The sequence below is a fragment of the Sphaerodactylus townsendi genome, linkage group LG12 (genome assembly GCF_021028975.2).
Source record: "Sphaerodactylus townsendi isolate TG3544 linkage group LG12, MPM_Stown_v2.3, whole genome shotgun sequence".
Classification (NCBI taxonomy): Eukaryota; Metazoa; Chordata; class Lepidosauria; order Squamata; family Sphaerodactylidae; genus Sphaerodactylus; species Sphaerodactylus townsendi.
This window is the reverse complement of record NC_059436.1, coordinates 41,541,249-41,613,039: the sequence shown is the minus strand read 5'-3', so window position 1 is coordinate 41,613,039 and position 71,791 is coordinate 41,541,249. Positions and strand designations below refer to the sequence as shown.

General features: G+C 45.0%; 1 protein-coding gene and 1 long non-coding RNA gene across 5 annotated transcripts; one reads left to right on the top strand and one right to left on the bottom strand.

Annotated features, from left to right (window-relative positions):
- The first annotated feature begins 30,816 nt into the window (after positions 1 to 30,816).
- LOC125442155 lies at positions 30,817 to 37,059 on the top strand. The gene is made up of 3 exons (XR_007245948.1): positions 30,817 to 30,974; positions 34,710 to 34,799; positions 36,719 to 37,059. It is a non-coding gene; the product is annotated as an uncharacterized LOC125442155 (long non-coding RNA).
- A 729-nt stretch (positions 37,060 to 37,788) lies between these two features.
- TMEM268 (transmembrane protein 268) lies at positions 37,789 to 66,379 on the bottom strand. Of its 4 annotated transcripts, XM_048513321.1 has the most exons (10): positions 66,294 to 66,379; positions 64,076 to 64,204; positions 56,645 to 56,836; positions 54,367 to 54,476; positions 50,837 to 50,944; positions 48,878 to 49,027; positions 45,370 to 45,480; positions 43,920 to 44,000; positions 41,619 to 41,804; positions 37,789 to 39,659 (listed from the first exon to the last, which is right to left on the bottom strand). In XM_048513321.1, the coding sequence occupies exons 3-10, from the start codon at positions 56,751 to 56,753 to the stop codon at positions 39,480 to 39,482; spliced, it is 1,035 nt and encodes a 344-aa protein (XP_048369278.1). In that variant the 5' UTR covers positions 56,754 to 56,836; positions 64,076 to 64,204; positions 66,294 to 66,379; the 3' UTR covers positions 37,789 to 39,479. The 4 variants fall into 4 exon arrangements, with proteins under 4 accessions (XP_048369278.1, XP_048369281.1, XP_048369280.1 ...); XM_048513324.1 differs by lacking the exon at positions 56,645 to 56,836; XM_048513323.1 differs by lacking the exons at positions 64,076 to 64,204; positions 66,294 to 66,379 and adding an exon at positions 56,872 to 57,094 and having other exon boundaries at positions 56,645 to 56,786.
- Between the last annotated feature and the right edge of the window lie 5,412 nt (positions 66,380 to 71,791).

Genomic DNA, 71,791 nt, shown 5'->3' with positions numbered 1-71,791 from the left:
AGGCGCCCCCACGCTGGCAAGAATTCTGCTGGCATGGTGGCGGAGGCCGTTCACATGCAAGCGTGCGAGCGGCCGCAGGAGAGGCCGGCGGACGACAGGCGGCTCCGCACGGAGCCGCCTCTGCCCCCTTCCCTGTCCCACTCACCTTGTCACCCGTCGTCGACCTGCTGGCCTCCGAAGCCCCGCCCACGCTGCCCTCCGACCTCCAGGGGTCGGAGGACAGTGAGGGAGGGGCTTCGGAGGCCAGCAGGCCGACGACGGGGACAAGGTGAGTGGGAAAGGGAAGGGAAACAGCGTGTTCCCGGCGGTGCCGTTCGCACCGCGCCGCCGGAAACACGCTGTTGGGGCAAAAACAACCCTTTAAAGGGTTGTTTTTTTAGGGCGGCCTGATGCCGCCCTGGGGGAGGGGGAGCGAAGCCAGGTCGGCACTGCTGCGTTGCAGCAGCGCCGCCTGTGCGAATGGCTCCCTGGGAACGTCATTTTTGCCGTCCCCAGGGCGCCATAAAAGGGCCGTGCGGAAACGGCCAATACCTTTAGTGGGTCTACTCAGTATGACTACTGAGGCTGTCGGCATACTTGGCCTTGCTTCTGGGGAAAAAGAATTGTTGGCCGTTATTTCTCACAATCTTGTGCCTGAAAGACGCCACTTCAGCCTGGATGTTCCTCTAGAGAAAAACACCCCCACTGTCATGGGGAAGGTGAAGACTACCAGCTACTAGAGTGGAGTTATTTGTCTCAATATGCTATCTATTCTACGTTCAGGGATCTTTATATATATAAACATCAACAACAGGGTGATCCTTTCTGGGGGGAAAAACAGAAATAGCATCAGTTCTCTGTAGGAATTTACAGAAGTGCTAATTCCAGCAATTCCTGGGGAGGTATGACATCACTTCTAGTTTTCCCAGAAATGGTATCACGCTGTCACCGATGACACCATCTGGTGACCTTACCCTGCTCAGTCTCCCAGTAATAAAACGCTCTACCAGCAATGTTTAAGCAATAGTAGACACTACGTTTTAAAGTGACCGGGTCTTTTCTACAGTGGTCCCCCAACTCTTTCATTATTTATTTATTTATTCAGAAATATGCATCCGCTTCTCCAGAGACCTGGCTGAGGCAGCTTACGACAATACAAAACCATGAGAATGATTAAATACAAATCAAAGTCATGACACACAAGCCATTAAAACAAGTCGCCACCATTAAAACAGCAAAACCAAGCAACACCACCCTCAAAACATGTTCACCTAATGATCACTTTATTTTCTTTCAGGTGCTAAATCATCAAGGCTATTTGCTCAGGGTATAATGTATTGCTGACAAAACAGATGCTGTTCTATTGCTCATTGTATGTGTTTTATTTTTTTCCTGTTTAAACCTGTTGTGTGTTGCTTTGAAGATCATTTTATCAAAAGGCGAAGTATTTCTAAATACATAAGTAAAGACATTTTGACCATTATTATTATATACATACACACGGGCCTACATATATGACACCTCAGGAATTCTTAGCATGCACGCACACACATTTTCTGTAAAGGAACAGACTAGAATTACTCAGTCACATTCTGTCTACAATTCACCAAATCAGTATCAGCAAATATTTCCCTCAGCTTTTCAGCAGCTGCTACAGAGCCGGTCACTTTATCTCAGTTAGAAAATCAGATTAAAATTACAATTTAACCCACAATAAAGATTCAGCCCTTACAGTCACCAAACACAATTTATGTTTGTGCACCACTGGTACCACAATGTATAACACCTCCAAACTGAAACATATATCCAAATTAATTATCCTAAAATCAGCTCAATACAGCTTCCAAAACTGGAGTCTATTTGGATCAAAGTGCACACATACTGAGCTGATTTATATAGACCATTAGTCCCATTCTGTTCAGTAATTCCTTTTTCCGCACAAATCACCTAAAATGTTTGTAAAATGTTTTCAATCCCCCCTTGCTATGATGTTTGTCCGCACTCACCTCCTCAAAATGATTCATGGCCACCACTGGGTATTTCTTCTCTTGTTCTGAGTTCTTTGTTGAATCGGTGCTGCAGTGCTTCTTGCTGCAATTCTCTATCGCTCGTATAATCCCCGCTTCAAAGATTTTACCACCAATTTAAGAAAAACAGAAATGATGAAAAGAAACAGACGAGGGGAAATGGAGCGAGCTCAGTGATGTGATAAAATGGCGCCAAGGAGAAAGTTTGAGGATGGCACAGAAGCACGGAAAACATAGTGAATAGATCACACAGCAAGCAAGGATGCTGGAAACATTTCAAACCAAAGAATCGTTCTAAAAGGGGGATTGATTTAAAATGTTTTGAAGCTGAAAAATAAAATGGGCTCATTCCGCACGTGCAGAATAATGCACTTTCAAAATGCTTTCAGTGCTCTTTAAAGCTGTGCGGAATAGCAAAATCCACTTGCAAACAGTTGTGAAAGTGGTTTGAAAACGCACTATTTTGTGTGTGCGGAAGGGGCCATGGTTTCAGGATGTAAGGGGAAGGGGAATACAATGGGATATGAAGGAAACCTTTTATTTCGTGCCTCAAAATGTTTCAAAAAGGTTTGTGTGGAAAGGGCCACTGTGTACTTAGACTGACAGCAGTTTTTCAGAGGCTCAGGCAGAGAAAGAGGTCTCCAAATACCTCCAGCCTGAAACTCTTTTACTGGAGATGCCGAAGGCTGAACCTAGGACTTTCCAAATGCAACATAGATATCCCTCTTTGGAGTCAGAAATCAATATACTATCATAACAAAGCAGATATGCACATATTTCAGTCTCCATATGTGCTTCTCCATAGAGGAGAACAGAGAGCAGAACAGATGCATTATGTAGGACTGATGTTTTCCTGTCCAGGTGAACAGCACTCCCAGGAAATAATTCAGATCATGAAAAAGGCACTATTGGAGGCAAAAGGGCTTAATTCAAAGTGTTGCATGGGTGCAGTTTCGTCACCGAAAAGGTATTAAGAACGCTGCCTTTTTCACTAAGACTCCACCATGCCTAAAACAAATAGTTCTAATCGTTCCGGAGAAATCTTCTGTTCTTCTGTTTATGTTTTGAATTGGATCCAAGATTACATTTTTGTATTCTTCTTCTTTGTCACTGCTGTTTGGCCAATCTTGCTATACTGTCAAGTCTGACAAATTACACAACCATTCAGTCATAACTGGTTTGACCAGGATCTTTTGTTGCTGCTGTTATGGGAGAAAGGGAAATTAAATAGATTTTTTAAAAAAAAAATTGCTTGTGCATCTGTTATTTTTGGCATGAAGGTTTTCCTATTTATATCATGAGACTGCTCTTACTTGGAGCCAATGTGACATTTTTCATTTACATAATCTCTGATTACAGAAAAGGATTTTAAAAAATCATAGACTAAATAAATGTAGGCAACGTTTTCTCATTAACATTTACTTTCTTAGTACAGGCCCTTTGAGTCCTGCTCCATACCTTCTCTCGTTTCTTTATTTAGATAGGAGAATGTATGGACTTTTCCAATAATGAAGAATCTCAGGATGAGCAACACTGGAAAAACAAAATGTGAGAGAGATTCAACAAATATTGGTCAGTGTAAATGAACATGAATGAGAGATGTACACCTCACAAGGTGTCTGTTGTGGGGAGAGGAAGGGAAAGGAGCTTGTAAACCACTTTATATCTCCTTACAGGAGAGAAAGGTATAAATCCAAACTCTTCTTCTTCAAAGCAACCACTGTCTCCAAATGATTTTTGTAGGAGTGTGGAAACACATCTAGTTCACCAGATAAGCCTCTGCCAATCAGGAGGAGGAGTTCTCCAGATTAGAATCCAGCTGCTCTTAACCACTACACCATGCTGGCTCACAAGATGTTCAGGGTATAAGCAGTGGTGGGATCCAAAAATTTTAATAACAGGTTCCGATGGTGGTGGGATTCAAACAGTGGCACTGCCGCACACACGCACCTCCAGTCCCTATTGGGTAGGGAGGTTGCTTAAGTAGCCCCTTCTCGGCATTCAGAAAAAATTAGTAACCACTTCTAGAGAAATGGTGAGAACTAGTTGGATCCCACCTCTGGGTATAAGCTTTCAAGAGTCAACACTCCTACAGCGGGAATAAAGGAAGTGGTGACTCACAAAAGCTTATAGCCTTTATCTCAATCAGTAATTGAACCTAAGATTTGAGAAGAGGGTCTTGCGTGCTGGACAGTACAGAAAGAGGTAGTTTTACTAACAGCCTGGCCCAAAGTTATTTATGACCCTAAATGTACAAACCGGCACTTCAGGGCTGCCAGTCGTCTGAGGAAAAAGGAACTGAATCTTTTCTCAGTGTTTATTTACACTACATACTGTTCCGTTCCAAATTATTCACTCTCACAGATAAAATATGTATCCTCTCAGAAGTTGCATACGAAAACATTCCATACAAGCCACTTAACCGGTTAAGTGCCTATTTTCTGTCAAATACAAACATGCTGTTTATCTCTAGCAGGGTCCAAGTGAGAGACCATCGAGGAGCACTAAACTGACATGTTGCCAACATGTTTTATCTTGTGTCACCCATTTACCAGACTGTGGCAGACGGGAACAGGGATTAAAAACACTAGGGAAAGGCTAATGTGTGGGATTGAATGCTTCAGAGAAGAGGGCCCAGGTACCTGGATGGCACCTGAGGTGTAGTACAGTATTCAGACAGACAGATATAGCCAGAAATATAACCATACTCCTGAGATCCATTTCCCTGCCTTATTTGGAGGGTAGAGTTTACCCTGCTGAGGTCCCTCCCTCTCCAAGCCCCAGTTTCACAGGCTCCCCCTCCAAATCTCCAACGATTTCACAACCTGAAGCTGGCCACCCCAAAACCCGATCTCAGCATGTTCAGGCAGAAGACTGTCCAATATGATTGCCAGCTCCATGTTGAGAAATACCTAGAGATTTGTGAAGCTGAGCCTGAGGAGTTTGAGGAGCAGAGGAACTTCAGGGATGGATGGATGGATGGATGGATGGATGGATGGATGGATGGATGGATGGATGGATGGATGGATGGATGGATGGATGGATGGATGGATGGATGGATGGATGGATGGATGGATGGATGGATGGATGGATGGATGGATGCCAATATGATTGCCAGCTCCATGTTGAGAAATACCTAGAGATTTGTGAAGCGGAGCCTGAGGAGTTTAGGGATGGATGGATGGATGGATGGATGTTACATTTGTTCTTATCTTCCCACCCCCATAGTCCCCACACTTCACAGAAAGTGCATTAATATGGCAATTAACTCAGAAACTAACACAGAAGTGATCCAAGTATTAACACAGTCATTAACACTGAAATGATCTGAGTATGGATCACCATGAGCCGATCATGATTTTGAAGAATGGCCATAGTTAGTGTATCATAAAGATACTGCGTGTCCTAGAGGTATCTTGAACCTCCAAATGTAGGCCAGCATCACTCCAAAGTTATAATTCTGCGCCCTCAGAGAAGTATGCAATGTCCTCCAGGATAGGCCATGTGGTTTAACAGTCCCCCAGCCTTGTCTGGATTTTTAAATGGTGTGTTTTCTTTTGTTTATATGAGCACATCGGCACTCTCTGTGTTTGTAGGAAAGAAATATTAAATACATCATTTATATTGTATTTCTCACTCGCAAGCCCTATACCCATGGTGGTGAACCTTTGGCACTCCAGATGTTATGGACTACAATTCCCATCAGCCCCTGCCAGCATGGCCAATTCCCATCAGGGGATGATGGGAATTGTAGCCCATAACATCTGGAGTGCCAAAGGTTCGCCACCACTGCCCTATACTGTGTTTTCTACCTCAAAACAGCCTCTCTCAGGCCCTGTCTATGAGCTCCTTCATGCATTTCAGTAGGAAATTGGTCCCAGCTGGGGCTTTTCTTTCCTGTAAATTATTTTCCCTGCCTTCATCACTATGGAGGGACTTCGTTGCACCAACACCGTTGAGGCTTAGGCCCCATTTTGCACCTGGTAAGGCCCCACCCTCAACCCCCTCCTCTGATAATTGCTAGGACATACCTGGCAACCCTGTGCTAAGGCAATGAGCCCATTTGGTTCCTCTTACTTTTTACGGTGCAGGACCTGGGGAAAGCTTTCCGATGGTCCCTCTGTTTCCCCCCAAAAGCTGTCTCCTTAGCATCTTCAGTGAGTCAGTTCCCCAATTCCAAAGAAAAACTTACCTCTCTTGGCATCTGGAATCAATTACGGCTCAGTCCAAAAATTCGTTCTGGAACATTTGTGGCTTGAAAGAAGAGAAAGGGGTTGGTGGAGCAAAAGATTTTGTGAAACCACAACTTGCCCTGTTACATCTGTTTCAGTTTTTGTGTCCCCCGAAAGCAGGAATGATAGTTTTTTCCCCCCCACTTCTGAAGCAGTTTTCTTTATCCACTTAGGTATGAGAGCAGTTCTTCTTAATGAGGGAGACATTCCTTTAAGGAACAACTGAGATATTTTGAAGGCCATCAGAACTGGAAGGGAGAGAAGGGATGTTAGGCAATTTCTTCGCTTTGCTTGCTCTGGCTTCTGACAGCCAGTGGAAGACAATTGTCATATATCGCTCACCTTGCATTGAAGATAAAATCCCAAATTCCCACCCCCCAGAGGTACACAGCTAGCAGGAATCCAGCAAGTTCAAATTGTTTAGGTTAGCCTTTGGAGTGTAATCCACAAGTTTGGGACGGGATGTTTTCTTAGTGGGATGGCTGGTCTGGAGTGTTCGTTTTATGTTCTAATTTTTACTTGAGGTTAAAGGGACATTCTATGATAATATTTGCATGTTAGTGGTAGTGAATAAAAGATTGAGAGGCATTGCATGAGAGTGAATGGTATCACTTTCGTGTGACTTCATGAGGAAGCAAATATTATACATGGTGATCAGAGCCAGAGCTAGGGGGAACTGCACCTGGGGCACACATGTACCCTGTGTCCCTGTCACGCCCCCACCTGCCACGCCATGCCACACACCCCAGAACACCACCCAAACGCCCCCACCATGCCCCCTCACCGGCATGCGCCTAGTGCATATCACACACCCCATGGCACTATGCCACTGATGGTGTTACCTGAAACAGACAAGATGTCAATTTGAGGTTTACCGTGATTGAAACACTAATGTGCATACTTAAATTAAAACACTAATGTATATCTATAAATGCGAAATACCACTGACTCATCAGCAGAACTCAAAAACCACTGAAGCCGCACACATGAAATTTGGCACACCTGTACCTTGCGTAGTCCAGGTGCTCACTAAGGAAGGATTTCCCAAAATATTCACTTTCACTCAATTTATTACCTATTTACTGTTTTCACTGCTCATCTCTGGCCATCTGCGCAAACATTCTAAGGGCAATCCAACCGCTCAGTCCACAGACATGCTGCACGGACATTCTAAGGGTGACAGTTAAACACCACCAGCTTCATGTCCTTCACTAACTGCACTCTACCACTGCCCTCCACAACGCATGTGAACCTATTTGAAAACAAACCCATCAGTCCACAGACAAGCTATGAGGAAATATGCTGCATGTCAATACTAGAACCAGGGGGCATACATTGAAAATGCTTGGGGGAAGAACAAGGAATAATAAAAGGAAACACTTCTTCACGCATCGTGTGATTGGTGTTTGGAATATGCTGCCACAGGAAGTGGTGATGGCCACTAACCTGGATAGCTTTAAAAAGGGCTTGGACAGATTTATGGAGGAAAAGTCAATCTATGGCTACCAATCTTGATCCTCCTTGATCTGAGATTGCAAATGCCTTAGCAGACCAGGTGCTCAGGAGCAGTAGCAGCAGAAGGCCCTTGCTTTCACATCCTGCATGTGAGCTCCCAAAGGCACCTGGTGGGCCACTGCGAGTAGCAGAGAGCTGGACTAGATGGACTCTGGTCTGATCCAGCAGGCTAGTTCTTATATTCTTATGTTCTTAAACTCTTCACAGCCTTCTCACTCATCAGCATCCAATGGCAGAACACTTCCTTTCTGCATCCCGAAAATACAATGGCTGGTTCCAAATGACGTGTTTTGGAGCCCACCAGGTTAAAGACAGCAATAACACATTGCATTAGAAAAAGACAAACTACAGTGAAGCTGCTGCAAAGAATGAAATGCTAAAAACAAATTCATAGAGAGCCTGTGATGAAGTATGCATAGCAAAGCACGGGTACCCTGCTAGTGTACAATAAAACAGTAGGAGGCTTGAAAAGGAAGACTTCCAGTTTTGTACACACACATGCATGGTCCCCGTAGGGGGCTGCAGTAACAACACTGGAACATCACCTCTACCTCTGAACCAATTAATCCTCTCTGGCCAGATTATTGGCATGTCATTCAGTGTCCATTTGGATGATTTAATTGTCTAGTTTGGCCTTCAGGATAGGGATCCTGAACCAAATTAGTCATTTTCAGCAACAGCCTCATGTTCATCTTAAGGCAGCAACTTGTCCCAGACTATACAGTATGACCATAGCAAGCCAAAACAGTGAACCCAATTCACGGGCCTCCTGTTTCATTTTTGTGTTCAGTCTCCCTCCTCCCCCTACAAAAATATTTTTTTACAATACTCCTTGTTGCAAAACCCCCATATGGTAAACATTGTGCTCAAAGAACAATCCCTTGTGGACATGTTTCTTCATATATTTCCCATAAACAGGCTTCCAAAGCAATCATCCACCTGGAGGTCTGACTATGTCAGAAGTCATGGCAGTAAACTCGTGATAGTGACTGGGCTTCCCCCAGCTTGCTTCATAATGAATTGGGCATATTTTAGAGTATTTTTCAAGATATTCTTAGGAAGGGCAAGCCAGATTAACTCTTCCAAGCGCAAGCACAAAAAATATTTCCTGGTGGGCTGTACGGGATCTACAGGACTCATACAGAATATGACTGACTGACAAAAAAAATGTATGCCTGTGTAACCCCTGTGTCAGAATGGGATGACCCAGAAAGGGGTGGAGTCTGAAAAGAAGCTTTCAGAATGCTGCAGGAGAACTCATGAGAAGTTGGAGGGGAAGCAAAGGCTTTACCAGGCTGGGACCTTGATTGGAATTTTATTGGGCCCCCCAACACCCTTTGTTTCACAAGGTATTAGCTGCAATGTTAGTGGGGAACTGAGTGGGAAGGGAGTTTATTTCTTTTGCTATATTATTTTAAATGTTAGAATTTATTGTTTCAGGGTTTTGTGTGTATGTAAAATGGTGAGAGTTTTCTGGGAACCTTCATGCATCTTGAACTCCGCTCCACCAAGCCCCTCTAGAGAGTCTTCAAAACCAACTTCACCTCAGCAAAGAAGAATTGACCTAAGCAAATATCAGTAGACTGTAAATATAAGGACTTGAAAATGCAAACTTAACAGGACTGTAAAGTGTAAATGTCAATTGTTAAATGTTTTAAAAGTGTTATTTGTTAAGAGAAGTCAACTGTTTTGTTTAAATTTAGTTCTTTGCAACTCCTTCCAAGTACTGCCCCACAGAACCCACAGAAAGAGGTTACACCTGCATAAACTTTTGTGGACTAAAGCCCCTTCCTTTTGAGGCTACGAGTGAATTCTCACTCTGCATTCGTTCTGTTCAGAAGTTTTGGGGATGGAGAGAAATACTATATGCTGAAAGGATCATAAAATGCAGGCGGCAGGATGAAATATAATGATAGGAAATTTCAAATCCAATCTGGAAGAAATACAAATATCTTTCACTAGTGAAACTAGTGAAACAAAAGCCGTTTCTGCACAGCCCAAAAACACCGCCCTAGGGGCGGGAAAGAAGTTCTGTAGGAACTCTCCCACTCCAAAAGCTTTTTAAAAGGGCCTCAACCAGTTCTATTTGGTCCAAGCAGAATCAGATTGAATACTAGCACTTTACAAAAAACTCTGTGGCAAATCCATTAAAGTATTTAAGTGCTAGAGTGTCCTCAAATGTCACTTCTATTTTTTTATCCTAAGTGACATAAGCGTGCTGGCGTGCTAGTCCCCTCCCCAGTTTCTCCTGGGGGTTGATGGTTTCAGCCTAGCAAACGTAGACTGGGTAACACTTAAAATAGTAGCTGACACAACTTCCTTGAGGAATGGGAAGAATGTTTTCCCAGACCAGCCTATTGTTAGATTTGTTGGAAACCGGGTAGGAAATGAAGCTTGTTTTAATTCAAGAAGAAGGAAACGAACAAAATCAGAGTGGCTGATTGTTGCATCAGTAGGCCTGTTGTGCTGTTCTGCCTTATATCAATAGTCTATTAATAACATAGTCAAAATAGTCTTCCGGTCCTTACCAAAAGGATCAAATAAAATGTCAAATTACATTGCGGGCAGCCCAATCTGGAGGTGGGAGGGGGGGCAATTGGCATTTGAAGCTGGCACAGGATTGTGCCGGTACATTTGCCCATCCCGCTGGCAAAAGTGGCATGTTACACTGGCAGAGAGACCAAACTGGGAAGTGGGCAGGCACCACAGAGCACCTGACTCAGAAACGCCTGCCAGCTGAAGAGCTGTGTCAGCCTGAAGTTGGACACCAGCACACCTGGGGGTAGGCTAGGGGTAGGCTAGGGGTATTCCCATGGGTGGAGCCAATTAGATATCTTGCACTGGGCTTTCAGCCTGGGAACGCCCCCCATAACAGCTCCTATTTTGAGCTATGGAGGCTTGGATGGTGGCCGAGTAGTTTCTGCTGCCTTCCTGAGTCACCTGGAAGCCCTCTGGAGGTGGTACAACGGTGTGGCAGCAGTGCTGTCTACGGTTGCTGGAACCCTGTGGATTGGGCTGTCAGGGTTTTTATGGCACTTTCAAATTGTGAACACATCTCCATTCATGTCATAATTTGTGAGTTTCCAAAGCCTATTCCCAATTCACTATAGGGCTTAAGTACATGCCCTGTCCACACAAGTTTTTTACAACATATCTTGCTGGCAATTGCTATGATTTTTTTTTCTTTTACTGCTGCACCTTTTTCCTTTGTTGGGTTCCAGAAACATCTGCCCTTCATTTTTCTCTGTTGTTTTCCTGAGTACCTTTACCAAAAACAAATTTAATCAGTTTTCAAGTCAGCTTCCTTTGAGCATGCAATCCTCACTAAATACCTGGTCCTTATCCATGCCTCCATACAATTACCCAACCTCCCATTCAACCATTTTCTCCTCTCCCTGTTCTTCTGTTTTCAAAAAAGAATGCATTTTTTCCCTCTTGGTCATATTGCATTAGACATGTCACACTGACACAAGCCTTCAAGGTCAGAATTCGTAATCAGCTTGTCAATTTCATCTCAAATTAGCGATGTAATGTAATAGGCAGATACTCTGTGTCCACAATTAGGAGACAGCCACTTTTGCCAAAGGAAATTGATAAGGGACTGGCTCAGTAGCAACCACAAATATGGTTCTTTGTGTGTGGGTGTGTGCTACAAGTTTCTGTTCCTTCATGTAATGACACCTGTTACAGTAGGAAGGGGGGTCAGTTTCCATTTTTGCAAACATATTCACATCCCCTACAATTGTCCAAACTCTACTCCACTGATTCTGTCCTCCTGTTTTCAAAGGGTTTTTTCCTCTTTGTCAGAACAAACTAGCAATGTAATGTTGAGGCAGAGATACAAACTAGCACAGCCAATTGGATCAGTTTTGTCAATTTCATATCAGACTACTGATGCAACATTAGCGCAGAGAGCCATTTTCAAGCAGGGGGTGATTGAATAGCGTACTAGGAGTAAGTGCTGCATGTAATCAGGGACTGCTGCATAATCGATCTTGCATTACTGCCGATCAAATTTGGCCAAAAAAAAAGGTTCTTTGTGTGTTTCTGTTCCTTCAGGTAATGGCACCTGTCAAAGAATTATTTTGGCTTTCATTTTGGGTTGGAAGTTCTCAGTAGTAGACATGGAGGCTGAGATATTTTTTAAGAGTTACTTCAAAATGTAAGTGTGCAGTAATGCTAGAGTGCCTGCGTAAAAGAAGAAAAAAGGGGTGGAGGGAGTTCTTCTGCATCATGGATGACATCTGACTGCCATCAGGAATAATACACTTTCAGCAATAGGATATGGAATAAAAGCAACTGAAGAGACAAGGTGAAAAAAAAAAAAAAAACCCCTAAAATGACAAGGCTAAGAAGAAAGCAAGTGTGGCTGGAATGATTCCATTGGTGAAAACACTCCCCAAGGCACAAGGTTTTAACCACTGAGAAAATCTATGGCAAACTGTGCCTGTGGAAAAGGCCTCAGAATGGAAGGGAACATAAGTGAATATTCATTATTTTCTTTTTTGTCAGCAGTTTTGGTTCTCTGTTTTCAATATTGACCTTGGAGATTTCTATGCATTGCATAAACACATTGCACAATCTTAATACACAATTTAAATGTCCAATGTGCATCATGCAAACAACTAACGTGTGCCTAACATATAATCCTTATTTATTTGTGCACAAATTCATGTCGAAAAAGCATAGTGCAAGGAAACAGAAAAAAATATATATAAAAGGACCACAAGTTTGATTCTAATAAGGGAAGGGGGGGGTCAGAATGGTGATTTTTGAGTCAAAAACAGCTGAGATGCGAAAGTAGCCCAAAAGATTTTATTATCTTGCCCATGCTTGCTGGGGATGTGTATCATCTAGACTCAGCATAGGCAACATTTTTTCTAATATTTCATATTATGTTTGTCACAGTATAGTTGTTAAGATGGCCGTGTATGGAGAAGTGATGTTTCCCTAAGTCAGAAGATACTAAACTTGTTGAGCTTATGAGCTGACACGGGAGATGGAGCCAAACAGAAAAGTTAAGGAACTTCCATAGCTGTGACCTATGATGGGGGCAGCTATTTTCCAATGGGTGCTCCCTGAAGACAAAGGTGATGCCTCCTAAGCTATTTCAAAGCATCTCTTGCACCAGTGTGGTAGAGGAAACCCACAAATGGATATTTGCTCTAGGGAAGAAAGAAGTAGGCCCCAGCACACTGGTGAGTGTCATGGGAAAGACACTGCCACAGAAAACACACTGATAAGTGCCACCAGGCAGAGGCAGAGCTGCAATGGAGACATTTATCTGTGGGCAGCGACCGCTGGAAATGCCGCCATTGTAGTCACGTGTTGGGGGCGGGTCCGGGGGCATGTCGGATTGGGGTGGGGCACAGCATGTTGGGGACATTTCGAGGGCAGGGCGGGGCGTTTGGGGGGCGTATGCGGGCAGTTCATGTCCCAGGCACAGTTTCCTTTCCCTTCGTCACTGCCACCAGGAAACACATGAAACCTGTTGGCACTATCATGAATATCACTTCCCTGTTATAAATGACAGAAATGGCACAGAGACTGATTTCTGACTGGTCCTTTTCCCAAATGTTTTGAATAAAAGCAATTTGCCAAACACAAGTTGTCATAAGTCGTATCCCCTCCCCCCACCCCTATGAAAGTAAAAAAGATTGATTGGTCAGAATTTGAAGAACATTCTATTGTAATTTAATTCTTTTTAAACCTCCCTTTATTTTTTGCATAAATATTTATTAAGTGTTATAGCCTCAGACCTCAACAATATAACATAAAACCAAACTAATCGAAGAACCACAGTAAAATAAAATGTGCAATGAAATAAAACACAATAATCAATCCCACAGACAAAAACAGGACTGGCAAACCTATTTTAAAGGATTGGCATGCATGGGGCTTACTCCTAATTTAATTGTTAAATGCATAAAAGAGGCAGCTCTTTAGGTAATTGTTGGGTTTACACTTGCCCAAAGAAAACAGATGTGATCCTCATCTCATCCCAAAGACTGTGGAATAACTTGATTCAGTCTACATTGAATAATGTCGTTCAATTGGCAACAGAAAAAAATAATGGGCAAGATCTTCTACATTGGGGTGCTGTGGGGTTTCCAGTAGCATATTCTCCTGATGTTTGGCCTGCATCTGAGGCTGGCATCAAAGGATCTGATGCAGTGGTGGGATCCAAAAATTTTAGTAACAGGTTCCTATGGTGGTGGGATTCAAACTGTGGCGTAGCACCAATGGGGCTGGGCGGGGCACGACGGGGGTGTAGCTGGGCATTCTGGGGCGGGCACTCCTGGCAGGGTGGACAAGGACGCAGCCGGCCACCATCCCATGCGAAACGAATGCATGTAGGCACAGGCTGCCACGCACGCCGGTGCACCTCCTGCTAGACTGCTTCAAGTTCTGCGCTGCTACTGCTGAGAGGAGGGGCGTAACTAAGGCAAAAATCACGTGGCAAAATCACCAATTAGTAACCCTCTCTTGGCACACACAAATAATTAGTAACCTACTCTCGGGAACCTGTGAGAACCTGCTGGATCCCACCTCTGATCTGATGGTAGCAAAGCAAGTGGAGTATAAATACCTGTGAAATGTCCAGGGTAGGAGAAAGAACCATTTGCATTGGTTACAAGTGTAAAGGGTGCAAGTAGCAAGTGTGATTTGCATATGTTGAGTGGAATCCACCCATTTTAGCATATGTAAGTAACAATGGGTGGATTCCACTGACTCAGAACTGGTGTGACAGTTTAGCCATTTTGGCTATTTGTGAATGTGTGGCAGTGGTCTTCATTGCTTTGAGCAAACATTTCCTTCAGGTTTGACTGTTGGTTATGCACACATTTCTCCCCTCTTTGGCACCCGCCCCTGCTGTTATAACTGCTATAAGTGTGACTTTTTCTCTCCCTTCACAGGGAAAGTGAAGGAGATTTTCTCAGGTTTTCCTGCTCCTCCTTCCCCCAACCAGACCACAGTAGTTCCTCCCACTCTCCAGACAACTATTTCAGGAGGATCAAAAGGGCTTCTCTCACTCTCTCTTTTTTTTTTAGACTGAAGGTCCATTGCTGGAGCGGTGAATGAACCCAAGTGAAGGTGACAAGTTGGTTTAGCAAAGTAACGTTAAACCAAAGATGGCAACCCAAAAATGGAGGTTGCATAAAAACAGACAAAAGGTGAGTGGGCAAAATGGTGGACCGGATAAGCCAGGAACATTTCACAGGAGAGTAACCTGTGTAAACAAAAAACTTCAGGGAAACCCCACTGTGAAGCAAAGTTAGAGAATTGGCAATGGGGTAAGTAGTGCATGCATAAATGGCTTATGCTTAGAGTTGAACTCTGTCCCCCATTCCATTCTTCTATTCTGGAATTTCTCACTGTTCCCTCTCCCTTTCACTGTCATCTTTTTGATGGATGGCTTTGATTTCATTTTAACTGCTTGCTATTGGCTTTTAAGGAGATGGTTTTTATATTGGCTTTTAAAAACATAATATGCTGGCTTATACTAGATCAGACCATCAGTCTATCAAGGTCAGAATTTTCTATTCTGACTTGCAACGGCTGTCCAAGGTTTGGGTGAAGGCCTGTCATATCACCTACTACGCAATCCTCTTAAGTAAAGATTCCAGGGAATGGAATTTGGAAACTGCCAACCCTCCCCCATTTTTGATGCTGCTTGGTTTGTTTATTCTACAGGTTCAATTCTCAGGATCTACAGTTAAAGTATTTTAGATAGCAGGATTTGGAACAGACCTCTCCTAAAAGACTGCTGCCAAAACTGAGTCAGATGAACTTATGCTCTAAGCTTATAAGTCCATAGCTAATTGGAAGAAGACATGTCAGACATACAGAGTATTCCAAGTGCAGAGTCTCAAAATAGCACATGCTGGGAAGAACTTTTCTCTGCCTATCACTGGAGAACTATTGGCAATCAGCATAAACAATAGTGCCCCAGAAAAACCAATGGTATGACTCATTGCAATATAAAACAGAGCAACTGAATATGTTCCTAATAAGGTGTCCAGATGTGTTACAGAATAGTCTCTGACATCTTCATCTTCTGGGAAAATCCAGTGATCTAACTCAGTAGAAGGCTACTTCATATCCGGGTTGTTTTACATACTCACTGTGAGATTGTTGGCAGAGGGTATAGCAAAGTTAAACACCTGACCATAGCAAAGCAATTCTATCTAGAACAGTGGTTCTCAACCTGTGGGTCGCGATCCCTTTGGGGGTCGAACGACCCTTTCACAGCGGTCGCCTAAGACTCTCTGCATCAGTGTTCTCCATCTATAAAATGGATAAATGTTAGGGTTGGGGGTCAGCACAACATAAGGAACTGTATTAAAGGGTCATGGCATTAGGAAGGTTGAGAATCACTGATCTAGAAGGAGAAGAGTTTGGATGTATACCCCACCTTTCTATCAAGGTGGCTTACAAGCTCCTTTCCCTTCCTCTCCCCACAACAGATACCTTGTGATGTAGGTGGGGCAGGGAGAATTCTGAAGAACGGTGACTAGCCCAAAGTCACCCAGAAGGAATGTAGGAGTGCAGAAACACATCTGGTTCACCAGATAAGTCTCTTCCACTCAGGTGGAGTGGGAAATCAAACTTGGTTCTCCAGATTAAAATCCATCTGCTCTTAACCACTAAACCACATCAGCCCAGAGCTTGTTGTTTTAGACCCTTCATTTTAAAGTAGCAGAGCTAATTTTACATCCACACCAATTTTATATTTTAAATAGAAGTTTGAAGTGATCGTTTTAAGCCAAATATTTATTTTATTTTATGTCATTTTATAGATTATTGTAATTTACTGTCCTTCTATTCCAATAAAGGTTTTGGAATTTGGGACTATGCCACACTGGCTCTCTAGAGAATTATTTGAATATCCATTATCCTGTTCTTTGGCTGAAGCCAACGGGTCAAACCTGGTGAGTCACAGCCAAAGGGAAGTCCCTTTCAGCAGGACTATAAGATAATCAGGGTTTTTTTTGGATATGTGACTGATAAAAGACGAAGATTGCTGTGTCCATCTGGGACAGCACGTTCGGGTATTTCCCAGCAAGAGGGAGATTTTATTCATTGCCCTGCAGATTGATTTTACAACATGAAAATGCATAATTGGTAGCGCGAGCAGCTATTTCTGTTAATGGGCAGTGTATGTGATGGGTCAAAGGGAGGTTTCCTTGCACCTGATGTAGCTTACAACCCCAAAGCTTACAACCCCAAAATCTTGTTGGTTTCCAAGGTGATGTGTGTGTAATGTGTGATCAAGTCACAACTGATTTGTGGCAACCACAGCAAGGGGCTTTCAAGGCAAATGTAAACATGTGTACATTTCCATTTAAGATTGTAATGAAACAAATAAGTAAAAAGGCTGTTGTCATTGCACTCCAGTTGGAGGCTTTATTTTGTCAGCATTAAGCTGTAGCCTTGTGGTGCAATTTTGTCCTTAACTACCTTGTGGTTTTGTACCACCCCTTTTGCTCATTATGGTGGAATGACCATTTGCTAAGTCAAGAGTCTGTTCTTTCTAATTCCCCAACTCTAAAAGGGACAGACTCCCATGATTTCAGGAAACAAGCTGACCTGGACCTGGTAGGGACCCTCTCCCACACTATGCAGTATTATGCTCAGTTTGATCCAGTCTTTTGCCCTACACTATACCAGCCCAGGTAGCTATTTGTATGTGATCCTGGTGTCTGGATTGCAGCTGTAATTAGGTCAGGAGTACTATTAGAGCTTCCACACTACTGCCTTTTTAGTGCCAAGTATATTGTACAGTTTTTAAATTTAGTTTTTAAGTTTTGTTATTTATTCAGTATATTTTAAAATTGCTGTTACCCACCCTGCTGTGTTGGGGGAAAGCAGGTTCTAAATACAAGGGTGGGCAGGCAGGCAGGCAGATGAAGATAGATAGATAGATAGATAGATAGATAGATAGATAGATAGATAGATAGATAGATAGATAGATAGATAGATAGATAGATTATGCATCCTTCTTGCCTCCCTTGTAACATATAACCAGTCTTATTTCGGAAAAAGATGAAAATAACTTTTTTTTCTGTTTTTCTTTTGAGTGGCATTTGTTTTTCAATTAACGGTGACAATGCTGTTAATGGTGGGGACTATGGCTCTCTGGTGGAGCACATGCCTTGCATGTAGAAAGTTTCTGATTCAGTCCATGGCATCAAATCTTGGGGAGCTGGAATAGTCTATTTGTGACTGAGATCTGGAATCTGTCTCCAATGTGTCCTTTTTGGCTTGGTCAGGATTTTTGGGTATCTTGTAAGCTGCTGAGCCCCCAGTCTGACATATGCATGAGTCTTTGGATTCACTTTTAGGCCTTAGAATTCTTCCTTGTTAATCAGATACTTTCCAGACCTGTTCAAAGAGTAGCTATGCCCTTGTTTCAGCCTCTCCTTTTCTGGCCGCTGGACTTCCTTTCTGGAGTACAATACTGTCCTGGTTTCCCTGGGTCTAGACACCACCTCACTTGATTTTATTATGTCTGTGCTGTTGTAATTTTCCCCAAGAGACCTCAAGTGGTTCTTAGAAATGTCCAGACAAAAATTAAACAACTTAAAGGATCAAAACCAAACAAATGCATCCTGGGTGGGCCCTGCTTCACTGGGTTGGCGGGTGTAAGCCCCAGCCCATAATTAGTCATTGTCTAAGAGCCAGGGGCTGAAAGCCAAGACATAACAGCCTCCAGACCAGAAGCAGAATATCAATCAGATAAAGATAAAAACCCTTTGTTAAAAGGATGGGTTAAAAAAACCCACAAAATGTTTAAACAAAAGGATGCTGGGAGGGAGGGAGGGAGGGAGGGAGGGAGGGAGGGAGGGAAGGAGGGCGAGCGAGCGGGATGGATGGATGGATGGATGGATGGATGGATGGATGGATGGATGGATGGATGGATGGATGGATGGATGGATGGATGGATGGATGGATGGATGGATGGATGGATGGATGGATGGATGGATGGATGGATGGATGGAGGGAGGAGGGAGGGAGGGAGGGAGGGAGGGAGGGAGGGAGGGAGATGGAAGATGGAAGATGGAGGATGGATGGATGGATGGATGGATGGATGGATGGATGGATGGATGGATGGAGGGAGGGAGGGAGGGAGGGAGGGAGGGAGGGAGATGGAAGATGGAAGATGGAAGATGGAAGATGGAAGATGGAAGATGGAAGATGGAAGATGGATGGATGGATGGATGGATGGATGGATGGATGGATGGATGGATGGATGGATGGATGGATGGATGGATGGATGGATGGATGGATGGATGGATGGATGGATGGATGGATAGGTTGATAGATAGAGGATAGATGGATAGATAGAGGATAGATGGATAGATGGATAGATGGATAGATGGGAGGGAGGGAGACAGACTGACGGACAGACGGATAGATGGACAGACGGATAGATGGATAGATAGATAGATGGATAGATGGGAGACAGACAGGCTGGCTGGCTGGCTGGCTGGCTGGCTGGCTGGCTGGCTGGCTCTTCCAGAAATATAACCATTCTCCTGAGATCCATTTCCCTGCCTTATCTGGAGGGTGGAGGTTAAGGCATCGTCCCCTGCTGAGGTCCCACTCCGGCCTCCATTCCTTCACCCCCACACATCTCCAGGGATGTTCCAAAGGTTTTCACAGGGTTGCCAACCTCCAGGTGGCACCTGAAGATCTCCTGAACTTACAGTTGATCTCCAGTCAACAAAAATCGTTTGAAAGCCTTCGACAATATATTAAAAATCATTTGGTCTGGAGACAGCTGGTTGCTTTGGAGATTGGGCTATATGGGATAATACCCTGCTGAGGTCACTCCCTCTCCAAACCCCACTTTCATAGGCTCCCCCTGCAATTCTCCAGCAATTTCACAACCTGAAGCTGGCTACCCCCAAACCCTAGCTCAGCATGTTCAGGCAGAAGACTGTCCAATGTGACTGCCAATGTTATGTTGAGAAATACCTGGAGATTTGTGGAGCTGAGCTTTGGGAGGACAGCGTTTGAAGAGTGGGGGGACTTCAGTGAAGTATAGTGCCATAAAGTCCACCTTCCAGAGCAGCCGTTTTTTCCAGGTGAACTGATCTCTGTCACCTGGAGATCAGTTCTAATAGTGGGTGATCTCCACACACCACCTGGACGTTGACGGCCCAACTCTCCACTGACATTTGGTCCAATGGCAGCAGAGTGTAAGAGATCTCCACGCTTGGCTTTCTTTTCCAGATATTCTCCTCTCATAAAATGGATGAGCAGCAGTGGCATAGTGGTTAAGAGCAGATGTACTCTAATCTGGAGGAACCGGGTTTGATTCCCCGCTCTGCTGATGGAACTGTGGAGGCTTATCTGCAGAATTCAGATTAGCCTGTGCACTCCAACACATGCCAGCTGGGTGACCTCAGTTCTTCTGAGCTCTCTCAGTCCCACCCGCTTCACAGGGTGTTTGTTGTGAGGGGGGGAGGGAAAGGAGTTTGTAAGCTGCTTTGAGTCTCCTTACAGGAGAGAAAGGGGGAATATAAATCCAACTCTTCTTCTTCTTCTTCTTGAGGAATCATAAGGGAGCAGGGGTTGGGGGGAGGGGCATCAAATGGAAGGAAACTAAAAAAGAACCTGAGATGGTTCAGACACATTAAGCCCCAATAGTTTCTGCATTTCTGTAGTGGTCCTTTCACTAAAAAAAGAGGATATATTTTAAATGAAGTTTGTTTTTCTGCTAAGTGCATTACAGTACACACTAATAGGAGCTGAGGCAGGTTGAAAGTACAGCTTTGCAACACCTCCTGAAGTGGTCTTTTTCTGCACACTGCTCTTATCCCATTTTGAAGGCATTTTCAATGCCATTGTTTACCACGAAGTTGTCTGCACTGCCCTCCTCCAAACATTGTTTCCTGGTCACCATTTTTTTGCATTTTTTTAAAGAATGCATGTGCTGTAGAGATAATTCCTAGCCTCTCTGACTCAATGGTCCATAAAATTGGGCAGGGGGAGAAAGAAAAAGCATTGAACCTAAAATTTAAGAGGAAAAGCACAAAGGGGCAAAAGTGATGGATGAAAAATGGTGGTGCAGGCACGATAAGGGATATTTGGCAACCACAGAGAGGGAGTGGAAACAAACCACTGTTTTCGCAAGAAAGAAAAACCGGTTTAAGTATGATCACACTGTGAGGGAAACCGGCTCAGAAACGTTTCATTGGGAAGGGGGAGGGGGGAAATTGTTGTAAAAGGAGCAGCAGTTGCGTAGGAGGTTAAGAGCTCGTGTATCTAATCTGGAGGAACCGGGTTTGATTCCCCGCTCTGCCGCTTGAGCTGTGGAGGCTTATCTGGGGAATTCAGATTAGCCTGTGCACTCCCACACATGCCAGCTGGGTGACCTTGGGCTAGTCACAGCTTCTCGGAGCTCTCAGCCCAATCCACCTCACAAGGTGTTTGTTGTGAAGGGGGAAGGGCAAGGAGATTGTAAGCCCCTTTGTGTCTCCTGCAGGAGAGAAAGGGGGGATATAAATCCAAACTCTTCTTGTTGTTGTTGTTGTTGTTGTTGTTGTTGTTGTTGTTGTTGTTCTTCTTCTTCTTCTTCTTCTTCTTCTTCTTCTTCTTCTTCTTCTTCTTCTTCTTCTTCTTCTTCTTCTTCTTCTTCTTCTTCTTCTTCTTCTTCTAAAAGTGTTTTCAGAAACAACAGAGAAAACATTTGCCTGCAAATGTTTCCAGAACCAAACCATGGAAAAACTATATAGAAGTCCACAGAGGAAACATTTCAGTATCATCCTGGAAATGCTGTAGAAAAGACCATGATATCATTTGGGCCATGTTTGAAAGCTCATGTATAACAGTGCCATCTAGTGACAATCACCTTCATTACTTTTTTCTTTTCTTTTCTTTTCTTTTAATGTGCAGTCATCCCAACAGAAGGGATGCATTGATGTCATTCATGCCTTGCTGGAGAGATTTGATTGCCCAGAGTTTGCTTTGAAGGCATATGATGGAACAACCTTTCTGAATCAAAATAGACCTGGATTTGACCCATGCCTGCCTGCCCTATGTATGCCCATGGTGAGTATAATATATAAAGACTAAGTAAGTACAACGTTTATTTATCCGTTTATTCCAGTCTGCCTTTCTCATTTGGACTCAAGGCAGCTTACACAAAGTCAATACAACACACAAGATGGGACATTCAATAAACGATGAAAAAGGATTTGGATTGTAGAATCAAACAGAAGTCTAAAAATCAGAACTGCAGCGGAGAATAAGTGTTAACATGATGCATTAAATGATGCAAAATTACAATCCAACCCACAGCAAACTATACACAGTAACAGTCACCAGAGCCCCTAATAATTTATCCCAGTATCTTTTTGGCATCTTTTGTACAGTGATATCCTATTTCTTAAAAAAAAAACACCTGTGTATAAGTGTGGTGAGACCCTAAAGAGAAGAATGGGTAGGAAACAGAGGTGTAGCGCCTAGGGGGCCAGGTGAGGTGTGATTCCCTGGGTGGAGCAGCAGTGCAGGCATGGCCAAGACATGGAGGGGGCGTGATGGGAGGATTCCAGGGTAGGGGGTGTTGCGGCAGGAGTGCATGGTGCGCACGGTGCGCACGTTCCCCAGGCACAGTTTCCCCTCACTCTGCTCCTGGTCGGAAAGATATGCCCAAAGCATGCAATTTACAATCTATTTCTTGTTTTAGGGTAGGAGTTGCCAACCTTTTTGAACTCACGGACATTTTTGGAATTCTGATACAGCGTGGCAGTGAGCGCAGCCACAAATTGGTTGCCACAAACCAGCTGCTGCAAGAGGCAGAGCCGGCCTTGTCTCCAACCACACAGTGAAGATCCTTGTGCTGTGTGGAAGGAACTGCGGAAAAAAAAATCAACATAGCCAATTGAATCTTCAGTTGCCAATCAGAAGTCTTCCTGGGCAAAAGGCCCTCCTGGCTTTACTCACTTTTGCAAAACACTTGGCGGATACAAGGAATGATGTTGTAGGACACCATGGTGCCCATAGGTAACACGCTGAGGCCCCCTATTTTAGACCCCTTCCACACTTGCAGAATAATGCACTTTCAATCCACCTTCACAATTGTTTGCAAGTGGATTGTGCATGTATACAAAGCCTTGATTGGCATATAAAGTGGATTATGCTATTCCACACAGTAAAATCCAGCTGCAAAGTGGATTGAAAGTGCATTATTCTGTTTGTGTGGAAAGGGCCTTAGAGTGCTCCTCAGTGCTTAAAGTTCTTTTTAATGAATGAAACAGAGCACGGTCACTCCAATATTGCTGAATATTAGACCATATCTTTCAATATTATTTTTTACTCTTTTAAGACTCTCTCCTTGACAAGGATCAATAGGTATTGTCATTATTTTGAAATGTGACTATCAAATTCAGATATCAAATTAATTATGCAGCAGTTATGGATCACAGGTTAAATCAGATCAGGTCTAATTTGAAACAAAACCATCCGTGTGTATATGTGTGTGCGTGCGTGCGTGCGTGCGTGCGTGCGTGTGTGTGTGTTATTCCCACTTGAAGCATTGCATTGACTTTCATGTTCAGGCAGAGATCCAGATTTATTCATTCAAATGTAAAATGTTGCAAATGGCACTGTGGAAAAACTGGTAATTTCATCTCTCCTGCAGGCTGTTGTTTTCATGTCTGCGTTGCTGCTGTGTATTTCATGGCAAATGGAGACGTTCTCCCCAGGACGGCTGCTGTTAAATTGGTCAGCCTCAAGCAACCACATGGAAAAGACACAGCTGGTGTGAGCGAAAGGAAATTCACTGGACTCCATTCTCTGCTAATTATTTCCTATGGAACTCGGAAAGGACAGCTTGGCCTTTAAGGATGCTGGAACTAATATTTCAAGTGCATTCCTTCTCCCATCTGCTCAAATTTAATTTAACATTTTGGGGTAAAAGTGGGACACAGTCATTTTTGCAAATCTAAATTCTGTGCAGTTCTTAGATGTAGGACCATGTCACCCCCCATCTTCATCCATCTCCACTGGCTCCCAATTTGTTTCCAGGCTCAAATCAAGATACTGGTACTGATATTCAAAACCCTGTATGGTTTAGGACCAGCGCACATTAAGGACAGCATACCCCCCATACAAGCCTACCCAACCACCACTTTTTCTTCTTCTGAGGCCCTGCTTCAAGTAACTCTGACAAAGGCTTGGCAGGTTCCTGCTAAGAGTGGGGCGATTTCTCTCCTGATCCTGGGGAATCCTGTTTCCTGGGGCTCCTCCTGCTGCCAATGGGAGAAAATAATGTAAAAAATAACCACAGTTGGTCATAGAGTTGCCAATTCTGGTTTGGAAAATTCCTGGAAACTGGGGGGGGGTGTTTACAAGGGAAAGGGGAGGAGCTTAACAGCAGAGGGATGTCATAAGAGTCTGCCCTCCAAAGCTGCAATTTCTTCCAGGGGATCAAGCCCTGAGGTCTAGAAGTCTGTTGTAATTCTGGGAGAACTGCAGGCTTGGAAGTCAGTAACCCTCGCTGGGTCATGACGAGACATCACTTCCCAGGAGAAACCCACAAGTCCATTCCAGGAATTACTGGAAACTCTATGGTTTTCCCCACCCCATGTCTGTCACCCCATCCCTAGATCCCACTGGCAGTCAGATGCTGGGTCACAACCCCACCCTGCCTTCTGAGATTATGGAGGAAGAATCTGACAGGCAGCCGTCCTGGTTGCTCCAAAATTATGAAACACCTTCATATTTGTCTGTCCCCTGCATGGTGTAATGGTTAAGAGCAGTGGTTAAGAACAGAATCTAGAGAATCGGGTTTGACTCCCCACTCCTCTACATGAGCAGCAGATTCTGGTGAACTGGATTTCTTTCCACACTCTTCCACATAAAGCCTGCTGGTGACCTTGGGCCTATCACAGTTCTCTCAAAACTCGCTCAGCCCCACTTACTTCACAAGGTGTCTGTTGCAAGAAGAGGAAGGAAAAGTGTTTGTAAGCCACTTTGAGAATCCTTATGGTTGAGAAAAGCAGGTTATACATCCAACTCTTCTTCTATCGCTGTTTTCTGCCAACAGGTAAAGCCTTTTTTTGGTTGGCATTCCTTCAATGGAGCTTCCTTCCTGCTCTATATTTTACTTGTTCGTTTTGTGTTTTTTATATATGTGTTTTAGTGGGTTTTATTTTTTTATGAGGTGTTTTCTAATGTTTTGCCTTTTTCTTACTTTTATGGGAATTAGACACAGGCTTGATCAAAGCAGAGAACTGCCCTCTCAATAAACAAATATGACCCCTAGAATAGGCTAACCAGACATCCCGCTTTTGGCGGGACAGTCCCACCTTTAAACAATTTGTCCCGCATCCCGCGGGTTCTTCAAACTGTCCCGATTTTGGGGAGGCCGCTGCACTGCCTTCTGGGGCGCAAGGCAGTGTGGCAGCCTCCCGCACGCCCGGCCGCAGGAGCACGGCCTTCTTGGGCTTGCCGTTTGCCGCCCTGCGACAGGGCGGGAAACGGCAAGCCCCAGAAGGCAGTGCACTCCTGCGGCTGCACGCGCGGCCGCCTACCACCCCCCCCCCCCGTCCCTGTTCACAAAGGTGACCATCCGGTCACCTTACCCTAGAATCCCCCAGGAAACACATTCTGCCATTGCTTGGCAACCATAAGGTGGTCTGTTGGATCAGAACATGATGGCTGCAGGAGGAGGTGGACTAGGTGCAGGTAAGGGCTCAAAGAAGGAATGGCAGAGATTGGTGGAGAGGCAGGCCAAAGACAAGTAACCAGTGAGAAGAAGCAAAGAGGCCTCTACACAACAACCCTGGCATTCCTTGGTGGTCTTCCAACCCATGAGGAATCAGGCCCGACACTGCTTCGCTTCTGAGTTCTGATGACATCAGGCTAGCTGAAACAGTATACCCTTCCATTTCCCCACCACTCCGAGTCCTGGCTATCAAAATAGCAAACAGGTCTTGTCAATGTGCGCTGAGCAGTGTGTCTATGATGCACAGATCTGCTGAGGCAGTCTGACATAAACCTTTTAAGTGGTTCTCTATGACAACTCACTCAGCGAATACTTGGAAATCCTGACAGGGCCGAAGGACTGTTGTTCCTTCTTTCCCGTCACTAACATGTCTTCTTTTAAATATCTTAACCATGATCATCGTGCTGACAAATGATTCAGGTGGCAATTCCGGCCCTCACCTTTTCCACCAAATGCACATTGTTGTCACTTCCGACGCGGTTAGCATCACCGAGGCAGAGCTTCCCGTAAATAGTTGAACATCACCCCATTGGCACAACGGAAATTTAAGTCACTTTTGTGGCTCAGTTGCTGAGGTTAGGTCAGTTGGTGAATGTTTGGAGTCTCTTCCCAGCATTTCAGGACACAGTTGACTGTCAAAATAACCACATGAGATACTGTGCTCTAAATCTGTGAATTGTGAAATGACTGATACTGTTTAACCAAACAGGGTTTCCATGGGCACACAAAACTGCTATTGGCTTGATTTTGTTTCTTCTGTATATGCTCCAGGGCTAGCTCTGGACACATGAATCTACAATATACCAGCTCAAAGCCTTGGTCCATCCAGTTCTATATTGTCTTGTCTAACAGGCTGCAGTTCTCCCAGGTCTCAATCAAAGGAAGGTCTTTCCAAACACCTGTTACCTGAAATACCTTCAAATGGAGATAACATGGATTGAAATTGGGAACTTCTGTGGAAAACCATGCTCAGCTACAGGCCTTCTCCTTTCCAAGGCATCACAACGAACACATAACTGCCTTTCGCTGTCACATGACTGGTCCACTTGGGCCTTTTCTACACAAGTCACTTACAACATTTCCAGGATGACGATAAAATTGTTCCTCCATACATTTCTGCATGCATGTTTTTTCCTCTGGTTCCAGAAAGGTTTCCAGGCAGTTTTTTTCTCTGTTGTTTCTGAAAACACCTTTACCATATTGCTTTTTGCTGAAACATTTCTGAGGTAGCTTCCCTCACATACCATCACATCGTGCTTAAAATGATTTTTCTTTCCCGCCAAAATGGCAGGCCATTATCCATCCCTCCTGTGTGGTAGCCCAACCTCTCCGCTGGTGCTTGCTCCACCATTTTCTTTGTCCCTGGCCTTGCCACTTCACCCCTTTCCTCTTCATTTCACGTTTCTTGCCTTTTTCTTTTTTCCCTATTTTTTTGGACCATCAAATCAGCTATGCTATGAATCATCACTGTGATCCATGCATGAAAAAAAGCAAAAAAAATAACCATCAGGAAACAATATTTGGAGGAGGGGAATGTGGATGTACTTTGCTGTAAACAATGAGATTGAAAACACCTTCAAAATAAGGAAGTAGTGCCACATGCAGAAAAGGCCTAAGTTGCTAATGACAATAGCGACCTGATATTATACAATTCCATACATGAACGCTAAAACTTTAACTCAGCTGCTGGGGCCTCCTACTGCACTGCTAGGAAACCTCTTTTTTTGAAATGCCACAAGTTGGAGACAAGAACACTAAGTTCAGGGCAGTCTGAAAGAAAAATTTGTTGTCACACCTTGTGTAACAAAGATATGATACTCATGATGATCTCAGGGTGTGATCATGGACAAAATCCTCTCATTTGTAATTTTAAAAATTACAGAGGTTCAGTGAGGAATGGCTGTTAGCCACTGGCCAAAATAGCTAACGAATCCTGATGCTCAGAGGCTGCTGACTTCTGGATGCCAGATATTGGGGATAAACATCAGAGGATGGTCACCATCACCCTGTCTTGCCTAAGTGTCCCAAAGACATCTGGATGAGGTATGGAAAATAGCATGCTAAAAATAATGATCAGCCTCCAGAAAATGTAGGTTTCTAAGCAAAAATAAAGTCTCTAAACCTGGGGTGATTTCATTCTGATCCTTGCTGTTTTAACCCTCAAATCACCCATACTGAATCTGCTTTCCTGTGCTAATCTTTATGTTAATTTTGCTTTTAAAATGTTCATGTTTTCTGTGTAGGTGATTTTCAGTAATAAATGTGTATCTGTTAATGATGCACATTATATTTGCAAATGCTATATAAATTTGTTCAAAGTCTGATATCGTTTTCTAATCTGAATTATAATTTTTTGGGGATAGCATTGAATATTCTCACCATAGCTGTTTACAGGGTGGGTTAGAAAGAAAGAAAGAAAGAAAGAAAGAAAGAAAGAAAGAAAGAAAGAAAGAAAGAAAGAAAGAAAGAAAGAAAGAAAGAAAGAAAGAAAGAAAGGGGGTCTTCTGAAGAACTTGGGGTACAAAGAGCCTGAGGTTCCATCAAGAACCAAAGGAAGCTCCTTTCCCATCACAGGCTCTAGTTATTCCAAGAAGTATTCTGATGAGAACATACAATGGAAGACCCTGACATATAGAATGTTAGGATGAGATAATCTACCGTCTAAACTCATACCACTGGGCAGTGACCAATCATAGCTTGCTACACCTTTGGGATTCTGGTAAAAATTTATAAGAGACCATGGCTTTGTAGAAATGTAGAAATGACTGGACCTGTGGTGAAACTACCAGATTCCTGGGGCACTGAGCTTGTAGCATTTCAAATTGTCCATATAGTTCTATACTGAGGTTGGATCACATGGAAGAGTTTTGTGCATGCAACGTTCCTTGTGCACGCTGAAATGCTAATATTGTTTTTATTTATTTATTTATTTATTTATTGTTTCGATTTATAAACCGCCCCATCCCCTGGGGGCTCTGTTCTTTGTTGTGCTTGTACAAAGCAAAGACATTTGTATCTCTGCTACCTACTGCGTGCACAACGCATAGTGCAATGGATTTCTTCAGATATAATTTCAAAAACAAATTAAAAGCAGTCATGCAAATAGCACATTCCATTGCTCTATGTGCGCATTGTTGTTTTCATTAAAATTATATTGATTGGATATTTCTTCCATGTTCGGAACTGCGTGAGGCACATTTTCCTTTCTTCTTGTATACTGCTGGATCCAAGCCTTGATCTGGCCAAGCTCTCAAGGCATATCCAGCAAGGTTAATTGCAACACATCTGTATCCTGTACAGCCTTATTGTACATATTGGGTTGAATCCATACTAAATGTTCCCATGGCAGAATGAAACTTTCCTGATCCCCCTTCCCACTGCAGGCCACTGATCTGCACAAATTCTGCTCTTGGAGGACAGGAGATCCTAAGGAATGATGTGGGGGGCTACAGTAGCAAGGGAGAATTGGTGGAAATGGCCAGTTTAGTATGGATCCAACCTATTATTATTTTATAAAATCATAATTGCCAGATCTTTAGCCAGTGTTGGCCTTCATCTGCATCAGGTACTTCCCAAGAACCTAGGATGTAATGTATCAGCATAGTACATGTGCAGATCCAAGCAATGTGGCATTTTTGCAATTTGATAGATGGAGACTTTATCAATATGCAGATGATTCAACCACCATTCAAGGTTTTTTGGTTTGGCACCCAGTGCACCAATAATCACTTGGACCACAACTACTGGTTTGTGCCATAATCTCTTGACTTCCATTTTTAGATCTTGGTATTTTGTCTTTTTTATTATTCTTTTTTTTCAGTTCTGCTTTCACCAGGAATTGCTACCCAAACTTACCCAAAACTTTTTACCCAAGTTACCCAAACTTTTTTTTCTTTTCAGCCAATGTTAAGTCTGGTGTATTGTGTACAGTTGTTGGATGTAGCAATGCCTAATGTAAAAAAAACCCCAAAATGATCTGATCTGGATGGCCCAAAGTAGCCTGACCTCATTAGATCCCAGAAGCTAAGCAGAGTCGGCCCTGATTAATAATTGGATGGGAGGCCACCAAGGAATGCCATGGTTGTTGTGCAGAAGAAAGCAATGGCAAACTGAATGACTGTTGTCTTGAAAACCCTACAGGGTTGCCATAAGTCAGCTGCAATTTGACAACATTTTACACACACCCCAAAGCGCCACAGAACAGCAACAGGTCTACCGGACTGTTTCTAGAACAATGAAAATCAGCCGTACATCTTAGAGCAAAACTTGCAGAGGAAAATTGGACTTGCAAGAAATTACAGATCTGGACTTGCAAGAAATTACAAATTGGACTTGCAAGAAATTACAGAAATTACAGAGGGAACTGGTGGGAGAGAGTGCACTCCTCCCCTCGGTCACATGACCCTGGGCGGGAAAACCTGTTATCCCAGGCACATGAGTAGGGGGAGGGGAGCATTTCTTATGTGGCTAAAGCTCTTTTAAAGCTAACTTTAAAAGTTTTGTGCTTCGCCTGCACAAGTGCACTCTGATGTGTGCCTGCACAGAGGACCACTAGATGAACAAACAGTTACAGTAAGTAATGTGGTTTTTACCTCCTCCTCACATCCTCCCCAGATTCACTATGAGGAATTTCAATAAGTTAAGCATGGTGATTCCTGTTCTCAAACATGATCCCCAGGTCCAATTCTTCACCTGAGAGAGGCCCTGCCTGTCCTAGTAGATAATACTGAGCTACATAGACCAATGTGGAGGGAAGGCACCATTGTATTGCCAAATCTTAGAGGTTAAGAGAGCCAGCATGGTGTAGTGGTTTAGAGTGGTGGACTCTAATCTGGAAAACCATGTTGATTCCCTGCTCCTCCACATGAAGCCTGCTGGGTGACCTTGGGCCAGTCAACAGTTCTCTCAGAACTCTCACAAACCTACCTACCACAGAAAATGCCTGTTGTTGTGGGTGAGGTGGGTGGGTAGTGAAGGTGATTATAAGTTGCCCTGAGACTCCTTACAGTAGAGAAAAGTGGGGTATAAAAACCAACTCTTCCTCTTCTTATGGGGTGACCATCAGTTGGCTGCAACTTGAGGGCGTTTTGCACACATGTGCAGATAGATCAATGGCCCAACACTGTGAAAAGCAACTCCCTACCATCACTAGAAAAGTGCTAGCAGCAGTTATTGCAGAATAATGTCCCTTTGCCCTGCCCATCTGCTGACACCTTGTGATCGCCAAGCGCAGCAAGTGCTCACACACCCAGCCCTAAAACAAATAAAATGCAGAGTCATACAGTTCTGGCTTCTTCTCAGTCACCTGACTTGGGTTACTAGAGCAACACCCAGGAGGGACTGATGCAATAAGAGACGGAAGAACAACAATTATAAACTAGCTGGGCAAAGGCGAAAGCAGAGAGGCCGCCTGCAGCAGAGAAAGGGAGAAAGGAAGACTATCTGTGGCCTAAGAAAACATGGTCTGAGTGATTATCAGTGGTAAGTTCAGGTGGGCTTTACTTAAAGCAAGGTTATTGCTGACCACTTCTGTGTAAACCAAGGGTGGGGGTCGCAGTAGCAAAGGGCGCTGACATTACAGCTTGCGTTTTTTCACTGCTCTTGATCGCTCTCTTCCTCCTCCCCACCCCTGTACAAATTCTAACCATTTCGGGTTCATGCTCCCCAACTTCCCTCTTTTTTCAGGCAGAATTATGAGCCCCCTTTCTTACAGCAATTTGGCCCCATAAGGAAACTTAGAAGGAACCTGCTGGATCAGAAGCCTGGGTCTATCTAGCCCAGTGTCCTGTGTAAAACAAGAAACCAACCCTGGGAAGCTTAAAAGATGGGGGAGCCAAAGCCACACCCTGCTGCTCTCCCCACCAACAATTCAGACATATCGAGTTTCTGGCAGTGAACGTTCCATTTAGGTCAGTGATTCCCAACCAGGGTTCCATGGTACCCTGGGGTGCCATGAGCATGTCCCTAGGGGTACCGCGGCAATGCTACTAGCCCCCCCTCACTTTTGAGGTGTCTTCCGCCGGTGCCAGCAAGGACATGGAGCTCGCCCAGGAGGCAGGATCTGCCGCAAGGTCAGCAGCCACTTCCATAGTGCTTCCCTTCACCCTGGGAGGAGAAGGGGGTGGGGTGGGGGTGGCAAGCAGGGGCAATGGGAGTGGAAGGTGGTGAGGGGTGGGGGTGGTAGGCAGGGACACTGGGAGGGGAAGGTTGGGGTGGCAGAAGTACCGTGAGATATAAATAGTGAGGTCAAGGGTACCGTGATATCAAAAATGTTGGGAAACACTGATTTAGATATTCTGGCTAATATCTGCTAGTGCACTTCTCCTCTCTGAATTTGCTTACTCATCTTTCTAATCCCTCTAAGATCCTTGACACATGAAATGCTGGGATTTTAAAAAAAACTGGCATAAGGGTCTCAATTCAAATTGCAGCAATGGTGTGGCTGTCTCCTCACCCCATCCCTCAAAAAAGGGTTTAAGCCTTCCCCTGCAAGGTTTTTCTTACCCCTAACAACCTTGCAAGGCTACAGTTTGCCCTACTGGATGCACAGATCTGCATCAAGCAAGTCCCCAAGACAGTCTAATATTCAGGAAACTGATCCAGAGAACCCTCCCCCCATCCTGATCCAAACTGAAATCAAGTACACCGGTTTAACAACATGGGCCAGTGACAGGCAAATGTTCCCTTTTTTGTCACTTGAAATAATTGTTTATAATTTTTTCATCAGTAATGGTTCTTTGTGTTCCATTGTTGGTTTTGTTAGATTTGTTTGTGTGGTGTTAGGCCTGCTGTATGGATTTTGTGCAGTCACCTGCCCCTGGACCATTGGTGGGGGGTGGGGGCATAGGGTTGCCAGATCCAGGTTGGGGGGAAGGAGGAGGAGGAGGAGTAGTTTGGATTTCTACCCCACCTTTCTTTCCTGTAAGGAGACTCAAGGTGGCTTACAAGCTACTTTCTCTTCCTCTCTTCACAGCAGACACTTTGTGAGGTGGGTGGGGCTGAGAAAGCTGTGATGAACCCAAGGTCACCCAGGAATGTAGGAGTGCAGAACATGTCTGGTTCACTAGATAAGCCTCTGCCACCCAGGTAGAGGAGTGGGGAATCAAACCCAGTTCTCCAGGTTATAATCCACCTGCTCTTAACCACTACACCACACTGGAAATTCGTGAAGATTTGCGGACAGAACTTGGGGAGGACAGAGACTTCAGAAGGATATAATGTTATATAGTCCACCCTTCAGAGCACATATTTTGTCCAGAGGTACTGATCTCTGTATTACCCAAATGGTCTAGCATGTTCTTTGGATTACTGGGAGAATTACCTGGAAACAGACCGGCAAAGTGAGACATGAACAGAGGATCTGTACCAGTGTATACAGAGGTCCATCCCCTAAGAAATCCACTCAAAACAGAATTCAGGTGAAGAAGGGTACAACTTTATTAAGGGATCAAAAATAATAAAAATACACTCACAGAATTTAAGCCTAGGAAATAAAGAGACAAGTGATAGTGGGAATAACTAAGGGCACTAGGAGGACAATGTTTACTGTTCCAAAAGTGAAGAGGTCTGAGTAGCATGAGAGTGAAATAGTCAGTGCTTCTTGTAGAAAAATTACATTGTGCTCAAGGAAGCAATCCAAGGGCAAAGAGCCATAGATTGTGGGGGGCTCCTAGTTACAGGAAAAAAGGACCCTCTGGCGATGATAGAAGATGCAAAGTTCCATTCCCAGGCATGGGCAATGCAGTAGAAAATTATTTGAAGGGATTAAAACCTGGGAGAGCCCAAAACTTGATGTGTTTTGGACAGTGCTGATAAAATGACCTTGGACTGTTCTGATTAAATTAAAACAAAGAAAATCTGGAAGTTTGATGATCCTTAAAAATTGGACAGGAGGTTTCTGAGATTAAGTTAATATTATGGGAAATGAGTGCAGGATAGGCTTGGTCAATACCCTAGAAATTTGGTAAAATTCGGATTTATTCGGGCATAAAATTATTTGTATGCCCAAATAAGACAAATAACACATTCGGATATACCCGAATATTCATGTATACCCAAAAAATTCGGGTCGGTCTGATTTTTTTTTGTATTTTTGGTGTTTTTGTGTTTGTGCCTGCAGGGGGTGCACTTTTACAGCTAGCGGCACCAAAATTTCAGGGTATCATCCAGAGATAAAGTTTGATAAAGTTTGGTTCAGGGAGTCCAAAGTTATGGGCCCCAAAATGAAGTGCCCTCATTGTTTCCAATAGGAGCTAACAGGAGGCAGGACCCTTTGAGGGTCCATAACTTTGGACCCCCTGAACCAACTTTCACCAAACTTCAATGGGGCTTGCTGTTATGCCCAGCTGGCTCTGTGCTGGAGATTTGGGGGAGGGGGGCTCTGGGGGGTGTTTTGGGTAGGGGTGCTAATTTCCTGCAGGGCTGCTGGTGTGAGTCTCCTGAAAGGAACCAGCCAACTTTGCTAAAGTTTGGATGGCTGGACACTCATTCTGTGGGCATCAGGTTCACCTTCAACTGGGTGCCCACAGCTTTTGCCTCTCCCAAGCAAGTTCATTGTGGAACCAGAGTCAGGTGTGTTTTCTCAAGGTTGGGCTGTTGTTAACCAGATTCGAGTGGCTGCACCCTTAGGACGGGCATTGTCTGAAGCTCTGCATTCTTAATTGGGGGGGTGGTTGATATCATGTGTCAGGCAGAACCTTTTGATATCAGATCCTTGAATTAAGACTGACATCCATTTTACCATTGCTCTGCTCCACAAGGCTGATATCAAGATTATGCCTGGTAGACACTGTTGCTGATCCCAGCAGGGGAACTATGTGCTTGCCTGGTGTCATCTATAATCTGGAGATAAACTGTAATGGTGGGGGATCCCCAGGTCCCACCCGGAGCCAGCATCCCAACTATCACTGCATGTTGTGGTAGTGAGTTCCTATCTGCCTGATGCATTAATCCTATCCTTCCTCCAAACATTTCAGAATACCATATGTCTCCTTCAACTGAACTTAGAGTGACTGGCCTCACTTCATTCAGGAATCTCCATGACTTTTAGATCACTAGTCAAGCACCATGTTGATCTTCCTATGTAGGATAATTCTACATTATATGGCAAAATGCCTCCTTTTGCCTATCCTGAACCTACCACACATCAGCTTTCTTGGCTGTCATGCACTATGTGCTCCACTTATGGGTGAGTTATGTCTTTCCTTTTGTCTCCAGCCTGCAGTTATGTGTGTGCACGTATTGCACGTGTGTGCTGCTGTAAAGGAGAAGAGGAAGAGTCTGATTCACCCCAAGCAAAGAATCAAGGTAAGGGGAGCTTGTGGGGGCACCTGTTTATGGTTTTGGCCCAGTGGTACATCAGATCATTCTCCTTGGAAGAAGAGTCAATGAGGACCAGGTGAGAAGCCCCATTCCTGCTGACTATTAGTACTAATTGCCAGGTTGTTTAGCATCTACATGGCAGGGTGAGGAGAAACCATTGGGAAATATTACATATCCTAATCCCCACCAGATTCTATAATCTGCCAGATTCTATAATCTGGCAGGCATGAGTAGTCCAATTTCACCATTTATTTCTTGGCTGGGTATCCTTTAACTGATGCGAAGCTGCTCTCAGCATTCTAGGTCTCCCAAAGGCCGTTTCCACACGGCCATGCTGCGGGGGTGCCAATGCACCCCCCCGGGACCGTTCACACAGATGGTACCGGTAGGGGTGGGGAAGATGGCACAGCCTGTGCAGAGGCTGTGCCATCCCCCAAACTCCTTACCATCCCCTCTGGCCTTCCGGCACGTTGCACAGGCCAGGGGACAATGCCCCCCTGCCCTGCGCGACAGCTCTGGAGTCGCAGGGCATTTGCACGGCAGCGGTTGGAAGTCACTGCTTTCAACAAACAGTTCAGAAGCAGCGTCTTCGCACCGCTCGGGGGTTGCGTGAGGCTTGCTGGCCATGCAACAGCGCATCGGCATTGTGCCAGTGAAACCCTCCCCAGGGATGCCGCTTTTCAGTGTCCTGGGCATCTTGCGCACCGTGCGGAAAGGGCCAGAGCATGCCTATGTTTCTTTTATCTTGGGTGGGTTTCTTTCCCCCTTTTATTTAATTTATCAAGCCATTTTTTTCTGCATAACTGGGAAGCCCCCCCTTAAGTATGTTGCAACCTATGGGCAGCTTTGCTTTGCTGCTTTTTGACTGACACTTCCCCTTTAAGTTTACTGGTGCTGTATTTCTCATACAGATGCACTCTTTCTCACACATTCATAGCCTGTTAATCAGGGCAGAACTGTTTGTACAAGAATAAGCAAACATTTGTAAGTTGCCTTTATTTGAATACTGTGTCCCATCCAGGTAACAAATAATTTCAGGTTGGTTTCGCTTTTTGGGTGTTTTATAGACAGACAAGCAGTGTAAAGGGTAGGTTCTGCTAGCCTCTCTCTCTATAAAAGGTTTGAACCAGGGTATCCTTTGAAGGTTGAACCAGGGTATCCCACTTGACCAGGAACGTCATCATCTTCTGGAGTCTCAAGTGTGGGGTGAAGATATGTTTTTTTTGGACAACCCAGTCCCCAGAGGGACAAAACTTAAATTCAGCAGGACAGTTTCCCCCATTTCTCTGCAACCCAGAGCAAGTGTTATTCATTGTAAAGCAAGTGCTAATATTCACTGCAAAAAAAATGTCTGGTTGTTCTCCAACCCTCTTTGGAGGGTAGTGGCATGAAGGAACAGAGTAACTGAGAACTGGTGTTAGAGAACTGATGTATTTAAAATTCTAGATCTTTTGAGAGGTTCAGATTGATAAGCACAAAATAGACCGACATTTGACTTTTAATGGTTTTGAGGGAAATAGCATTGAAACCCTGATTACCTACCAAAAACCTTACTTGACTCCCTGAGTAATCAGGATATCTCTTGTTCCCTCATAACATTCCCTCTGTAACCATTCTGTAACCACTGTATTTTTCCTCCTCTTCTAACATTCTAGTCCTCCCACTTTGAAAGGTGATTGGCTGAAACCAGGAAAAGCAAATTCCCTCTTGTCCATCACAGAGATCTCCCTCTGGGTGAACAGACCACTGGAGCAATAGAGGGGTGCATTTGCAGTTCTTCCATGTTCCTCAAATGATAGTCTCCAAATAGATACCTAAACAATCCTATCCAGTCTATGAGACCAGAGGAAAGGATCTATCGGTTGTTGCTGCCACATAGATGTTCATTCTTTGTGTGTTTCCAGGTATAAAGGCACCAATTCGTCAAGCACCACCCAGCGGGGAAGGGACCAGTCCCTTTCCAGCCCCAGAACAGCCCTGTGGAACATGACGATAGAGTAATAACAGTGAAGGGATCTCTCTGGAATGGGTTCCTGCACTGCCACCCTTTGGAAAACCAGGACATCACTAAATTTGCAAGCACTTCCGCTCACCTCATCACAGAGCATTATGAAGACAGGTTCACAAACTCCCATCAGTGTGGAGAGGAACTTGTCCAAATTTCCCCTGCCTGTGATCACCTAACTTTTTTTTTTAATGCTGGATTAAAATGAAAAGCAAGTATTAAAGCAACCATTAAAATACATTTTGTGTTGCTGTTGGTCATTGATGGTCCTTCTATCCCTCTGGAGAATTATCAAGAGAAGCACCTAGAGAAGGGACAGAAGTCATATTCTGAGAATTTTATATTTTTCTGATAGCTTTAAACTACAGCCTCCTATTGTCGCCACCATTGGCTGTATAGTTTGGTATTGGAATTAGGGGCTGAAAGATGCAGCCGGAGGGTTCTACCAGGACATTTGCTTGTCCTGATAAACAGGGAACTACAATCAGTTTTGTCAGCATGGCCAATTGGCCATGCTGGTGGGGGCTGATGGGAATTGTAGTTCCTGAACATCTGGAGAGCCGCAGGTTCCCTACCCCTGATCTAGCCCATTGAGGGAGTTTATCCAGCCCAATTGGAAGTAAAGAGGAGGATTACCTTACTTGGCTCATCCGCCTGGTAAACCCTGTCAAGGCAACTACCCTGCTAAGGGCTCACCAGTCCAGACACACACACACACACACACACACACACACACACACACACACACACACACACACACTGCTCTGGGGTCAGCTGAAGTAGCCCCTCCCCCCAAGTTTGGACTGACCAAGTCACATTTATGTCGTATCCAACCCTTGTAACAAATGAGAGATCTGCCCTAGAGCTCTAAGCTTTGGTAGGTGTCCCTCTCCCAGAAGCGGGAAGTCTGAAACAGTGTTCACAGAATCATTACCTCTGGCAAAAAAAAAAGAGTATTGACAGTTAAAGTATCATCATCCCATAAACATCTGTTTATTTACAGGCTTGGAAGGCAAGAGGGTCAAGGAGAAATGGTTCCAAATCCCACAGTCCAACCTGATATCCACCAAGCACAAAGGGTTGAAGTTTCAAGCTTCCCTTTTCAGAAGTTAACACAGCCTGAACCCCAATCACATGTTCCAATGAATGAAACTGAGCTGAACTATCCAGGAAGGCAAAAGTTCAACAACTAGAATTCTAGATGTGTTATCTGGTTCCAAAAAGCAGTCATAGGGTGGCGTGATGTGGCTCAGGGCCAAGGTACTGGAGAACAAGGGGTTAACACATCCCCTTGCACAATTTCCTACATTAAAATTGTACTCCCACCAGCTTATTTAAGCCCCGTTAATTGAAGAAAGATACCTATACTGTGTCTTATCATTAACAGCCTTGCACAGGACTTGCAAACTGAGGCTTTCTTGATTCCTCTCGTGTCATTTCCTGCCTTCAACTTTTCCTAGCATTATCACAATTTCCAGGAAACTTAAAGCAGGCAGGAGTGAGGAGAGCACTCCACACCTTTCCCAAACCCTGTAGCCCTAACCCATCTCTTCCCTTTGCAGGTCCTCACTGGTCCAAATAACATTCCCGGAGTTCCATACATTGAACTTTACAATTATACAGGCTGATTTTAAGGAATTTGTTGCATTCCAAGTTGCTAGACAGGCAGCCCCATCCAAAGCCAGAAACTTGTGGGATATGGCACCAATATGGTGCCGCCCCACCAACTCCAAGAGGGCTTTCTGGAGAGAGCAAAAAAAAAAAAAAGCTCTAACACCCCCACCCCATGACACTGGAAACCCCATAGCGCTGCATTCCCAGCCTGAAACCCTGGGAAGATGCCAACTAATGTTGGCTTTGCCCTCAGCAATGCCCCAGTCCGCACACCCCCACACATGCTGGCATCAGTTCAAGATGCCAACACAGCCCCACCGCAGCCCAGTTTTCCAGGGTTTGCTGTGGTGGGGCTGAGGGCGAGCAGCCCCTGCTGCATTTGCCTCCTCCGCCAGGCAGGTGCCGCAGGGAGGAGAAACATGCTGCTGCAAGGCCACGACACTCCCTCAAGCCCTTTCCCTCCTGCCTTTGGATGGGGCTCAAAAAGGTGCTTTTGTGAAAGACATATTATTGGATGCTGCCAAAAGTCACCGACGGAAGGATTTCCATCAGCAGCGTGTGACTTTTTCACACACAAACACGCTCACCCATGTAGCAGGCTAGACAGCCCCTGAAATGCTACTTCTAGAACACGGAAGAACACTAAGAATGGGAAAAAGTGGGAGGTCTGCAGCAGAGGGGGAAATCAGTGAAAATTGTAAACACCCTCTTCCCACCCCCCAAAAAAATCTATAGAAAAGGTTTAACAGGATCCCAGCATGTAGATGTCGAAGATCTCAAAGTTTGGAAAACCTTGGAGAGTTGCCACTGGGCACTGGGCAGAGAGTATGGAGGATGGCAGACTCTTGACTTAGCTTAGTATTAAAGTGAATTCTTCACATTGAGATAGGGGTGTCTCTAAAAAATGTCTGCTTTATACCTCTGCCTTATGGAGAACAATCGGTGCTCATCCTCACAGGCGTAGTCTCTCTCCTTGCTCTGTCCATTGACGCTACACTCGGAGAGAATGAATTCAAGTTGTGCTGGCTGTAGGCTCCTTGCATGTCTCACCTCAGCTTGAATGAAAAGCATCTCTTCCTCAGCACTGCGAACTCAATAAATTGGCACAGGCAGGGGATGTGGGTGAACATGACATGACGTCTCACGGGGGCCTCTGGCAGCTGGCTGCTAACCAAGAGCCTGATGTAATAGCCACTGTAGATCATCAACAGCTGCTGGGCCATGACCTGAAATGAGACATCCACCACCATTTACATAGGACCTTTAGCCTGCTGTCTCTCAAAGGCTTCTGGGAGTAACCAGGAAGGAAGACTGGGCACTGGTACCTTTTAATACCTAGGCCATAGCTCTGGTTTCGTACACGAAAGATCCCAAGTTCAGCACTTTGGATCTTCAGTTATAGGATTTCAGTAATCCTTCCACTTCCACTAGGAATAGAAAACACTGGACAAGATGGTCTGTCTTAATACTGCGTGTTCCACCATAAATCTGGCCAGAAAACATGTGGTACATCAGAACACTTTATATGGAAACATGCAGCACATGAAGCCAGCAGCACACTTTTTATCCTTCTACTTCCGCCAGAAATAGAAAACACTGGACAAGATGGTCTGTCTTAATACTGCATGTTCCACCATAAATCTGGCAAGGAAACATGTGGCACATCAAGCCAGCTAGTCTTAACTGGCTCAGCCAAATAAAAATTATTTTCGATAATGGCCATTGCCTTCCTCAGAGAATTCTGGGTGTTGTAGTTTGGTGAGCGGGCTGAGAGTTACATTAAAGATTCCTGTCCCATGTCAAATCACAGAACTACCATTCCCATGGAATTTGCTGGTTCGGATTAGGCAAATTTGTGGGGGAGGCAGTCTGTTGAAGACTTGTCAACCATGGCCTGTCAATGAAATCTCCAGATTCAGAGACAGTATACCTCTGAAGAGCTGGTCCTGGAAAGAAAGCAGGGGGAAGGGTGATTGATTTTGTGTCCTGTTTGTGGGTTTCCCAGCAACATCTGGCTGATCATTTCTAGAAACAAGACCCACTTCATTAGAAATCCCTTAGTCTAATCCATTAGGGCTAATTTTCTTCTCCTTTTTAAAGGATTAAAGAATGTAATGGAGAACAAGTCTGTTCTGTCAATTTTCTATTCTATCCAAACAAAATATCCATGGTCAGAGGCACACCACCTCCGAATGGCTGGTTGTTGAGCAACTTGGCTGGTTGTTGAGCAACTGGCTGGCCATTGCAAGAACCATTTAGGGTTGCCAACCTCCAGGTGAGGCCTGAACATCTGAAAATACAACAGAGAGCAGTTTCCCTGGAGAAAATGGCTGTTTCAGAGGGTGGACTGTATGGCATTACAGACGTTCCCCAATCTCCACCTCCAAATCTCCAGGAATTTCCCAAACAGGAGCTGGCAACCCTAGCACCGTAAGTTTACTAGATCGATGCTGGGCCTGATCCACCTAGGCCGGGTTGGTCAACCTATGGTTCTCCAGATGTTCACAGACTACAATTCCCATCAGCCCCTACCCGCATTGCCAACTGGAGCACCATAGGTTGGCCACTCTTGGCCTAGGCCAGGGGCCAGCAACCTTTACCACCCAGAGCCATTTGGACCCATTTTCCACGGCCCCGAAGATCTTCTGAGCCTGAGAGGCGGCTCCGCACAGAGCTGCCTCCAGTTTGGCCCCTCCACTCACCTTTCCTGGAGGGACACACCCATGCTACCCTCCGACCTCCAGCCCACGCGGAGCCACAGTATAAGGCTGAAAGAGCCGCATGCGGCTCCAGAGCCACAGGTTGCAGATCCCTGGCCTAGGCTGTTCTGACGCTGTTCATCAATGCAATCATTTCTGCACTGTGTTTGTTCAGTAAGGTAAATTCCTCCCTAGCTCTGTGTTTTATGCCTTACTTTTTCCAGCCGTGAGATGGTGCCTTTAAAAGCAGTATCACAGACTGAAAAGGTGCCGGTTTTCCTGGCACTGATACGGAAGCTTGTGGCGGCTTCACTTCCTCCTTGTCAGCCAGCTTTAAAAGGTGCAAGACTTTAAGTGGTTTTAGAAGAGCAACATCAACAAAAGAATTGGCAGATTTAACTTCAGAGGCGGCAGCTTCCTTGATGAATCACAGAGGCAACTGAAGTCACATAGCTTTCAACCTCCCTGCTGCCAAGAAACTCTTACTTTGGGGGCACCATCTGGAATAAGCTGGAGGAGCTCTCGGCATGTCAGGGCGCTCCTGCGTTTGTTCCTGGTGTCAGGCAGCAATGGTGTCTCCTCCAAAGAGCTGTCAGCTTTTTCCTCCTGTGCTGGCAAGATGGCGGTCTCAGTGACAAGGCAGAGCTCATCCAGGTTGTGCCTCAGAGCAGACTGGAAAAGGGAGGGAAAGTGGCAGGCCTCAGGATAGCTCGTACACAAAAGCGCTGCTTGGTCAAAATGGTGTTTAGTTGTCTATACGCTTTGTTGTGCGTGCCCAGTTTCTCAAGCAATAACAGCAAGATATACACACTCTGAACTGCCTGGAATTCCCAACCTCCAGGGAGATCTCCCACTGTGACAACTGATCTCCAAATGATCAGTTAACCTGGAGGGGAAAAAATGGCCGCTTTGGAAGGTGAATACTATAGCTTTACTCTGTGGCCTCACAGAAGTCCCTCCTCTTCCCAAAACCTGCCTGTCTCATGCTCTACCCTTAAGATTTCCAGGTCTTTCCCAACCCAGAGCTGGGAACCCTAATACTGCCCATGGTAGTTTACCAGAGTCAGGGAAGCTTTAGCTTATTCTCTCTACTGCTCTGTGCTGCCACCACAAGAAGATGGCCAGAGGATGGCATTGCAGCAACCAACTCAGCAGAAATCAGGTGACACATGAGGTTAACAGGGTTCCAATTAGTCTCCCAAAACTACTGATCTGGCCTGATTCTTTTCTCTGAATGCTTTGTGGGCTAATTTATTGACCTGCTTGCCTGCAGACCGCCAATAGTGACACATCTATGGAGATTTTAAGAGTGTAATGATGAGAAGAGCAATGATCAGTCGTAGCCACGATAGCACACCTCTCCACATAGTGTACCACTGTAGACCAGAGTACAAGTGTACATCAGTAAAACACAGGTTTGCTAACCTCCAAGTGTGTCATGGAGATCTCCTAGAATTACAGCTGATTTCCAGACGCCAGAGATCAATTCCCCTAGAGAAAATGCCTGCTTTGGAGCATCATAGTCCACTACAGTCCCTCTCCTTTCCAAACCCTCCCCTCCCCAGGCTCCAACACCAAATCTTCAGGAATTTCCCAACCTGGAGTTGCAAACCTGGCAAAACATCACACAAAAAGCATGTGCAACCATAATTACAGTCATATAATATTGTATATTATTTTTATTGTATTGCTACCCTGAGTCCCTCGGGGATGGGCAGGGTAGAAATTTAATACATATATAAATACTGATATTTTGTAATGTTTCACTAGTGTGCTCATGTGCCTTAGTAATGCAGCAGGAGAAGAAATCAACTGAAGAAGCTGATGCAACTTACACATGCCTTGATTGTGGAGTTAATTAGAGACATCAAACCTTTCCCCACTCTCGTAGTTCCCCTCTATGCCTCGCGCTGCTCTCAGCGCGCAGCATCCCAGGCGCGCGCCCGGCTGTCCCCACAACCCCGTGCTCTGTGCGGGGCCATCAAAAGGCACAGTTAAGAAGAGCGCCTGGGATGCTGCGCGCTGAGGTGCGCGACAGCAGCTGCACTGTCGCCGCCCCTCTCAGTGGGGAGTGCCGAGGGACCCTGCGCTACTCTCCTCGAGTAGCACAGGGCTTAAGGTAAGTGGGGAAAGGCCCCCTATCCTAGTTCTTACCAAAGGATCAAATAAAAGAATCTTGATGAAACCAGGCATATAATCTCATCCCAACTTCTGTTTATTTATTTGTGTGGTCTTTTTTGTCAATGTACACAAGTACAAATTGCTGTGGGGCACAAACAGCCATAAAAGAAACTTGATTATATATTTCATCTCATCAAGATTGCTTTTATGCAGCTCACTATTGATGCATATTTGTGCATGAGTAATTGGGGAAAGCAATGGCAAACTGTCCCACAACAAATGGCTTGCCTATAAAATCACTGCTTGCAGTGGTACCCCAGGGTCGAACACGACTGAGGGGGAAACTTCACCTTTCTAATGCAGGGCAGTATAAGACATTAGAATCATAGAGTTGGAAGAGACCACAAGGGCCCTCAAGTCCAACCCCCTGCCATGCAAGAACACACAATCAAAGCGCATGAATTGTGAAGAAAGTGAAACAGGCAACACATTGCTCATGCACAAGTGCTTGGGAACTGCAGAGGATCCTCAATGGAGAATTCTATTCCAGGGAGAAAAAAGAGGTAACCAGAGCTCCAAAATCTGTGGAAAAATTTGTATGAGGAGAATTTTGAAGCAGCCTCACTTTGGGATCACCCCAGAGGCAGCCCAGACAGCATAACTCACCTCTTGGTTCCTCTTCATGGCTTCAATTGACTCTTCTAAAGATTGAAGGCATGGTTCCACATTGAAATGAACAAACCACAGCTGAAGAATATGGGAAAAGAACAGAGAAGCACAATTTCCTTATAGAGGCAGACAGTTTGTAGGACTGTATGTGTTGCATAATCCCAATTTGCAGGCATTAGTATGAGAATTTGGGCACAGAATCCAGTCCCCTAAGAGTCTCTGCTTCCATTTAACTCAGTGACATATATTTCTAAACTCATGCTGTAAGGGTCAGCTGGAAAGGTCAAGGTTGGTGAAATCTCAGAAACCAGAAGCAATTTGAGTTAGCAATAGCATTCCTCATAGTGGTTTGTGCAATTTACTAGGACTCATTTGGAACCAGCAAACTTCATCGTGGAGTGTGGCCAGAGGCGGGATCCAGCAGGTTCTCACCAGTTCCCGAGAGTGGGTTACTAATTATTTGTGTGTGCTGAGAGGGGGTTACTAATTGGGTCTGCTTTTCCATCTCCACGCCTTCGCCTCCCAGAGAGGCATCCTGCCTTTGAACGTGAAGGTTCCATATAGCAATTGCGACTAATAATGTAACTCCCTGAACTGGGTTAATCCCTTTCAGGTACTGCAATTCATGGATTCTCAGCCTTTCGTACCTTTTATCTCACCAGTCTCTATCAAAGAACCTGTGTGTTTCACCATTGCTGTGTTCAGATTTGTGAGTTGGGGCATTTTCTATAATGTGATGATGATTTAGAAATGACCTGGTGCAAAACAAGTTGTTGGGGTCGTGGTGGGGTGGCTGCCCATGGGGGGGCATCCAACTCAGGTTTTGCCCAGGGCTCAGGTTTGCCTCTGCCCCCTTTGCTGAGGGGGGGCTGGCAAGGGAACCTGTTACTAAAAATTTTGGATCCCACTACTGAGTGTGGCTATGAATATATACAACTATTTACCGGGGAGTAGGTCTTGGTTTTTCAGTAACCAGCCTGATAAATCACTGTCCCCCTTTTGTAAGACCTCACTTGTACCCAGTGTTCTCCGGGCCAAACAAGACAAGATGCTGGAAGTTCTGTGATTAAAGCAATCACGTTTATTTTTTAAAAATGAAGTTCTAAGGAATACGGGGATCAGAGTCTGATTTGAACGATTATGCAAAGGAAGGAGGGGTTAAGCCTTCCCTCCATCCTTGCCTCATTGCTGACCATTTAACTACCCCCAATATCACACCAGGGCCCCAATTAGAACTGATCTCTTGCTCACCTGATACCTGCATTTTAAAAAATCTGCAGTTCCGGTCATGGAACTTCCAGTGGTTGACACGGACTTGAGTCTTTCTCATCCTACTGAAGCTACACTCCAAAAAGCTCTGTCCCAGCAACATCTGACTGCTTGTGTAAAATGAGTAATGATAAGTTCCCAGAGGCAGATGGAAGCTGTTTTGACACAGAAAGCATACCTGTGGGATGCTATGCAGCTGGTCCAGTTGGTCAGTGACTCCCACCAGCAATTCATGTTTCATGAAAACTTCATTGGCAGCCATCAATCTCATGTCTGTGTTCATATTCATCTGTTGCATAATAAAGGCCTGGAGATGTTAATACATCTGAACCGCTGGTCTCTTGTGAACAGCGTCGGGGAGAGGCATACTGAGATTGCTAATGCATGCTTTAGACTTGGAACAGAAGTCATGGCTAGCAGAGCCATAGCGAGGGGGAACTGCGCCCAGGGCATGCTTGCGCCCTGTGCCTCTGCCATGCCCCGCCCACCCCCGCCATGCCCTGGAATGCCCTGCCACATCATGGAATGCCCCCACTACACACATGCCACACCCTCACACTGGCACGTGCCCGGTGCACCACCCCCGCCCCCTTGGCACTATGTTACTGATGGCTAGTATAGCATCATGAGCTATGAATCAGAAGATCATTCGTTTGAATTTTACCTCTGTTGTGAACTCAGAAGATAGATTTAGGCAGGGTTCCCTAGTTCTCTCTCATCCATCCCCATCCCTGCAATATTGGAATACTGGCCTACTTTACAAGGGTATTCTTGGATAGGGTTCCCAACTTTCTTGAACCTATGGACAGTTTTGGAATTTTGAGAATAGCTAGTGGGCCTCACAATAAAATTGCTGCCATTGATGGTAGGACCAATTGCACAGCAACAAAGGGTGGTGGGGACACGGGGTTAGAGTTGCACACAATGTGATACTTGGGTGCTGTGTGGTTTCCGGGCTGTATGGCTGTGTTCTAGCAGCATTCTCTCCTGACGTTTCGCCTGCATCTGTGGCTGGCATCTTCAGAGGATCTGTGGCTGGCATCTTCAGATCCTCTGAAGATGCCAGCCACAGATGCAGGCAAAACGTCAGGAGAGAATGCTGCTAGAACACGGCCATACAGCCCGGAAACCACACAGCACCCAAGTGATTCCGGCCGTGAAAGCCTTCGACAATAAAATGTGATGCTTCTTCTGGGGGAAACTAGAAGTGCTATCATACCATTGTAGAATCACTGGAAGCTCTGTAGAAAAATCATAGTTTCCAAAGATTCAGAGGCTGATTATGCACAAGGTGTTTGTCATGCTGCAGAGATCAATCTGTGCAGCAAGATTTCTTATATGGATGTATTTTCTTGAGCCCCACTTCCACTTTCTATTTTCTCCATGGCAAGCAACATCACTTCTAGCATGACTTTTATTTTCTTTGCTGCTGGATTGGGGCATATTTGCCAGGGAGCACAGCTTTGTCCCAGACATCTTCACTTTGCCCACAGCTACTCCAGTTCTCCTGCTCCACTTCCACCCTCTCCAACGACTGGAAGAGCTTGTTAAACTTTTACTTCAACTTCAAGCATTTGTACCATATTAGATCTATTGATAAAATGATAGATCTAATACAAGAATATTGAAATAAGAAGTCTCTCTTTCCTCCTTTGACAGCAGAAGAGGTAGGAAGTCTCTCTGTGTGTAGAGGAGAGGGGGAAGAATATTAGCTGTAAGACATTGTCCCTTTCTTCAGCACCAGGTGGTCCAGGGAATTGCTTTGCCTCTTTCATTTGGGGGAGGGTATTATTTTTCAGCAAGGGGCCACAATTTTGATATAACTGTAAGAACAGCAATATTGATATAACAGTGATTTAAAGGGCTTTAACAAGGTCAGAAATCTTGAGACTACCAGGTGTGATGAGATCTGTGCCTTTAAGAGTGAGTTGATTGGTGGAGATAAGAGAACAAGAAAAGCAAGCCAGTAGAGTTTGTCACACAAACTGCACAGCAAGGAGTGAATACCATCTTGGATGCAAATTTAAAAAAAAACACACAGAGAGACTCCACTACAAGCTCATTGCATAGTGAAGAGCCCAAAGAAAGTTTGGAAGTTCCCAGCCATGACATGATCCAGGCAGCTGCAGAAGCAAAGGTGACGCCTCCTGGGCTCTTCTGTTCCAATGAGGTGGAGGAAAGCCAGGATTGGCTCTTTGAAGAGAAGAACAGTTTGGATTTATACCCTGCCTTTCTCTCTTTCCCTTCCTCTCCCCACATTAGACACCTTGTGAAGTGGGTGAGACTGAGAGGGTTTGGAGAGAACTGTGACTACCCTGCAGGCTTCGTGTGTAGGAGCACAAAAACAAATCCAGTTCACCAGATAAGCCTTTACTGCTCAAGTGGCAGAGCAGGGAATCCAACCCAGTTCTCCAGACTGGAGTGTACCGCACTTAACCATTACACCACGCTAGCCCTCTTTGCTTGGGGGAAGAAATGCTTTGAGAGCAAGTGGGTGATATGAAATTCATTGGTGGGTTCCATGGTGCCAGTGGAGACCACAACGGGGATGACTCATGAAATAGCTGAAACAGAAAGCACCACATAAACACATCTGCACATAATTTTACTGTCTCAGAGGCCATTCCCTATGGGCAACTCTCATTGGAAGTTTGATAAGTGGCCAAAGGGGACTGGACCTTCTTCAGCAATGATGCCAAAACTATGGAACCCTTTCTCCAGAGAAAGGTTACATCCACCTTCCCTGTTTGTTTAATTTGTATTAAATTAATTTCCTCATTAGCCACCTCAGAAGCCAGAGATGCATTTTCAATTAGACAAATTGGGCAAGTGTAAGCGTGTTGATGCACAGAAGTATTTCTTAATGTTGCATCTTGCTGCAGTTCAGCTGTGGTTGTGGAATGGTTTTGCAGAAGCGTGAGTCAGCAGAGACACACTTTTTAATTTATGATTCAGCACAGATGTGCCAACTGCTGTCCTAAACCTAGAACACAGTGTTACACATTGCCTCTTTTCCATCCCTTATGTTTAACAAAGGGAGTGACATGTATACTTTACGGAAGACCTAAAGGGAATCTCCACATTCAGAGACAGCAAATCTCTGACCACCAATAGCACCAATGGGAGGCCGTGGTTGCTATACTCTGTCAGTTGACCATCAAGGACAATGGGTTTTCCAGTGTGTGGAACAGTATGGTAGCCTAGATGTATTACTAATCTGATCCAGCAGAGCACTTCTATGCTGTTAGGTCCAAGAGAGACCCAGCTGATATTGTGAATCCATTTATGTTGTGTTGTGTGGTTTCCGGGCTGTATGGCCGTGTTCTGGCCGCTGGGTAAGCTGGCTGTGGGTGGAGGGAAGAGGTCTGGGATAAAGCTGCGCTCACTGGAAAATCTCCCTTGCTCCTGGGAGACTAGAAAGTGAAAGCGGGGCTTGAGGAAATATATCCGTACAAGGAGTCTTGCTGTGACAGACATTTGCTCTTATTGCTCATCTGGGCTATTTCTAGATTGGAGAACGGTGTTCATGTAGTGTCTACTCTTGTATTAGGAGAGTTTGTGTTTCCACATGTGCATTAAATGTCTGTGTTGCATTGCAATTAGTTGCTTCACGTATCGTTTTTAGAGTCTCATTTTCTGGTATTTTGGGGCTGCCACTGTCCCAGGACATACCCCTTGCATCTTACCTTTCCCTGCTGCTGGTGAATGATGAGTCTAATGGCCAAGGCACCAACAAGGGCCCCTAAGGTTACCAAGATACTGATTTTCCAGCTTTGTCCTATGGAATATATTTGCAGAGTAGAATAAAGATTTATCCAGACAGTCATATAGAAAACCTGAAAAAGATCCAGAGAGAGCATAAATGACAAGTCCAACATTATGCAGAGAAAGAAGAACAGCTGATAATTTATTTTGGGCAGAATGATTCTGGCAAAGTGCTACTTGTTTTGACACGTTAAGGACCTTGTGAGCCCATCAAAATTCATATTAAATAACTCCAGGCATCGGAGCCAGAGATGAGAAGAGCTCTGGGAACCATTTCTAGTAGTTAGACCTCAGGGTTTAGACCTTAAATACTGTGCAATGTACAACCTGCAACATTTAGAACAGCCTTTCTCAACCAGCGTTCCCTGGTATCCTGGGGTGCCGTGAGCATGTCCCAGGGGTACTGCGGCAACACTACTGCCCCCCCTCATTTTCGTGGTGTCTCCCTCCAGCGCCAGCAAGGACATGGAGCTGGCCCATGGGGCAGGGCCTGCCACAAGGTCAGCAGCCACCACCACCCCCCAGTGCTACCCTTCACCCTGGGAGGGGAAGATGGGGGGTGTGGCAAGCAGGGGCAATGGGAGGGGAAGGTGGAGGGTGGCAGCAGGGGTACCGTGAGGTATGAAGAGTGAGGTCAAGGGTACTCTGACCTCGAAAAGGTTGGGAAACACTGATTTAGAATCACTGAGATCAACATTCTTTTTGTTCAGTGATTTCAGAATGGTCATCACAGGATTCACCCCATTTTGTTCGTTCATTTGTTTTGAAGAAGAAGAGATAAAGATTTGGTTTTTATTCCCTGCTTCTCTCTACCTTTTAAAAATACTCAAAATGGCTTACAATTGCCTTCCCTTCTTCACCCCACAACAAGCACCTCATGAGGTCGGTAAGTCTGAGAGAGTTCTGAGAGAACTGTGACTGTCCCAAGATCACCTAGCAGGCTTCATAGGTAGGAGTGGGGAAACAAATCCAGTTCGCCAAATAACAGTCTGCCACTCATGTGGAGGAGTGGGGAGTCAAACCCAGTTCACCAGATTACAGTCCACTGCTCTTAACCACTATACCACTCTTCTTTGTTTTGTTTTTGTTGATATTTTAAAAAATGTAGTAGGCTCCTTGGCTGGATTTCTGTTTAAAGTATCTGTACCAACCTTCCTGGATTTTGTCTTAACCTCTCCGTAAAGATTTTTTTGAAAAAAGAATTCATCCCATTTTGAACATTCAAAGCTGTTTTAAGCTGAGTCTGTCAATGTCAATATTTTCTGCTTTGACAAGCAGTGGCTTTCCAGATCTCACGTGGAGACCTTTTGCATAACCTATTTTCTGATCCTATATAACTGAAGATCCCCGGGATTGAAACTGGGTACTTTTGCATACATAGCAGATGCTGTACCACTAAGCCACAGTCTCACTATCCTTTAAAAAAAATCCCTAACAAAACAAAACAAAAAAAACCCCTCAGTGATGTAGATGAAAGCAGAGTGAACAGAGCTGGACTACACTCATCAGGGGACTTTGTAGCAAGAAAGAATTTGAACTCAGGTCTGCCTGGTTCAAATTCAGTGCTCTATACCACACTGAGTTATCAATCCTGGCATTCAACCAATGCAAACAGCAGGTAGCTGAGGCAGAAAGAGGGGATTCTTTCCACCACCACCCCAAGTCTCTGGACTCAATGGACCTCGGGCAGATTCATCATGGTTTGACGAATCTGACCGAGTCTCCTCAGGTTTGCAATCCTTTGTCGTAAAGAAGCTGGCCATCTGCAGCAGTAAAATGTTGCCCCAATCCAAGATGCTGTACAGTTATTTCAGATCTTAGAAAAAGGCACACCTGCCCTTCCCTCCGCCCTAACCTCACTGATGCGTTGCAATACTTACCACAGCAATGGCTATCCCAACAACTCTGGAGTTGTAGAACATGTACTTTCTCACTTCTGGCTCCAGGACCGCAGACTGAATTAAATTTCTCCACTGGTCAGTTGTCATCTGTTTGGGTAACAATACTAGAGTTAAATACCTGCTTAACGCCTCTGTGTCTGCTACATGAAACCACTGGGAGAGATCATCTGGTGATCTGGAGGAAGCTGACATCCATATCCTGATGACCAGAGCCATAGTGAGGGGGAACTGCACCCCTGCCACACCCCTGCCCATCCCAGAATGCTCACACCCTGCCCTCATCACACCCCTGCACCAGCACACGCCCAGGGCAAGATGCCCCCCATCTCCTGGGCGTTACCCCACTGCTGATGACACCCCAATAATCTCTCCTTTTTATCAAGATCCTGGGGAAGATGTGAACCAGTTTAGCATGGAGACTTTGAGGGACAAAATGGGAGTGAACAAACTGAAGTTAAATCCAGACAAACTGGAGGGGTTGGGTTGAGGGCCACGTTGATCCAGGAAGTTGATGTTCAGTCTATTCTAGAGGGGGTTACACTCTCCTTGAAGCAGCAGGTTCACAAATGGTGTGCTATACTAAATGATCAGGTGTCAAATAGAGTCAGGGGTGCGTGCTTCCAGTTTAAGTTGGATCTGTCTATGAACTGCAGCTTTTCCTGGAAAAGACAAACTGAGGGCTGCAGTCACACACACCTTGCTAACATCCAGGTTGGGCTACTGCATTGCACTTTACATGGGGCTGCCTTTAAGGGCTGTTTGGAAACTTCAGTGAGTTCAGAATGCAGTCATCAGGATGCTAGCAATGTCCGACCCTGGTTAGTACATTAGGTCTATTATCTGCCAATTTGCTTCAGGCCCCAATACAAAGTGCTAGATCTAACCTGTACAGCCCTAAGCAAGTTGTGGGCAAAGAATCTGAGGACACCCTAATAATCTCTCCTTTCTTTCAAGATTCACTCACTCCATAAGGTCTTTTTTTAATATTAAGTCTCTCCATATGCTTTCTGAAAAATGTTTTTAGAAACTGTTAATTAATAGCTTTAGCATAAACATTTTACATTATGTTTAAATGTTCTTAAGTATTTTAAATAGAAACAAGAAACATGAGATACAAATATTCTGAATTTTAAAAAAACTTGGACATGCATGAACCAGCTTGGTATGGATACAGACTGCTGGTCTATCTGTCTAGCTCTGGCCATCTACACACTTGTGGGCTCCTTCACATTGAAAAAACACTCCCTTTGGGTTTGAGTCTCAATTCCACATATGTTTTCCTCTCTCAGATCAGAGAATCTGCATGGATTTCAACACCTATTAAAGTGTGACTTTTTCTTTCCCTTCGCAGGGAAAGTAAAGGAGGTCACTCTGTGTTAAGCTTTCTTTGGGCTTTCTCATTCCTTTCCCCCTTCCCCACCCACACTTCAGCCATTTCTCCCATTCTTTGGGTCACCATCACAAAACAATCAGAAGGACTTTTTGGTTAGTTTATTTTAACACTGAAAGTCCATTGCTGGAGTGATATGAAATTGACATGATCTAGCAAAGTAGAGCTAGACCAAAGATGGTACACACACACAAGGAAAGGCGGGCGGGTGGGCGGGCAGGCAGGCAGGCAGGCAGGAGGGCAACCTCCACAAATGGAGGTTGCACAGAAAGAAGTGACAGGTGGGCAAAATGGTGGCTCAGCTTCAGACACTTCATAGAGAAAATCTCTGTGTAAACAAAGAATAGCAGGAAAAATTGACTGCAAAGCAAAACAGCTGTTGCAAAAATCCACTGCAAAGCAAAAGAGGGCAGTAGTGCATGCATAAATGAGTTTTGTCTCCTTTAAGTGGCAGAGACTCCAGAGTCCCTAGCTAGCTAAGATTCTTTAACTGAGGATGCCCAGATTTGAACCACTGAACTACAGTCCCTCCAAGGGGAAGCATCTCTCCAAGCACTCTTCCTTTTTGCATGAAGCCTATATCCTTAAGTGCCAAGTTCCTCTCTGATCTCCAAAGCTAAGTAGGGTCAGCCCTGGTTAGTATTTGAATGGAACACCAAGGTTGTGATGCAGAGACAGGCAATGGCAAACCACCTTGAACATCTCTTGTCTTAAAAACCAAATGGGGTCACTATAAGTCAACTATGATTTGAGGGTAAAAAAACTCCTTTACCTCAGCTAAGCCTAAATGCATGCATCTGAAGTCTTTCCATTAATTTACAGCATCCACTCCTCTATTTCTTGTATACTGTAGGCAAAATTGTATGCTCCTCAGGGCAAGGAACTCAGTGAAACGGTAAATACAAGCAGGGAACTATGATGGGGAAGTTAATCCCCAAACGTATTTTAGTTTCAGAGTTTTTTTTCTGCAAACTTACGATTTTCTCAAAATTTGTACAAAAAAATCTCCTTTGCCTGCCTTAGCTCCTTGTGCAGATCTTGCGGATCTTTTGGTCTGCACTTTAGGACCAGATTCAGAATTAAACATATGGATACTAAGATGACAACAATGATGATGATGATGAAGAGGAAGCAGAATCGTTCATTCTGTGTTGGATTGTGCCTGTTCAGTTTCATATTAACAGTCATCTTGTATTGCCAAACTCAGCAGTCACAATGCAACTTGGAGAAAGGCATTTCCTTCATTTTATATCCAGTGAGTTGGTGGGGTGGGGTGCGGAGACTGAAGCTCTCTTTCCATACGTTATTTCCAAGATGAAGAAATAACACTGGGTTGCATCCCACTAGCTCAGGAGTCTGCAACCTGTGGCTCTCTAGATGTTGATGGACTACAATTCCCATCAGCCAATTGGCCGTGCTGGCAGGGGCTGATGGGAATTGTAGCCCATGAACATCTGGAGAGCCACAGGTTGCAGACCCCCTGCACTAGTTTCTCCTGTGGGAAAAGTGGGAAAAGAGCCCCCTATTGACCACCAAAAAGGATAGGCCAGGGATTGTGGGACAAAAGTCACATGGGAGGCAAAAGTCACATGGGAGTTGGGCTACTGCAAGAAAGGAAATTAAAATCAAGTGGAAAGGACAGAAAGGTCCAATCTAATGTAATTAATCAAATTCTACTCAGTTAAGCCAATTAAGCCAATTCAAAATGAAGGCAATCCAGCAATTAAAAAAAAACCAGCAATAAGTAATACCTGATTTTTATCAGTGGAGCCTCAAAGTCAACTTTAACGGATCAGACTTCTAGATCTGATGGGTGTGTGTGTAAAAAAGATAGCTTCACACTTAATTATCCCGCACTAGTTTCAATTACCACAATCCAGCTTTGGTGCAGTTAAATTCACAGAATCCTTCAGTGCTGGATGGCAGCCAGTAAGAGAGACGAGGATGCAATGCTAGAAGCTATCGGCCCACACAGTATAACTATTCATGCACTCCAATCTGGTTGCTCCCGCTTCCTACATGTATATACGTGAGATAAGCATATGGCATTGCATCAGACGGTGCTCCGAAACAACCAAGTGTCTGCTCCGCAGGTTTTCACCAAGGTGTGGAACCTCACCTGAATTCCCAAGCTCTTCAGTCTTGCTGCACAAAGATTCGTATCAAAACGAGCAGGAGAGCAGGCCTTGCGAGCAGACAGGACCATGAGGACTTGGCCATTGAGAAGCTCTGAAAAGACCACATTTACTCAGGGTTGATTTTCAGGGATCTCCCTTCCATTTTGCAAGTTCTCTTGGGGAAAAACTCAGAAAGACCCACATTTTCCCCTACCAATTCTGAGAAAAGTGTTAAAAACTGAACGTATCCTGAGATGAACTCAAAGAAGAAGGTTCCCTGCCACTGGAAGAAAGAAGCTAACATAGCTTTAGTAACTGCAAGCAGAGAACGTTAAGGCTGGAAGACAGAGGCAACCACCACTCCTTCCCTTCTCAGGTGGACCTCCTGAAAATAATAGTTACTGGCCAGAATAAGATGAATACGCCTCCAGGGGGACCCATAGATCTCACTGCATTGGAAGGTGGAATGCATGACATTGGCCCCTTCTACACATGCAAAATAATGAACTTTCAATCCACTTTCACAATTGTTTGAAAGTGGACTTTGCTATTCCGCGCAGTAAAATCCAGCTGCAAAGTGCATTGAAAGTGGATTGAAAGTGCATTATTCTGCATGCGCGGAAGGAACCATTATGCCCTGTTGACCTTTCCTAAACCCCATTCTGCCAGGCTTCACCTTCAAATCTTCAGATATTTCTAAACCCAGAATCACCAACCCTAAGGACAGTATTTAGATTCGCAAGGCACCCTACCATGCGGGACCTCTTAATTTCAGTTACATTCATTCCTTATCCAGCAGGAAGAGCAACCACTACCTGGGCTCTGCCCTTCCTGGAAGGACTTTTCATGTAGAGTTCTGCTGATGGTGGTGGTGGTGGTGGTGGTGGATACTATTGTTGCTATTGTTTTATACTGTGCCTTGTTATTGTGATTTTGTCATTGTTCATAATTGTAAACCTCAAGTCCTTTTCAGAAAAGGGAAAGGCAGGATGCAAATTGCCTAAATAATATATAATTTGGTAAACTGTTTTTGGATCTCCACACAAAGGTAACAAATTCAGCCTGGCTGCATGGCTTCTATACACCGCTGTGCAAGCAGCGGTTCATTACTGATCCTTGCGGTGACACTGTATTGTTTACTAGGTGGATATTTTCCAGAATGGTTTGCCATTGCCTTCCCCAGTTGTCTACACTTTATTGCCAGTAAGCTGGGTGTTTTTTATACCAACCTTGGAAGGATAGAAAGGATAGAAGGATAGAAACCTTAGCTACCTGAAACTGGCTTTTGTTGAGTTTAAACCCGGGTTGTGAGCAGAGCTTTGACTGCAGTAGTACAGCTTACCTCTGTGTGCCATGGGGCTTGTGCATCTGTACACTGAACCTACCTTTTTAAAAAAAATGAAAAGTGTTGTCGCAGTGTTTGTGTGTGTGTGTGAGTGTGTGTGTGTGTGTGAGTGTGTGAGTATAAAGGGCCATCAAGTCACATCTGACTTATGACAACCCAGTAGGATCTTCAAGGCAAGAGACTAACAGAAGTGATTTGCTACTGCCTTCCTCTGCAAAGCAACCCTGTTATTCCTCGGTGGTCTCCCATTCAAGTATTAACCAGGGCCAACCCTCCTTAACTTCTTAAATATGATGAGATCAGGTTTGCTTGGGACATTCGGGTCAGGGCAAAGCAAATACACAACTAAGTGTAAAATATATGCAAAATCAGTGCAAAGTCAGGAGAGTACAGCAAGAGTCCTACTGGATCATACCTAGGATCTCCCCAGTCCACTATGCTACTCCAAGAAGTGGTCAGTAAGATGCTCCCAAGAAGTCTGAAAGCAGAAGGCAAACATCCCTTTCCTGCTTTTGTGTTCCCTAAATATATTCCCTGATATTCAGAGGTACGCTGCCACTAGACATAGAGGCTCCGTTACAACGGCTCATGTGGACTGCTCTCTTCTCTATGGATTTGCCGTTAAAAGCTGCCTAACCCAATGACTTTCTCCTCACTCTGAGCAGCCAGCTCCATTACTCCGTGTTGTGTGAAGTATTACTTATTTTCGATCCTAATGCCCTGCCCTTCTTCACTTACATTGAGTGCCCCCCCCAATATTACTGGGAAGAAAAACAATGTTTTCTGTCACCATGCTCTCTGCCCCATGTACCATTTTCAAAATCTCATATGCCAGCTCTAGCAATTCATTGTGATGAAGAAAACGGGACTCTCTTCGCTCGATTCCACCTTTCATTTAATTTTTGATAACCAGCAGAAAAAGCCATCCACGTTACCTTCCCTCCAGTGCACTGAGTGTTCCTCTGCTTGACTCCGACAGTACGAGACTGAGAAAGTCAGCTCTTCTTTTTCGTCCGTTCCTGCTTGAGTTTTGCCAGGAGCCATGGTGACTCGAAGTTTCACTCCACAACTGCTGTCCTATAGCGAGAGATCCAAACCTCAGCATTTGCATCTCCTCCTCTACATTTCTGGAAAAAACAAAAACAAATAGCCAATTGCTCACTTCCTCCTCATCCCAGAAGTGGTCAACTAGAGTCAAAAATGGAAGCTGAGGGCTCTGGGCGGAAGGCCCCAAGAAACAAGTCCAGGAGATTCAGCAGCCCCATCCAAGACTTCTGTCAGCGTGTTTCTCTTCTTCTTTTCATTTCCACGCAGCCGCCTTGAGTCATTCTCTGAAGCAATGTTAGGCTCAGAACGGCAATGGGTGGGGCAAAGCTTGGCTAGGAGCCCACTGATGTATTCAAGATAGGCCTCAAGACGGCCAACGTTGGAAAATTTTAAACAATTTCCAAAAGCAGTCACCTGTTTGTTTGCATTTTTTTCCACCCCATGTATTCCACCCCAGCTGTTATGTATTGATTTCAGTTTGTTTTTTCTTTGGGGTGGGGCTTGATGCTTTTTGACCTCTGCTTACAATGTTTTCCTACCTCAGTCTTCACCTGAAGAGCACAGGGCAGCCTTCCTAGTTCTTCTCCTCACAACCAGAGCCGATTTGACATTTAGCAGCACCGCTGTTTCAGCCCGCAACTCCTGTTCCGTTCTGGTTTGCGCTGGTGCATATCAAAGTGCAAATTCTGCATTCCTACACCATTTCCTGTTTTCTCATGCTCAAAAGTGAATTTCCCCCCAAGTTGTATGTCAACACATTGGAATGAATTCATGCAGAGCACATCGATAACTCAGGAATTCGTCAATTTAAAAAAGGCATTTGTATATAGGCATTTGAAAATCATATTTTCAATATCCTACAATACGTGCATGCAATACCACTAAAAGATCTATATAACCAAGGACTGAATCCAGCACAGGGTGTAAACAGGTGTGAGAATTTTCACCTGCTGACTGTGAGTTTCTCAATAGTCCCTCTTCCATAGCAGCACCAAATGTCCCTGTTCAGGGGGAAGGCCAATCCCAGCAATTGGGGAAAAACCAGAGAAATGAATCTGTTGATCAAAGCAGAAATTACTATGACGTGAAATCAGGGTCATTTGCTGAATCCTCCTCACCACAAACCTAGAGGTTAGACTGGGCTGAGGCCGTGTAACTCACCCAATGTCGTTTCCTAAGCTTCAGGGCTGAGTAGGGATTCATACCAGAGTCTTCCCAGAACATCCCAATGCGCTACATCCTTAGGGTCAGCTTCCTCTGTTGAAAAATGCTGACTGCTCTTGAGAGGTCCTTTTACAAGGGCCAGAATGGACTGAAGGAAGTACCAAGATCTCAGCTAAGTCATCAGTCTGCTCCTTTGATAGCTCTTGCTTGGCTTTAGCAGTCTAAACAAACAGTGAGTTTGCGATCAAAGGTGCTTCCGCATTCTCAAACAAACAGGAAGGTCAAACACCTGTATAAAACCAGCTAGAAAGTGAAGTTGGGAGGCGCATGGCAAAAGCTTTCTGTCACCTAACGTGGCCTGTGACCCAGCATGCAGGGATGAACCTTGCACAATGTTGGATTGGGACCCAGGGATGGGGGAGGGGAGGATTCCCTAAGAAATGCTCCTATGAGGAGGCTCTAATCTGGATGAGGGGTGCTAGGAAAGGGAGAGTTAACTCTCCAACGTTGTTTCCCCAGTGGGAAATAGCCAGTGGTGGGATCCAAAAATTTTAATAACAGGTTCTAATGGTGGTGGGATTCAAACAGTGCCGCCACCGCACACACGCAGCTCCAGTCCCTATTGGGCAGGGAGGTTGCTTTAGTAACCCCTTCTCGGCATTCAGAAAAAATTAGTAACCACTTCTAGAGAAGTGGTGAGAACTGGTTGGATCCCACGTCTGGAAATAGCTCTCTGGGCTGCTTTGAATCCCAAAATGGGAAAGACACAGTGAAATGTCTTTTTTTCTCTAGGAAGAACTAAAGCAACCTGGAGAAGGGGAAGGTTGCCAGCCTCCAGGTGGTTTCTGGAGAGCTCTCAGAATTACAACTGATCTCCAGAATTACAACAAAGATCACTTCTTCTGAAGCAACCTTTGGCAGGTGGGACTTTTATGGCATCGAGACTCACAGGTAAATCAAACAATACCTTTAGGGCCTCCAGATGTTATGGAGTTAGAAGTCTCTATCATCCCTCTGCCAGGAAGGTGCTGGCAGGGGATGATGGGAACTGTAGTCTATAACATCTGGAGGGCCGCGAGTTTGACACCTATGCACTATACCCTCTCTTCCCCAAATCTCTTCCTCCCAGGTTCCATCCCAGATCTCCAGAAATTCCCTATTGTGGAACTGGCTATTGGGAAACAGTGGGGGGAAGAGGTATAGAATGCCATAGAATCCATCCTCCAAAGCAATCATTCCTCCAGCGGAAGGGATCCCTGTAGTTTGGAAATCAACTCTAATTCCAGGAGACCTCCACACCTTATCTAGAAGCTAGCAACCCAACTTCAGATTTCCCAGGCTGTTACCAAAAAAAAAACACCCATTCATTAATTTTATAAAGGTAATTAGAGAGCAAGTAGAAATTTTTCAAGTTTGTTAATACTTGGTACAGACAAAATCGAGACCCTTTCTGTTAAATGTATTTTCTGTCTGTTTTTTCTCTCTTACAGACATAATAGGTCTGTAAGATTTTTAGGTTTAAATAATAAAAAAAGGAAGACTACGCCCACAAAATTTTCAGCTGTGCCTTCCTGATTATTTTCTTTCTTGACCTGTAACAGTTTCAGATTTCTCATTTCATTCCCAGACTTACCCCTCTTGTGAAATTTTTGGACTCCACTGGTGGCAAGAATTTGCAAAAGACACGCTTCTCCAGACTCGGGGCGGGGGGGGGGGGGGGGTTTCACAATACTAGAACCAGGGGGGCATCCAGCATTGAAAAATGCTGGGGAAGAATTAGGACTAATAAAAGGAAACACTTCTTCACCCAACGTGTGATTGGTGTTTGGAATATGCTGCCACAGGAGGTGGTGGGAGGGCCACTAACCTGGATAGCTTTAAAAGGGGCTTGGACAGATTTATGGATGAGTAGCTTTTATCTATGGCTACCAATCTTGATCCTCCTTGATCTCAGATTGCAAATGCCTTAGCAGACCAGGTGCTCAGGAGCAGCAGCAGCAGAAGGCCATTGCTTTCACATCCTGCACGTGAGCTCCCAAAGGCACTCAGGGGCCACTGCGAGTAGCAGAGAGCTGGACTAGATGGACTCTGGTCTGATCCAGCAGGCTTGTTCTTATGTTCTTAAGGCCATTGCTTTCACATCCTGGGTATGTGAGCTCCTTAAAGGCACCTGGTGGGCATCACTGCGAAAGTAGCAGAGAGCTGGACTAGATGGACTCTGCTCTGGGATCCAGCAGGCTTTGTTCTTATGTTCTTAAGGCCATTGCTTTCACATCCTGCCTTCTGTGAGCTCCCAAAGGCACCTCCCAAGGGTGGGCCACTGCGAAAAGCAGAGCAGCCGGGACCAGATGGACTCCTGCTCTGATCCAGCAGGTTTGTTCTTATGTTCTTAAGGCCATTGCTTTCTACATCCTGCCCTGGTGAGCTCCTAAAGGCACCTGGTGGGTCACTGCTAGTAGCAGAGAGCTGGGATCTAGATGGACTCTTGCTCTGATCCAGCAGGCCTTGTTCTTATGTTCCCAAGGCCATTGCTTTCACATCTCTGCATGTGGAGCTCCCAAAGCTGCACTCTGGTGGGCCATCATGCGTAGTAAATTTCAGGAGAGCTGGATCTAGATGGACTCTGCTCTGATCCAGCAGGCTTGTTCTCTATGTTCTTAAGGCCACAGCTTCACCTCCTGCAATGCGCGGGAGCTCCCAAAGGCACCTGGTGGGCCACCAAGTAGCAGCAGAGAGCTGGACTAGATGGACTCCTTGCTCTGATCCAGCTGGCTTGTTCTTATGTTCTTAAGGCCATTGCTTTCAGCAATTCCTCCCTGCACGTGAGCTCCCAAAGGCACCTGGTGGGCCACTGCGAGTAGCAGAGAGCTGGACTAGATGGACTCTGGTCTGATCCAGCAGGCTTGTTCTTATGTTCTTGCTAGGCCATTGCTTTCACCTCCTGCACGTGAGCTCCCAAAGGCACCTGGTGGGCCACTGCGAGTAGCAGAGAGCTGGACTAGATGGACTCTGCTCTGATCCAGCAGGCTTGTTCTTATGTTCTTAAGGCCATTGCTTTCACCTCCTGCACGTGAGCTCCCAAAGGCACCTGGTGGGCCACTGCGAGTAGCAGAGAGCTGGACTAGATGGACTCTGGTCTGATCCAGCAGGCTAGTTCTTATGTTCTTAAATGGGGAAAGAACACAAAGATTGATGAGGTTTATTATTATTATTATTAAGCCTTTATTGGCATTAGAAAAAGGGAAAAGATTGATGAGGTCTGGAAATACTCCAGCAGGCCTGAGATGTACAGAGTGGCTCCCCCCCTTAAAAAAGGGGGGGAGGTGCAGGGATAGTAGGGATGTTCTTATGGGAGGGGGGGATGTTCTGTTGCCTTCAACAGGAAGAACGGTTAGATCCCCTTGGCCATGGTTATCAACACCAGCCAACCAAAGTGGAAGTGATTGCAACAGAAAAAGCATCATGTGAAGGATGACAAATATTGGCCACAAAGAAGAGGAAGCTCACTGTTAAAGGAGACAGAGTAAAACTCTAGCATGTGTGGACCCATGGCACAATTACCTTCTGGATTCCAATGGTTCTTTCGCTGCCACCACTAGGAGTTCTTTGTGTGCAACAAATATCAAAATGCAAAATATCTCATGCATAAGCAATTTTTTTAAAATTTCAAAGATGCAGGTATTCAATAGAATCCCAATTTTGTTTTCTGTCCCTCTGCCTGCTATCAGCCCTTTCGCCACCCTCACTCCAGAGACATCCATTTAGGGTTGCCAGCCTCGGGGTACAGACTGGAATACTGGAACTACACTGATTTCTATACTATAGAGGTGGAAGAAATGACAGCTTCACATAGTTTACTTTGTGTCATCACATGTCCGCTGAGTTTCCTCTTATCCCCCAAGCTTGGACCTCCCTATGAACTACCTACAAAGCTCCAGAAATTACCTATGCCAGAATTGGCAAACCTGAGTGGCACGTGGCACCTCCCTGTGGCAAATGCAGAACACACCAGCTGCCCCTTCCCAGAAAACTCTAGCCCCCTTTCTCTGTTCTGTGTCAATTTTCACTAGACTCTTTGCCCTGTTCCTGTTGGTACACTGATTTATTTTTTTTAATGACACATCATTCCCACATTCACTGCCAAATTAAACTGAGAATGCTGATCACAGACAATTTATACAAGAATGGTCTCCTTTGCTTTGAGCATACATTCCCTTCGGGTTTGATTGGCAGTTACACACATGTTTCGCCCTCTTTGGGCCTCTCACCCCTCTCAGATCAGAGAATCTCCACAGTCTTTAAGTGTGACATTTTCTGTCCTACAGGGAAAGCAAAGGAGATCCCAATTGCTCTTCCCTGCCTTTCCCCCCACCTTACAGTAGTTCCTCCCACTCTACACTTACAGTAGTTCACTCCCACTCAGGGGGCATTCATTGAAAATGCTGGGGGGTAGAATTAGGACTAATAAAAGGAAACACTTCTTCACGCAACGTGTGATTGGTGTTTGGAATATGCTGCCACAGGAGGTGGTGATGGCCACTAACCTGGATAGCTTTAAAAGGGCCTTGGACAGATTTATGGAGGAGAAGTCGATCTATGGCTACCAATCTTGATCCACTTTGATCTGAGATTGCAAATGCCTTAGCAGACCAGGTGCTCAGGAGCAGCAGCAGCAGCAGCAGGCCATTGCTTTCACATCCTGTACGTGAGCTCCCAAAGGCACCTGGTGGGCCACTGAGAGTAGCAGAGAACTGGACTAGATGGACTCTGGTCTGATCCAGCTGGCTTGTTCTTATGTTCTTATGTTCTTACCAGCCACCATTTCAGGATGATCAAAAGGTTTGGGGAGATCTCTCTGCTGACTTTTCTTTCTTTCTTTCTTTCTTTCTTTCTTTCTTTCTTTCTTTCTTTCTTTCTTTCTTTCTTTCTTTCTTTCTTTCTTTCTTTCTTTTATATCATCATTTAAAGTCTATCACCGGAGTGGTAGACTGGTGCAGTGAACCCAGTGAAACTGACAAGGCTGTTTTGGTGATCTAACCCACGCACAGAAAATGACGCAAGGAACAACAAAGAGGTGGGCACAAGGAACAAAGAGGTGGAGCAAAATTGCAGATTGGCTGGAATAGGAAAAGAAACAATGGGGGAAAACAAATGGTATAAACTGGGATTCAGATAGAAGACCTCTAGCTTTACTATGCAGAGGGAGGCAATGGCCAACCACCTCTGTCTCTTGCCTTGAAAACCCTATGGGGATGCTATGTCAGGTATGACTTGATGGTAGTTTTCCACTACCAAATCTATATTTTGCAAATTACTTCAATGCAAAATGTATAAATTGCTTACAAAAACTGCACAACATGCATATTGCAAGGCCAACAACAGTAAAAAAAAACCAGTGAAAAATGAAGAACCAAAATTGTTAGGAAAATGCATACAAATCTAGAAAGAAACAAAACGGACAATAGGTTGTTGTAGGTTTTCTGGGCTGTGGGGCCGTGGTCTGGCAGGTCTTGTTCCTAACATTTCGCCTGCATCTGTGGCTGGCATCTCCAGAGGTGTATCACAGAGAGAAGTCTGTTACACACTGTGTCTGGACCTCTGAAGATGCCAGCCACAGATGCAGGCAAAACGTTAGGAACAAGATTCATTAGATTAGAATTTATACTATTAGGATCCACAATTCCCATCAGTTCTTACCAGCATGGCCAATTGGCCATGCTGACAGAGGCTGATGGGAATTGTAGTTCCTGAACATCTGAGAGCCAGAGGTTCCCTACCCTGTATGCTTCCGAGCGCCCAGGAACTACAGCCCCACGCTTTACCAGCATGGCCAATTGGCCATGCTGACAGAGGCTGATGGGAATTGTAGTTCCTGAACATCTGGAGAGCCGCAGGTTCCCTACCCCTGTACCAGACAATGGCCACACAGCCCAGAAAACCCACAACAACCAGTTGAATCCGGTCGTGAAAGCCTTCAACATAAAACTGACAATAGCTGCTCATTCCTAATTAGAAAGCAGCAAGTACGTTACAAGTTGAGTTAACTTCCACCACCGTCCCTCTTTCACTCTGAGATGGAACAAGCCTTTAAATATCTTTATTGTTGACAACACTCTTTTAAAAACACAGAGAGATAAGTTCTCTACCCAACTTACCGTAATATCTATCTCATTTTATCCCACTTTTGTATCCTTCCGTACAGTTGCTTCGTGAAGTTGTTCTTTCTGTTTAGCTCTATTGAATCCTAAACCTCGGTTGGCCAGAGAAGGATAGAAAGATTGACCCTGTGGGAGAAATAAATTTAGCTCTCCATTAGACAGAGCTTCAACATAGGTCCAGTTGTAATATCTTGCGGTCCAGTTGTAGCCTCTTCAGGTTTCTGCATCATTCTACTATTTCTCATTAGTCAGGGCCCAAATCAGACTGAGTTCCCATTCACAGCTTTCTGTCTTGTTTGGATTAAGCCACAGTTTATTAATAATCTTTAACCTGTCCTTCACTGTTTCCAAATACCAGTTTACCACTTCTACTGCCTTCTCGGGGTTTGATGCAAAGGAAACAGAAAGCACCATGCCATCTGCCTGCAGATGAATCTACCCTCCCACCTTTTGGATTTGGAAAAGTTGTACATTCATTCAAAAACGGGACATGCTTCTGACCATATTTCCAGGTTATGCAATGGTTGCAAGTTCTTAAGAATTCATCCTCCTCCTGAGCCTGTCCTACAAGAAAGTAGATACTAGGGTTTTTAAAATTCCCCTTCTTGAGCCAGAACTCCCTGTACAGATTCACAGTTATGGCGAGCCCTGATTGTGGGGCGTAGTGCCGTTAAGGGCTTTGCAAAGAACAGCTAAAATGAGGTACAGACCCTCCTTGGCCTGTCCCATCTCTGTGTGTGTGTGTGGGGGGGGGGGGGTGCTGCCAAGATGTTCAAGAAGGAATCCAGCCACAATAAAGTGGTTAGTTTAAAAGGGATCTAATCCCCGGGAAGTGGAGTGTTTCCACTGCCCAGGCCCTCTACAGGCTCTGAGGGACACCTTTCAGGTGTAATGTGAAAGCAAAAATCTATGGGCATCCAAAAAGGACAGCTGCGCCACATGGGGTCTTTGGCTTACCTTTTGGGAGTGTGCTGAGTGATTTAAAGAAGCCAGCACCAAAAATGAAAATCTAATGTTGGAAAATGTTACCCTTCAAACAGAGAAATTCGACCTGATGGTGAACAAGAGCAATTATGCATCCACCGCCCAAACTGCCACCCAAGTCACATGGTACCATATACCAGAAGGAACTGTCCAACAGCAGCCCCATGTGATGTTAAATGTGGAAAGCTCTGCCAACACAAAAGGAGCACTGTGTTCGAAGCACCATTCATTTTAAATTGTGGACCTGATGGCTCATGTGGGTGCTCAAATTGAAAGGAAAAGAAGCACTAGAAGCAGGGGGTAATTTCAGTTTGTAAACCTATTATTGAGAAAATTCAAGTACAGATAAAACCTTCACATACATGCAAAAACTGCTCTTTTTCATTCCCCACCCTCGCTGCCAGCATTTGGGAGATGCCGGTTCAGATCCCTATTGTGCCATAGAAACCTGCTGGCCAATCTTGGGCCAATCACACTCTGTCAGTCTAACCTACCTTACAAGGGTGTTATGAGGATAAAAAAGAGGCAAAGAGAACAATGGGGCTTTCCCCACTTACCTTCTGCTGCGCGCTACTCCGGGAAAGTAGCGCAGGGTCCAGCGGCGCTCCCCACTTGCAAGGGCGGCAACCACGCAGCCGCCCCGACGCTGCTGCTCTTGCACCACCTCAGCGCGTGTCATTCCTGGCGCTGAAGAAACGGCACCTTTTGATGACCCCGCGCAGAGCGAGGGGTCATGGGGAGCCCCGAGAGCGCGCCAGGAATGACGCGCGCTGAGGGGGCGTGAGAGCGGCGCGCAGCAGAAGGTGAGTGGGGAAAGCCCCAATGTAAGCTTTGGGTCCCTATTAGGGAGAAAGGAAGGTTACAAATGAATTAAACAAATAAGTAATAAACTTCCCCACTTGCCAATCCTAGGTCTGTTTTTGGAACTCTTCACTATTTTATTTCCTGTCCTGTGAACAAATCAATATTCCATTTCTCAACCTAATCAATATAAGCTCATTGAAGGGAGGCACCAAGGGAGGCACCAAGAATCCCAAAGCACCAAGGAGGCACCAAAAATCCCAAAGCTTGCGGAAAAGGGCCATCTTTCCGGAGAAAGCCCTGTGTGGGAAAGTTTCTCTCAGTTGCTCATATAATCGCTGTCTTGTGCTGGTGACGCAACACCTCCCTCGACCGCAGTTAAAACAAATAAGTGCAAGTAAATCGGGGGAAGAAACAGGCTACAATTTACCTCCCTGTTCTGTTATCCACCGCCTGTTCCTGGTTTTGGACTCAGGAAGTCAGTGGAAGAAATGGTTGAAGTGTATTTCCCACAGGATCATTTTACTATTAAATTGGAACGTACCAGAAGGATAGGGGCAGACAAAGGAGGTTTGGGTTAAGGCAAAAGGAAGACCAAGTCTAAGGTCTTTATATTTTCCCCTCCTCTTAAATGAGGCCGATGAACGCAAAGGAATGCTGCAAAGGAATGCAGACACTCAGTCATGTGCTTGTCAAATCCTCAGGTTTGGTTTCTTCCTCAAAATAGCATCAACCAGCAGGGCTGAAAGCTAGGACAAAGCTCAGAATGTGCCGCTTTCGAGCTCTTATTGTTCTCGTACGTATTTGTTATGTTCTCATCTCATCTATTGTCTTTGCTAGTCTTCCCACTGCATTAATTTCTTTTGCAGTAGTTTAATGATATTTTTGTAAAAACAAAAACAAAAAAACAAATCTCAGTCTTCGTGTTAAATTTAATGTCAAACGTCATTATTTTGCTTAGGAAAACACCCTCCACAGTTCTGCCCGTAATACAGAGGACCCATCCAAATTTTGATCTGAACCAGAGAAAACTCAAGATTCAGATATGTCCCTCAAATGACATTTGGAGCTTCTTTTTTTCTCATGATAACGTTGTATACTCTGATCAGGACAGCCCAATCTCATCAGCTATCAGAAGCTAAGGCCTCTTCCGCACATGCAGAATAATGCATTTTCAATCCACTTTGCAGCTGGAGTTTACTGTGCAGAATAGCAAAATCCACTTGCAAACAATTGTGAAAGTGGACTGAAAGTGCATTACTCTGTCTGTGCGGAAGGGGCCTAAGGAAGGTCTTCATAGTTATTCCTTGACAGCCAGTGTGGAATAGTGGTTAAGAGCAGGTGGATTCTAGCCTGGACAACCAGGTTTGATTCCCCATTCCTCCACCTGAGTGGTAGAGGCTTATCTGGTGAATCAGATGTGTTTCTGCATACCTACATTCCTGCTGGGTGATCTTGGGCTAGTAATAGTTCTTCAGAACTCTCTTAGTTCCCACCTGCCTTACAAGGTGTCTGGTGTGGGGAGAGGAGGGGAAAGGAGTTTGTAAGATACCTTGAGTCTCCTTACAGGAGAGAAAGGTGGGGATACAAGTCCAAACTCCTCCTACTCCTCCTCCTTCTTGGATGGGAGACCAGCAAGGAAGTCCAGGGTCATTATGAGGAGACAGGCAAAAAAACCTCTAAACCTGAATTGCTATGATAACATTAAAGGGTTGCTATAAGTCATCTGAGACTGGATGGTTATATTTGTGTGTGTGTGCGCGCGTGCTCCCCAATAGTCTGAATTTACTCTGGACAGCCAGAACCACAAAGTTTTAATTCTCTTTCCGTCCTGAACCTCCTTGGTTAACCTTGAAATCACCCGCTCTCAGTCTAACCTACATCACAGGGTCATTGTGACAATAACATTGGGGTAGGGAAACCTCATATGCTGCTCTGAGCTCCTTGGGGGAAGGGTGGTGAGTATCAACATGTACAAAGTAAGCACAGAGACAATTCGGAACAGCTATTTACCTTTGGTCCCTGCCCCTGGCACACGATTGCTCCTGTTTTGGCTTTGGAGGATGCCTTATTTAAAATGCAACAGCTATCCTCCCACTGTCTTGGAAAAGATTAAAAGGATACTGTTGTGATCAGTTTACTAACATCCCACTAGCGCACGCAGCAGGCTCCTGCAGATTAAACAAGGGCTGGCAGCTGGAGTCGCCAGCTACATAGGTAGCCCCTGTGGCTGTGCCTTTAGCGATGGCTGATTGGCAGCAAAGGGCAGATAACCACCTTGTTCCCATGCTGAGATCAATCCACAGGCACAGGAGCAAGCGAGTGGTTAAAAAAAAAACAGGCAGGGAACTCTACATGCAGCAGCCAGAGGCGTAACAGAGGGAGTGGTGCGTTTGCAAGCAAGTCATGTTGGTGAGGGAGCAAGCTTGCTTTTTCCTGCTAGGACCAGAAGTCATGGGTTCCAGGTGAAGGAAAAGAGATTCCACCTGAACATCAGGAAAAACTTCCTGACAGTAAAGGCTGTTCGACAGTAGAATGCGCTATCTCGGAGGAGTGTGGTGGAGTCTCCTTCTTTGGAGGTTTTCAAAGAGAGGCTGGATGGCCTCTGTTAGGAGTGCTTTGACTGTGTATTCCTGCATTGTAGGCATTTGGACTTGATGACCCTTGGGGTCTCTCTTCCAACTTCACTATCCTATGATTTTAAGGGTGATTCCGCACACGAGTAAAATAGGTTCGACCCAGTTACCTGAGAAGGGTACTAACCTAGGTCAAAGCCATTGTTGTTCCCCACTGCAACCAGCTTGATCCCAGCTCGGAGGGCGGAATCATCCTGTGCCTCTTCGCCACTCCGTTCCGATTGGCTACTGTTCTACGGCCATGTTCCGTCTATCCCAAAACACATTATTTAAAAATTGCCACAGGAATGGAGGGACGAAGGTGGCATTTTTTGATTGGCCAGCTGTACGCATGTCCGAAACACTCAGCTGTGATTGGCTGAATGGGGGACTCCTGGCACCAGAGATTCCGCACTTTACTGGAATCGAGCTGAGTTCAAGCATGGTTCCCTGAAAAAGTAGTAGTTCCCAACTGGAGTTGGAAATTTGACCGTTACACGGGGCGAAGCTGGTACAAAACCACAGGGCGAAGCTGGTACAAAACCACGTCGATCCCAGTGGTTGTGCGGAGCACTTAGGTTGAACGCAGCTCGAACTTAGGTCGATAACGCATCCCTGAATTGAACGAAGTCATCTGTCGGAATTGATGTTAAACACATCATCTGAGCGTTCAAATTAATGTGAATGTTCGAGGGTATAAAGCTTCTGGACGGTTGCATGGTTGCATGGGTCCTGGGTGGAGTGTAACCAGGTCCTCTTTACCCTTTGTTATAACACCTTTTTTTCCTTCAAGAAGAAGATTTGGGATTTATACCGTGCTTTTCTCAACCATAAAGCATCTCAAAGCAGCTTACAAATTCCTTCCCTTCCTTTCCCTACAACAGACACCTCATGAAGCAGGCTGAGACTGAGACGGTTCTGAGAAGACCGTAAGGTCACCGAGCAGGCTTCACGTGTGGAGTGGGGAAAGAAACCCGGTTCACCAGATAAGAGCCTACCACTTATATGAAGGAATGGGGAATCAAACCCACTTCTCTTAACTACACCACCACACTAGCTGTTCTGTTCTGAGGCATTGCCTTACTGGTACACAATCTCCACCTCAGGGATAAAACAGACAAACAAAAACAAAGCTCTTACGCGTGCCTCTGTGTGAAAGGGCTTCCATCAAAGTATGTCAGGGATTTTGTTTAGTTATTTTGCTTCATTTATACCCTGATCTTTCTTCCCAAGAGGGGCCCTAGGGACATTACACTGTTCTCTCCCTCATTTTATCCCCATATCACGCCTCTCGGGTAGGGTAGTCTAAGTGTGTGACAGGTTCAGAACCACCCACCGTGTTTCCATAGCAGAGGTTGGTTTTGAACCCAGGTCTTCCAGAGCCTAGACCTGCATTCTGACCTCTACACCACACTGACTCATAGGTCATATCCTCAGGGCAGTACTAACCCACAACCAGGCACCTAGGCTTTCAGGTACTTTGGGCCCTCTCCAGCACTGAATTGTTTCACCCTACTACAGCTGGCAGCCTGACCCTGGTATGGTAGGTATTAGACTGCAATGCACAGCCCTTTACCCATCTTGAGGGTCTCCTGAAGAATTTTACTAACAATTTTATTCACTCACACGCAACCAAGGTCACGACTACAGTGTATTGCTCATGGAAGTGTAATAAGGAAGGAGGCGGCATGATGTCACAACCCTGAAGCTAGCACACTGTTGGCCTGCCATCTTCCTCCCCCCCACACCGCATTGACTCAAAACAAACCACAGCAGACTACAAGTGTGGCTTGCAACTTGCCTCATATGATCACTCAGTCAACACCTCAGTCAGAAAGGCCAAAGACCTAGGGCGCTGGAAACAGTGCCTTAGGGAAAAAACAAAGATGGGCCCCTAGATTTCAGCCTAGTCATCCTTGTGGATAATACAGCTCTGATCCTAATCCTGCATTCTACACCACACTGACTCACAAGTCATAACCTAAGGAGCAGAAATAGTACTAACTGCCACCTCAGCATCCTACATAATGGTATCTTGTATGTGGCAAGCGTGCCCGACTCCCATAATGACCTTAGGCCTAGTCCAGTGATGGCGAACCTATGGCACGGGTGCCAGAGGTGGCACTCAGAGCCCTCTCTGTGGGCACGCGCAACCAGAGTTCATAATGTGGGGGGCAGAAAATCACCCCCCACCCCTCACACACACATCTAGACTAGCCTGGGCCGCTGAGCACAATGTGCGCGCACCGTGGTGAGCAGGGACGACTTGGCTGGCGGGCCTGGTACCTGTGCTCTGGGTGGCTACTGCCCGAGGCGGGGGGGCGCAGAGGAGGCAGAGATGGTAGAGAGGCACAGAGCAGTGCGCACGGACTTGCTGGAGGCTAGAGCAGGCTGGTCCCTGCTTGAGCAGGTGGGGTGGAGGAAGAGGGAGCCAACTGGTTTTTTCTAAACTAAAACCTCAGCAGTCAGGTTAAATTGCTGGGTTGGCACTTTGCAATAAATAAGTGGGGTTTGGGTTACAGTTTGGGCACTCGGTCTCAAAAAGGTTCGCCATCACTGGCCTAGTCAAATCACTGAATCTGATTTCCATTACTTTTGTTTGCTGTTTTTACTACCCTGTTTGGTGGCATTATTCTCCAGTTTTGCAATTCAGCCACGTTGCATTACTTGCACGCTTTCTATTGCTCTATTTTGTGTATTACACTGTTCATCGAATCATTCCCAAATTTTCGAATCCAGCTTTATTCACAGTCAGCTGTATGTTTTATACCGTTCCAGTTGCATTGTTTTAAATTGTGTACCACGCCAAGAGTATCAACGAAAAAGGCAGTCTGTTAATTAAGTAAATAAATGCAGACTGTACCTTGAACAGCTGAGCACAAGAAAAACTTAATTCTGAGCGTGTGTGCATAGAATCAAGCTATGCTATGTCAGACAAGTCTGTTGAATGTTCATTCTTTGATTTGCATCCAGAGTCTGTATTAATCATCACAAGCTGGACCCTCATAGGACAATTTAGCCCAGAGGCTAAAATTACCTGACTACCATTAGGTAGTTTTACAAAATTGCTTTTTAAAAATCAGACAACTAGCTCAACATTGTCTTCTTCGACTTGCAGGGGCTCTCCAGGACCTCAGAAGAAAAAGGCATTTTTCAGCACCTGGAGATCACACATAGGTTCGCCGAAGCCCTTCTAAATAGTGGCCTTTTTGCTATATGTTGGTTATCCATACTTAGGCCCCTTCCGCACATGCAAAATAATGCGTTTTCAAACCACTTTCACAACTGTTTGCAAGTGGATTTTGCCGTTCCG

Bases quoted from the DNA above. Each gene is read 5' to 3' on its own strand.
- TMEM268 (XM_048513321.1), bottom strand. From the start codon at position 56,753: ATGGCTCCTGGCAAAACTCAAGCAGGAACGGACGAAAAAGAAGAGCTG. The intron at 54,477-56,644 runs GTAACGTGGATG...TGGTCTTTTCAG, and splicing joins CTCAGTGCACTGGAGGGAAG to AGCTTCTCAATGGCCAAGTC. The intron at 50,945-54,366 runs GTGAGGTTCCAC...TTACCCAAACAG, and splicing joins TGAAGAGCTTGGGAATTCAG to ATGACAACTGACCAGTGGAG.